We start from the raw sequence: 72,089 nt of genomic DNA, 5'->3' as shown, positions 1-72,089 counted from the left end.
CATCCTGCATTGTCGTGGTTGGGGTAGTACGGGTCTCCGGGGATATGGAATCCAGCCATGATATCTATGTGAGAAAAGGGATAAAGAAATAACTAAATAGACGCACTAATTAGATAATTATAAGATGATCTTTATCAGTTACTTCAACATTTGCGTAGTGCATACCAGTCATATGTAACCAAGACAGGATAGACCTTCGAATAAGTGACCCTAACTTTAAGCCCACAACCAAACAAGGAACATGAAGTAAAGCAAAGATCACAGATTCTAAGTCTATGATATCCTAGATACATATAACCTTAGCGTATCCACTCAGCAACTATTGATATACTAATAAAGACCTTTAGTTCTCAGATAAGTAATTAATAGTAACACAAAATACTCCTATAGTATTTTAAGTTTATGTTATGTTCTACTGTTCTCGTTGTAGTAGTGTTGGTAAGTTTTTAGACTTGTTGCAACCTCACAACCACACTTAGGCACATGCTAATCACTCCTCGGATAATGTAGTTGATCAGGCTACATCTTCCCAGGGTTGACCATATGTCTCTAAGTCTACTTGTGCTGCCCAACAATCGTAATACTTTTGTCCTGTCCTAGTGACACTGATTTTAGTATGAATGCAGGTATGTATACTTGGTTAAATATTTTATTATTTAAAAGTATAAACTCTTTATCAGAATATTTTAATCCCGCTGTGTTTATATTTCGTATATCTTTTATGGGTTGATACACTCGATTCACTATAAACAATGCTCTGATACCAATCTGTCACACCCCAAAACCGGAACGGCGGAATCGTTCGGGGGTGGAGGACGTCATGTACAGTATCACAACAATGCAAAGTAGTAAACATGCAACAACATCATCCATTGCATTAATAATATAATTTCATACAAGTGTGTTCTGTCAAGTTAAATAGACACCAAAAATATGTATCAAAATAAAAGATGAGTCTTGAACGAGCTCCATCTTCTCAAAACCTGGCACCGGTACCTGTCTACTGGTGACCTGAGAATACAAGTTATTTTGAAAGAGTTTATCAGCTTTAAAGTTGGTGAGATCATAAGTATATTAGTGTCTGTATTTGTATGAAAGCATTTGTAAGATGTTTGTAAGATGTTTGTAAGATGTTTGTAAGATGTTTGTATAAGTTTGTAAAAGTTTGAATTCTCCTAGAAAACCCTATGTTTCCTACTAAAAGTAGCCTTCTACCAAGGCATCTAGTGTTTGTGTGTGTGTCTCTTGTAAGAGTATGTATTTTCCCAAATCTGACTATCATTAACCAAAAATATAGTTTTTACATTACTGTTCATTGTGTGAATGTTCACAAAGTGAATGTAATGGGAAAATGAAATAGTACTGTAGTGTTGAATTAAGTAACTACTGCTGTACTAACTACCTTAAATCAATTGTTATTTAAGGTACCATATGATCGGCCTGTATCCTGCTACCGACTCTAGTAAAACGACGATGTAAGACGTCGTAAGAAATGACGTTTGGCACCCGTAGACTTGCAAGTCCCATTGTAGCGAGCAGCAAGGTGTAGGATAGTCAATCCAGTATAGATCTATACACAAACCCATACGCTCCCCAATTAAGGAGATTCTGGATACAAAACGGTCATGGCAGGTAGTGCCATGCCCCGTTACGTGGCTCACATAACTGTAATAATGTATATGTAATGTATGTGCTAGCTGTATTGTGTGTTCTTCCTCTGTCTAGCCTGTATGTATGTTCTCTCTGTATGGTATTGTTTATTTCTAATCACTATGTATTATGTTTGTTTCTCATCACTATAAGTTATGTTTGTTTCTCATCACTATAAGTTATGTTTGTTTCTCATCACTATAAGTTATGTTTGTTTCTCATCACTATAAGTTATGACACATGTATGAACTGACTCATTGTATGTTTCATTGGTCTAGTAATAGATTTGTAACTTCCTCAACTATACTTATTATGGTTTACTAGTAATGTTGTTTGTATGTATGAACATGTTTGTATACCCTTGCTACCCAAAGGTATTGAACTGGAAATAAGTAACCTTTTATATATATATATATATACATATACATAATATATAACTAGGATTCAAACGACCTTCGGACAAATAACCCTGATACCCTAAGTCCACAACCAAACAAGGAACAGGAAGTAAGGTGAGCTATCAGTCCTAAGTCCTTTCAATCCTACTTATATAACTATATCTATATAGATACACTTTTAACAGAATATAAGTTTGAAAGAGTTTAAGTAACAGTATTTGACATGTAAAAGAGTTTGATAAAAGCATTTGGTATGAAAAAGAGTTTGAAGTAAAACAGTTTGGTAACATAGTTTGAAAAGTAAGAAATCCACTTGTTTGGTAGTTATTAATCACATGTGATTGATATAATAACTATAATTGTTCAACTTGTATTCCCCCCATAAAAGCATTTAAAACATTTAAAAGGTTAATTAAGGGGTATGAGCTCACCTGTAGTGAGTGGTTTGGATGAACGGACTGTATAGGATGCTAAGTGTCAAGTGAAGACTTGTACACACACAATGATCCTAGTTAACATATAATAACACACACACACATATATATATATATATATATATATATATATATATATATATATCCAGTTAGTCTTTAAATAACTAATTAACAAAGTTAAGACATCCTAGGACATGTAAAACACCTTATTTAAGTGTTATAAGTGCTAAGGATTGCATCTAAGTGTTGTAGGACATTGCTATTGGGTTTAGGGTTCAAGGGTAAACTCCCTTGGAGTTTATGGTTTTGTGACCATCACTCAATGAGTTTACGGTCGTAAACTCATGAGTTTACGGCCGTAAACTCATGGTACTTTGACCATTTTGTGCTTTGAAGCCTTAAAGATCATAAGAAGCATTCCTACTTCATGTTTAAGCCTTAGGAAGTGTTTACGGCACCATTTCACTCCTTTGTGGAGTTTACGGTCCTTGGACCATTTGTCTTTGGGTTTACGCCCGTAAACCCAAATGGTTTATGGTCTTTTGATGTTTTCAAGTACTAAGCACATCAAGGAAGGGTCTAGGCTAGTTTCCAAGGCTTGGTAAGGGACTAGGGCACACTTTGGCACCCTTTTTAGGGTTTACGGTCCAAGGTGTTCTTGGACCGTGAACACCTTTGATCCTTTGATTCTTGGGTGTTTTCTTGATGATTAGAAGTGTAACAAGTCTTATAATACACTAGGATAGAAGTACTTACTAGGTAGAAGCTTGAAAAGGTGCTAAAAGTCCAAGAACACTAGTGTGTGTTCTTGGTGTTCTTGGTGAAACTTGAAGATCTACACTTTTGGAATGATTTCACGGATGGAATCATGTAAGATCACTAGATTAAGTAAGATATCAACTTTTTAGGGATAGAAACACTTACAAAGTTGAAGATCTTGAAGAAAAGTCGGATGATACTTGAGAGAGAAATGGGTTTTGGATCTTGAAAATGTGAAAAGTGGTAAATAATGACTAAGTGTCATATTTATACCCCCTTTTAGGGTTTACGGCCGTAAACACCTTTGTTTAAGCTGTAAACTCCAAACTCTTGGAGTTTTGGGATATTATTGTTGCACAATCAACCGGAATCCTGATTCATTAAGAAAAGTATGTGGTCGATATACTTGAGAAGTTCGGGTTTCAAGATGCTAAACCTGCTTTGACGCCAATGGCCGAGAGACCCCTGCTGACTCCAGATACATATGGCGAATCCGTAGATCAAACTCACTACAGATCGATGATCGGTTCGTTGATGTACCTAACTGCAAGCCGACCAGACATCATGTTTGTAGTTTGTCAATGCGCACGTTATCAGGCTAATCCTAAACTTTCACATCTTATGGCTGTCAAAAGAATCTTTCGGTACCTCAAAGCTACCCCAAAATTGGGTCTTTGGTATCCAAAAAATTCTGAATTTGATTTATATGCATTTGCTGACAGTAATTATGGAGGCTGTGAGCTTGACAGGAAATCTACGTCTGGGGGGTGTCAATTCCTTAGTGACCGGCTGGTGTCTTGGCAGTGCAAGAAACAGCACACCGTCTCAACCTCAACAGCAGAAGCGGAATATGTTGCTGCCTCTGCCTGTTGCTCTCAAGTTATATGGATCCAACATCAGCTGTTGGATTACGGTTTTAATTACTTAGAAACCCCTATATTCTGTGATAATGAGGCTGCAATTCAGATTGCTAAAAATCCTGTCCAGCATTCGAAAACCAAGCACATTGACATCAAAATTCATTTCGTCAGAGATTGTTATGAGCCATTCACAAAGCCGTTCAACAAAGCTCGATTCGATGTGCTTGTGAGCTTTTTGAAAATGCTTCGTTTTGAGGACTATTTTTTAGGTTAGTTTAAATTTGCGCATTTTAATTTCATTCTCACCCATGCACAAATTTAAGGGGAGAAATAATCAAAAACCAAACAAAAAAAATTAAATACTTAAAAATCCAAAAATAGTGTTATTTCTGTTTTATTTTTTCCAGAAAAATATTCCAAAAACCCAAAAACATTAGAAAATCAGAAAATCCAAAAATATGTTGTTAATGGAATGTACTTACAGGTGATGTGTTGGGAAGTGATATAAGCAAGTGATAACAAGCAACCTGAATCTGTGTAAGGTGCCAAAGTCGAATTGTCTGTGCTCTGTGTTCGATGCGCGAGTAGGCACAAAGGTTTTTTTTAATGGACTTGACTAGGATCAGATGAACTTAAGGAGTTTAAAGACTTGACAAATCTTAACCTAGATAGTTCCATTTAGCCTGAAAATACGACGCTTGGGTAGGTTAAGCAGAGAGATATACATGGGAATCTGCAGATACATTAAACGATCTGTATCTAGAACTATGGATTAACTTTTCCTCGATCTGCGGATTTTTTCCTTAATTCCGGTATTGACGGGGCGACTGGGGAATTCCGATAAATTAGGTCTGTAGAAAGTTATTTTCTTTCTCTCTTACTGTCAGTCATATGTTACCTCCTCTGCGTGATTGAAAGATCCGACCTAGACTGTAACATATGCAATTCTGTCTCTCTGCATCTTCTTCTATGTTATTTTTTCTATCTGTTAGCCATATGCTGTCTCCTTTGCGTGATTAACAATCCGACATGGTACACAGCATATGCAACATTCTTCTTCTCAATCCATCTAAACTCTAGTTAGTCATATGTTTCACTCTCTGCGTGATTGGAAGAGATCCGACCTGAGTGTATAACGTATGCATTCTAAATCTAACTTCTTCTTTAATAATTGTCTGCTCATCTGATGTAAGGAGTATTCTGGAAGAACTTGATTAATGGGGCATATCAGGAAGCAGGAAACACGTTCTAGTACAACTAAAATTGAACACTTATAGGTTGTCTGTAGATCTCGCTGTTCAATTTAGGTGGACAACAATATTCTTGGTCGTCGTCAGCTGAATGGTCTTTTAGGAAATTTATCTAAGTTCATAGAATCTAATGTCTTGTCACTTAGATTTTATCCTAAATTTGTCACAACCTTTCGTGTTTAAGTGGACCATAATACTGGCGATCGACCAGACATAGACATGAAGGTAGAAGTACCGACAAGCGGAGTAAGACTGTCTAATAACTTTGATCCCAATATCATAAAAATCTTATCAGTGTTTGTTAAAGTGAAAGTAGCTTAAAAATTCCTGTTAATCTTTTTGATTCCTGAATCTTATTTTTCATTTTGATAAATTTTTATTTTTTTATTCTCATAATTTTTTTTTTAAGTTTAGTTTTAGAAATTAGTTTTATTTTATTTTATTTTTATTTTATTTTATTTTTGTCCTCAAAATGTTTTATTTTTATAAAGGTTTTTGGGTATTGGACTTTATCATTGTGGATTGCGGCCCATGAAATTTTTGGGCCAGGTATATAAAGAAAAGGAATCAGCCGAAAACCCTCTATTCTTCATTTTCTTCATCCTGGCCGCAAACTCTACAGTTTCTCTCTCTCTCTCTAAAAATTTTCGTGAGTTTTGGTGAAATTGATCCGATAGCTTCAAAGGTATGTTAAAACCGACCAGGAAAATGATAATCTCGCATCAAATCGACACCTTTTCAAGGTTTAATCGAAGAAAAATTAACTGTCGGCGTTTACGGCCAAGGCAGTTTACGGCCAAGGCAGTTCACGGCCAAGGCAGTTTACGGTCAGGCTGTTTACGGTCAGGCTGTTTACGGCCGTGAATTCCCTTTTGGTCAATAAATTTGATATTTCTTCGTGTGTCTCACTCAAAAGCCAAATTAAAACTGCAAATTTGAGTGAAACATAAATTTTAAATGTTTATATATTTTTTTGTTTTCTCATTTGGTTTGTTTGTGTGCAGATTGAAATGGCAGAGCTCAAGTTTGCTGACAGTCACAACCTAGCCATCATCTTGACTGATCCTCCGGCTGCTCACGGAGAATTCAAGTCCATGATGCATGGATTGCGAGAGTGTTGCTTATCTACGACTTTGACTGTCAATCCAGATATTTATCAAGGATTGATTAAGGATTTCTGGAAGTCTGCATCGGTGAAGAAAGGAACTGATGGAGCTGTTTCTGTTGAAGCAACGGTCAAAAACTGCAAAATTACCATCAATGAGCATTTCATCAGAAGCACTCTCAAAATTAACGATCAATCAACATTCTCTCCTGAGCTCGAGATTTCCCAAATTGAAGAATATATTGTCAAAATGGGATATGAAGGTGTTTTCCCTCCAACCATGAAGAAGCTACTGCCACCGTTTTGGAGATTTCTAGCTCATGTCTTCGTGAGCTGCATTTCTGGAAGACAGTCTGGCGCAGATGAGATCTCCCTAAGAAACACCGGTGTCATCGTCTCTCTGGCTGCGGGATTGGACTACAACTTCTCCAAGTTCATTCTCGAAGAATTAATTGCAAACATCAAAGGGATGACTAGGGACAGGTTCTTGTTGTACCCTAGGTTCATTCAAGTCTTCATTGATGAACAACTTCCTGAAATGGCCAAAGATGGAGAAATCCTCGACATGAAGTCCTTAGGGCCACACACCATCGGATTAATAAAGAAAAACCGAAAGGGTAAAATAACTTTTCAAGGAAAGTTCCCCTTGATGAAGTTTGGCTTGTTTGCCGATTCAAGTGACGTATCCGAGTCTCATGTTTCATCTGATCGTGTGAATTCTGAAGATGATATTTTTTCTGAAGACGACGTCATTCCAATTTCTGATCACGAAGATGATGATGCTACTCCTGCTGCTATGGTAGCTGAAGAACATGATCTACACTCTGTGAATGTCGAGAGTGATTTTAACAAGGGAACTTCAGAGGATGCGACAGAGAATGATGAAAATGTTTCCTTTAAAGATTTGGATCTTTCAGGCTTTGACAAGGATGATATTACTTTGAATCTTGGAGTACATGCAAACCTTTTGTCAAATGAGGATCTTGAATCTTTCTTTGACACTATCCATGATGTTGCTCATACGGCAACGGAGATAAGGGAGTCAGAAGACGTTCTTGAAGCTACACCTCCCTCTCCAACTCAACTGGCTGAAACCTAAACTCCTATGGAGACATCTTCAGAGATTCCTCCCTCTGAGAATGTCACTCCTAGCATTGAGCCAGTAGTAAGTGAACCTCTGACAACTCAGACCTCCTCGCCTTCATTGAAGAGGATAAGACTTGATCCTAGACCAGGTGTATTCATGCCTGAACTATCTCATGGCCTGTCAACTCCACCAATTACAACTTCCATTGCTACTTCACCTATTCCCTCCAATGAAGGTCCAAGCACATTTTATGAAGCTGGTGGTTCGTCTGTTCCTTCAGGATCCTCTCCTCTTAGGCCTTATCACGACATTGCCTCTGAGAAACTTGCTCTTCATTTGGCCCATGAACAAAGCTCAGTGCCCTCCTCCCGAGCTAAGGGATTATTTATTGAGGAAGGCCACTCAAAAGAGGATGATCCCACGATAACTGGACTTCAAAAGGAAATCAGTGTGCTTAATCAGAAGAATATTGAGCTTGATATCCGGGTGGTTGATCTTGAATCTGAAAAGACTCAACTCAAAATTCAAGTTGCAGATCTTGAGGCGGATAAAATTTTAAAAACTCAACAAATTTCGGATCTGCAAACTCATATGGGATCCTTGACAGCAAGCTGCTTTGACCTTAAAAAGAAGTTGGCAGAAGAATTTGGCGACAAATTCAAGTCTTCAGTTCAACATCTCACTGCTGGCCAGCCTTCTTCTCAACAAGTTGAAGCCCCTCCTGTTGACCCGCCTGCTCAAAGAAGAACTACGATTGTCGATCGATTCGATAAGGAACCAGCTCAAGCACCAAGCGTTGTTGCACTCAAACGTGCCAAGTTAGCAGCTTCTGACAAGAAAAAGCAACTTCTCTTCAAGAAATCTTCTGATCAAAATGCTCCTGGAAATAAACCCACTATCACCGTCACTGATCTTGAACATAAGTAATTTGATCACAAGTATGGTGACAGATCGGGAATTATGTCATGGGGCTTCCATGACAGGCTTAGCATGTGGATCGTAAAGCGCAAAAGCAAAAATGTGGAGTACTACAAAGATTTCCATGATTTCCATTCATGGACAAGAGTTGATCTCTCAGAATTATCCAGTGCTCCTTTTTCAAATCCATCAGGTGATCCAAAGGCTTCGCATTTCAAGCTATTCTTGGAGGATCAAGTAAAGAAGGGATTCCCTGGAATGAAGACTGCTGAGTCTTTCATCAAAAGCTTCCCTAAAGTGCTGGATCCCAAGACCAACAAGCCCTTTCAGACTGTCATGTGGCCGCCAACAAATCAAGTCAGACAAGTTCCAGTGCTGCAGACCTTCAGTGATGGATCTTTCGCAAACATGCATTATTGGGTCTATGATGAAACTACTGCGTCTGCTGTCATCAAGTTCGAAGATGGTTGTTTTCGCTTGTACGATAAACAAGACCTACTTCAATTTGGAAAGTGGGATATTCATCATCTGGCCCTACATCAGATCAAGGTTGCTGAAGATATTTTCGAGCCTACTGCGAAAGAGTACACATCAATGGTTGCCGAGATTATTGCTAAGGGGATGTGGCAAGGGGCAATGGGAGGGTCCGATGTTCTTGTTATTGAGAGAGACTGAGTTACAGCTAGCCCCAAACCAAGGGGGAGATTGAAGGGTCCTTGTTATGGTTTAGGCTAGGCTTTGGATGTATAGGTCATTTAGTATTGTAATAGAAGTGTTTTGGTATGTTTACGGCTGAAAGTATGTTTACGACCGTAAACAGGTTTACGGCTGTAAACATGTTTACGGCCTTGTCTAGTTTACGGTCATGTCTCCTTTCCTATATATAGGACCAGTCTGTGTCTGTTGTTGGTTGTTGATTCATAGTGTTTACGGCCAGTCAGAGTTGTACCAGACGTTTTCTTAATACAAACGTGTGCAAGCTTTGATTCATTCTTCTTCTACTCAATTTTCATCTTGTTTGATTGTTAGATTGCTTGATCACTAGTTAAGATCCTGTTTCTAGGACCTTACACATATATACCATATATTACATATATAATGCTTTTTTATAAAGTACAAAACTCGGGCATACACTTTGAACATGAAAAACTAACCTTCAAAGGAGATTTAACTAATCTGACTATACTTCACCAACCTTATTCCATACAAAACCATATACAATTGACAAATCATCAATATCTGAAAATGTCATGGAGGTGAAATGGGAATACTAAAGGTTCATAGAATCAGCAAAAGCCAAAATGTCATGTACTTCACATAAAAGAAAATTTGAGACTTGTTTTCTTTACATGGAACTTACAACAAATAATAAGCAAAAACAAAGAAGGAAAGAGAATAAATAAAACCCCAAGATTAGAAAATGAACTTACAGAACATGATATCTGGCTTGGTGAGGGTCGTACCTAATATGGACTAATTTCCTATATCTGGGACGTCCTTGACCAGGTCTAGCAACACCTGAATAACCGACTATAAACCTTGAATACATCAAAATTTAGCATTTGAATTTGCATTCAGGGCAAAAGTTGATCATTATAATATTTAGCATATAGACATGACTATCTTAAATATCTCACAGAAGATGGAATCAGAACAGCTTGTGACCCAAAAAAGTATATTCCATCAAGTAAGCCTTTCATTGTGAAGTTTAGAGGCTACATAAGATTATGTTGAACAATTTACATCTGCAACAATTGAATAAAGGCAAAACTGAAAGAGTGACCATCATATGGTCTTTTATTTAATTGAACATATCAATAAACCACAGAAATGAAAGCATCTACCGGTCTTCTTTTGCAAATCAAACAAAATCCCTACCTCCTGTGTCTTCAAAAACATTCAAAATATCATTTTTAATTTTATTAAAATTGATCTAAAACCCACAATGAAGAGATGATTGAAAACCAAAACTAATTTCATTGTCATTTGCTACCTGATGTAAATGGGTTTATTTGAGAGAAAGGGGTAGGGTTTTAGAGGAGTGATGATGGGTGTTTTTTATGGGGATGGCTTGACTGTGGCAAAGAAGGAAGTGGGTATTACCATAAATCTTCAAACCTGCTATGAGTTTCACGGTGAGCTATTCGTTGTACTTGCATTTGATTTCAACCGTTCACAACCCTGTTAAAGCTAATTAAACAACATAAATTGTATGATTAAAATTAAGCAATTGTCTATACGATCTTACCTTCAGAAAAATCTATAAACCAATACTGGGCGGTTTCATCCATCTACGTTTTAGGGTTTACAGAGGAGAGAAAGTGTGAAAGCCGTGATAACATATAAGAGGCAGATAACAGTGTGTGATTGGGGAATAAAGAAGGAAAGTCGTTTAATTAATGGAATAGTATCGTTAGGAAAGATACAACAGAAGAGATGGAAACAAATAGCAAATCCATAGTAGGGCAAGTAACCCACATAGAACCTAATAGAAAATCCATAGCAGGTCAAGTAATCCATATAAAACCTTTGAGTTTCATGAAATGATATAGGTGGCAGACGTGGGGAGATAAAACGATCTAAATCTTCTAAGGTGAGATAACGTTGGTTTAGTGTTGACTTATGGTGGTTACTAATGGCAGTGGATGGTGGTCAAATCATACAATATGTACCCACGAGGGTTATGCTGGTTGAAGGTGGAAGAAGGAAGTTGTGTATATTGTTCGATGTACATGCGTGTATATACAACGATACAAATGAAGCCAACAACAAATCAAAATCACAGTTCGCTTGGAACACCATAAAGAATTTTCGGGATCAAGAGTTTGGGATAGGAAAGAAGGGCGACCGGAAAGAATGTGAGAGAACCCCTAAATATGATTTAGCTTGAATGAGCTTGCAGCGAAGAGGATGAGAGATATAAGGGAACGGAGATGAAGAGATAGTGGTTGTAGCTATAACAATGTGTGTGTTTGCAGCCATGGTGGAGTCCCCATCTTTTTCATAAAACTCAATTATACAACTGAGCCTGAAAAACAATATTTTATCACAATTTCATGTAATTGGTTTTGAGTTGTTACGAACCTACGAATAGATATTATGAACTAATTAAGCTTTTAGTACCAGCCTTTGTATTGTTTTGATCCGTAAAAGACTTGTCTGAAAAAGAAAACAATGTTTGATCATCATTATATATAACTGATTTTGATTTTTTTTGAAAATATGAATGTAATGATGATCGTACCAAATGATTGAGGCAATCTTGAAGTCGTCGGCAAGTTGTTGTTGGTGATGATCGATGTTGTCACAGAAGAAAGAAATTGGATGATGGTTTATATGAGGATATTTGGGCGACATATGAGGGAATTTTAATTTCAATTTTAAAAATAATGTTGACTCTTTCTAGTCAAAAGGTACATTTGTTTTAAATTCAAATCTTCAATATTGGAAAAGATAAGGATGTAAGTTTGAATGTTTCAATATGTATTAAGTACTTGTATTTATTGCATTTTATTTTGTAATTTATTGATTATTTGTTGTATTATTAGCTTAAACACTTGGACGTCTTAAATATATTTTTAGAAATAGTAAGGTTTGTATAATATATATATATATATATATATATATATATATATATATATATATATATAATAGTATAAATAAAATAATTATGGAGGAGTAATTGGGGGTGGTGTGGGTGTAATTGCAAAGCTGATGTGACTTAATTAAAAGATGAATGACATTTCAATATATATTTTCCATCAGCTAACTAAATAATATTGACATAACTATCAGGCTACTCTTCCAGTTTAATTGTCTAGATTAAAAAACTTTTTTGGACCTATCAAGTAAAACCTAACAGGTTGTTAGAATAGAGTGATATTAACCCTATTATATAATAACTTCAGAGTTATTTTTTTTAGTAAAATTTATTGATAATGGGGTTCTTCCAAATGAAATTCGCAAAATGAAGTGGAACCGATATGTTCCTCGAAAGATTAATATTTTTGTTTGGCATATGATGCTTCATAGACTTTATAAGATATGAAATTTAGGCAAAAAAAATATATGAAAGTTCCTTCTTTGTTGTGTCTGATTTGTTCTCTTCGTATGGAAATGAATGATCATGTGTTTCTTAGGTGTGAGTTGGCGACCAATTTATGGATAAGAGTATTTTGTTTGGTTGACCTAGTGTTGTCGGACTTGGACACGGTGCATGACTTGTGTAATTGGGTGGACTTCTTCGGTTTTTCAAAGAACTTAAAGGTACGTTTGCACTCGATTGTTGATGTCGTCCTATGGGTGATTTAGAGATTCAGAAATAATGTTTTACTTGGAGATACACCTCTCATTAAAGATTTTCTATTTTACAGTATCGTTGATTTTTATTTTCATTGGTTTTACATAGAAACAATAAGGTTAACGATAAGTGGAGAGTGGTTTTAAAACCCAATTTTAGTTATTTCTATGTAATTATCTTTTACCTCCTTACTAGTTTCGTTAAAAACTCAAACTTTCAAAAAAATTAGAAAAAATAATTAACAATTTTGTAGAAACATTAATTCTGATTTACTAACCTTTAAATAATTTGATTTTAATTATATATTATGTTAAAGAATAGATAAAATTGCAAAATGGTCCATGTAGTTGGCAAAATTTTATGGTTTTGATCCAAAAAATTTTGATGGTGCAACAATGGTCTAAAAATAGTTATTTTATTATTTTTGGTCTCTATCAACATGAAAAGACTATTATACCCCTTATATTTGTTTTTTAATTATTCAATATTTATTTTACTTTTTTTAATTAATAAAAATAAAAAAATGGCCCACCCCTCTCTCTCTCTCTCTCTTTATATGACCTCCTTCTACCACCTTTTTGTGACGACCAGTTCCCAGAACGTATCGGTCCAGGGTCTCAAGGAGTCAAAGGCATGACTTTTAGGAAATATTGGGTGTTACGATGTGACCATAAGGAGGTCACGACGTGATAGGTGGAAATGAGAGTACGACGTGACATTATGATGCTCACGTCGTGAGGCTGGTTGCGGCCCAACCCCACAGATTTTAGGGTTCTCTTCATATGTAGGGAACTTATCTCATAACCTAGGGTATCTTCTTCATCCTCCCTTCATTTCCAATGAAACCCTAGCCCCGTCCTTGAGTTCTTGAGCATCTAGTGATGTATTGGAGACTTGAAGGTGGAGGTATCATCTTTGGAGCATAGGAGCAGCTTGCAAGCCTCAATACCATCCTCTAGCAACCCTTATGGACCTTTGTAAGTATTCAATCTTCAAGCTTTATGGCTCCTTGTTGTTAGATCTATAGTTTCATGCATTATGGTTCATGATTAGATGTGTTAGAGTGTTGGGACTCCATAAAGTTGGCAACTTTATGGGTCCTTAGAGTCCCTTGGTGACTATATGTGGTAGATCTGAAGTTTGGGTGATGTTTGAGCTCATGCTTGAGGTTTTGACCTACTTTTCTTCATATATGCCCTAATTTGAGCTCAAGTCTTGCATTGGACATGCAAGATCTTAAATCTGATTTTTATGGTTTTTGGGATGTTAGGAAGTCTTCTAGAGGAGGTTTGGATTAGTGGCTTAATGGATTAAGGGGTTTAATTCATTTTATGTCATTCAGACAATTCTTACGACGTGAGACTATGCTTGTCAGGTCGTGAGGATCGAAGAACCGCGACTATTTTGTCTTTTAGCGGGTCACGATGTGACCAATTGATTGTCACATCGTGAGGGGTTGTTAACATGTTGACCGTTGACGTTTGTTGACCGTTGACTGTTAACTTTTTGAATAGTTTGACTTTGATTTAAACTTAAAGGATTTGGTTGTTTATTAAAGATTCTACCATGTTTTGGTGTAGGGAGATTCGTGGGAGCAAGCAGTACAGAAAGGGGAGCGCGTCGTAGTGTTCCTAGGTTCTTCGATTCAGGTGAGTTTTCCTTATTGTACCCATGGTTCGAAGTCACCAATGTCGACCCACTAGACTTGGTTATGTATCCTTGTGTATAGGATGTTGTTTCACTATAGTGAGTTGTTAGATATATTTATATCCTTATGTGTTAGGATGCAGCAGTAGTGGTATGCTGGTTAGAGTAACAGAAGGCTGGTTATCGTCTAGTGAGATGACTAGGGGTTGTTTATAGCCGTGTAGCATAGCCTGAGAACTCTTGATCTAGGCTTTCTTTTATGCTTCTTGTTTATTTGTGGCTCTAGAGTAGGATCATCTGTTCGGGTGGCTATCTCATCTCTGGTTACTTATGGATATGCATTCGATGGAGATTTGCTGGTAGCAGAGTAGTGTGTTATGAGGGGTCTAGTAGGTGGTAGTGAGTTGTATGATTGGTAGTTACCTGTATTTATGTGTCTACTTGATTTCTTGATTGTTTATATGTCGAAATATTATAGCAGTTGGGTTGAGGCAGTAGGCCAACAAACCCCGAAGTGGTTGGCTTGAGGCAGCAGACAACCAAACCCAATATGTATGATGTATATATGTTTTTGCTATGTGGGATATTTTGGGGGAACTAGCTAAGCTTTGTGCTTACCCAACTGTTATTGTTTTGCTGGTACTAACGATTATCGAGGAAAGGTGAAGGTGTGACTGTACACATTCATCAACATCAATGAATATTCCTCGTTTACTATAATACTCTGATTTTAAACAATGTACCTTGGAACAAATGGTTTTCTTAACATGTATTCTAAAAATGAGTAGTTTTACCTTAATTAAAAATGAAAATTCTTGATGTGAAAATAGGATGTTACACTCTTCCCCCTCCTTAGTTCAACTCCACCACCACCTCCCTGTTTTCTATTGTTCCTAATTCAAGAAACCAAATCTAGAAACAAAAGTTGGATTGTTTTTCTAGTGGTCCATTTTTCTAAAAAGCGGGTTCTGATTTTAGTTTAGATTTGAAGACGATTTCTGGATTTAAAGTTTTTTTTTTTGTATCTGTTCATATTCTTGTTCCTCCATATATGTTCATCTCGTTCTTTTTCCAAATCACAAGAAACTTGTGTTAAATACATCATCACTTTATCTCTTTGTATAATTTTGGTTTAACATGAAGATATGAAAAGGATTTCATGTAGTGAGCTATTTGATTTTGTATGGTTCGGAAGAAAAAAAACGAGATACGTGTGTATGATAGGGAAGAAAAAGAAGAAACGAGGTTTTGATGAAGAACACCATATTGATGTTTTTTCAGTTTATGTAACCTGAAGAGAAGAATGCAATCGGAGGCGACCACAATTATCGAATTTGCAGTTTAAGTAGTGGGAGGCGGGGCTTCTTTAATTGTCGGAGGCAAGGCCGACGCCTTGGATTCACCTTGTCTGTCTTGTTCCACCTCTGCTTCTTTATTGTCCTTCTTCGGAAAGCACTAGACTTGCACTTAAACCAAACCCAGCTCACCCCTTCCAATCGAGCACCATGTTCACATCGAAGCCATTGGCGGAGCTAGGACCTTCATTTTATGTCATTGTTGGTTGTTGTATCTAGCCACCATATTGTTGTTCTCTGATTTCCTCCTCTACCAACATTAAATTGAAGACCATCACATCTTCCCTAGCTTTATCTCTAATGATAAGAAATCGATTTAAGTCTTAATATTTTTTGTTTTCTTCCTTAAGTTATGTAACAGGCAAACCACAAGAACCTATATCCCTTTCCATTCACATATCTCTCGTTCTCTACTCCATTACCAACTTTTGATTTTGGTTTCGGAAACAAGATTGGAAACGATTTTTGGATTCGATTTTAGTGGAGAATTTGATATAGGGACTTCAGTTTTTGGATTTGATTTGGGGATTTAAATTTATATGGGACGACTACTATCTTGAAGACATAGGTGATGGAGATATGAGATATGTATGTATCGGAAAATGCCCTCCATCGGAAGATATGGTGGAGGTGGTATAGGTTTGATTTTATTTTTGGTGGTGGAGGTTCCAATTGGGAGGATGGCGTCCAGAGAGAGAGAGAGGGAGAGAGAGATAGAGAGAGAGAGAGAGAAAGAAAGAAAGAGAGAGAAAAAGAGAGGGAGTGAGAGAGGGTAGGGTAGGGATGGGGTAGGTTTGATTTTGTTTTTGTTTTTTAATTCTAAAAATAAAAATAGAGTAAATTACACCAATCGTCCCTCATGCAGGTGCCAAAACACACGTTCAGTCCGTATTTTCAAAAATTAACTCAGACCGTCCCTCGTTTGTTTAAAACTTGCATGCTTCGTCCCTAATATGCGATTTTGTTGCGAATTTAGTCCATATCAGATCTAAAATGACCATAATGCCCCTATTTATTTATTTTCCAATTATTTTTCATTTATTTATTATGAATTTCAATTAAAAAAACAAAGCCCCCTCCCATTCACTTTCCTCAACCATCCTCCTCTTATTCGCTGTTAATGGTCGAGGAGAGAAACACACAAGCGCGTACCATCTCCGAAGATGCTCTCCATCTCCAATGATGCCCTCTGCGTTTGGACCACGACTAACATCTCTGATGGTCCCCTAGGGTTTTAAACCTTCTTGTTCTACACATAGGTGTTGTCACTGTTTTTTGAATCCAAACCCTCGATGTAAATATTGTCGGAAACACAAAGGAAAAAAGTCCAAATCAATGACATTGCAGAGGGGGAAAGGTGGATTCTGGAATGTTCTACACAGAGATGGAGATTTTGCCTCCGCCTACGGTTTCAGACCGCCGCATAGGTTTCTGATCGAGCTTCACCGAATCAGTAACACAATAGATGAAAGGGTGGTTATCGGAGGTCCGATTGTTCAATTTACAAGTTTTACTGCGACTTGTGAATCCTCGATCATAATCCTCTTTCTTCTTTTTTAATACTGCACACTTCTGGGTTTCAATTTATAGGTTTATAGTTTGATTTTCAGGTTTAGGATTTAGTTAGATTAATTTATCAGGTTCTAGGTTTATCAGTTTTAGGGGGGCGCCAAATTTTTGGAAAGGAAAATCGTTGGATGGGTTCAATGGTGGTGGGAGAGAAATAGGAGTGATAGGTGGTGGTTTCTAGTGGTGATGGATGGTAGTTAACGGTGATGATAGGTGGTGGTTTCCGGTGGTGATAAGTGGTGGTTGTCGGAGTTGAGAAAGAAGATGAAAAGAGATATAATAGTGGTGGTGGTGGTGTTTATATTTAATTAAACATTTTTTAATAGATTACTACTTAATAATTAATAAACAAATCAAAAAAGAAATAAATAAGGGTAAAATGTTTTTTTATGTGCAGAGGGACTAAGCGTGCAAGGAAAAACAAATCGAGAGACAATCAAAGTTAACTTTTGAAAATAAGGATTAAACATGAATTTTGACATATGCACGATAGAGGATTGGTGTAATTTACTCAAAAATAATAATAAAAAAGTTTAAAAAAAAGTAATTATTTAAAGGGCATATTAGTTATTTCAGGTTGGTTGTGGACCAAAAACACACCAAAATGTTAATTATAGGGACCAAAACCACACAATGTATCTAAAATTGGAACACTGATGCACCACTAAACTTTTTTTGGACCAAAACCTTATAATTTTGACAATCACATGGACCATTTTTGCAATGTTATCTAAACAATATAAAAAAATTTAAAATTTAAATAATTTGATTATACTTATTGTTGTTTAACTTCTTTTACTTTCATAAAAGTAAAAACTCGTGTTTATCATCTAAATAGGTTATAATTTGTGTAATATACATTTGATAAATTAAAATAAGATAAATAATAATTGTAAGAAAATAAGTGGAGTATAAGATTATTTATACTTGGTTATTTCACATAATTGATTACCAAACATTTTGAATTTCAGAAGCTCTATTAATGATGTTAATTTTATAGGACTTAGAAGAAGAGTTAAATTTAAATGTAAAATCATAGAAAAATACATGTGTCATTTTTAGAGACTAGGAGAAAAAAATCAAAAATTATAAAAATAATGACAAACGGCAAATTTAGGATACTTTTAGGTTGGAGGTAGTGGTGTCACACTCCCTCATTTTGTCACACTGTCACATATGCGCCACATCACATTTTACCACAAAAGTGTGATTTCTTGTCACACCCAATTAGTGGTGCTACATTTGTCTTTTTTTTTAATAAATAAAAACTTTGATTTTAATTAAAACATAATATTTCATTAACTAAAAATAAAAAACTATTACATTGCATTATTTGAAAAAAAAAACATAACATCACATTAAAAAAATCCTAAAAACTTAGAAAAAAAAACTAGAAATCTTAAACCTACTGTAACATCCCGTTTGAAATAAATAAATAAATAACCCTAAACATCAAGATGTATTTTTATATTTTATTTTAGCTCTAAATCTGTAATAATTTAACACGATGTTAGCCATAAGGAGTTAAATGTTATAATTTCTGGAATTTGGGGACTATTTTGTAACAATTAGACTTGAAATGTAAAGAATTCATAGAGCAGGGGTTGTTTGGTAATTAGTGGATTTAATTTGAAAATAAATTGAGAAGGAGGGACTGAAAGTGTAAGAAAGGGGCTAATGTTTGAAGAGATACGAGACTTAAACCTGTTCCCCCTCCACTTTGTTGCTACTCGGTTACCCACATAAACCCTAACCCTAATATCTTCTCCAGCCGCCGCCCTTATCCCTCCAACCTCCATCCGTCATCTCCTTGTTGCCATCATAAATCACCGAGCAACCACCGCCACTGCTCTCGCTGCCGAAAAAGACGAGAATCATGAGGCTGACGTCAGTGGGCAGTCAGAAGATCAAAATCTCGTGGCTGTTGCTGGTGTTCTCGGTGGCGGACGCAACCATCGTCTCTCCGCCGCAATCGCTCCTTTTTCTCCTCCGCTTTTGTTTTGACCCGCAGCATCTAGCTAGCCCGTCGCTTCCACCACTCATGCGACTCCTCCTTCTGCTTCTTCGGTCGTCGTCTACCACCCCGAAGGAGACTACCCGTGGGCGCTCGTGTGGGTGTGTGTGTTTCGCATGTATGTATGTACTTCCGTATAGCTGCTCGTTGTATGCGTGTTGTTGGCCAGAAATCCGAGTAGAAAACCACCATGGCAACAAACCATGGTGGTTGCCGCCCTGTTGTCGATTCCTACCACCACCACCATCCACCGTATGAGGTAGCTTTGTGTGTGCAATATTGTGTGTACATGTGTTTTTTGAGTAATAGTTATAGTGAGAGTTGTTTGTTCAGATTCTAACTAGAAACCGCCACCACCGCCGTGAGTGGGTGGCTGCCGCCAAGGACCGCCGCCGACCACCACTGCTCGAGGTGGCAGTAAACGACCTAAGCATCCAACCTTAGACCGATTGGAACGTGTTTGGGTTAGAAAGCCATAATGTCAAGAAAACCCTAGTTTTGGAGTTTTGTCGGGACCCACGTTGAACTGTTAATTGAACTATAAATTATACTCGATAATGCCATACGATTAACTTAATGTAGTTTTGGACTTAATGAATTAAGTCCTTAAGGGGTTCAGTGTGGGACACTAACCCTAGTCATGATTTTATGTGGGAAACCCTAGAATCGGGAAGCCCTATTTTGGACAATGATCGGGACTCGTATTTGGGCTATTGCTTGGATTATTATTATACCCAAGAATGACTAAGTCAACCTTAATCAGTCCTACCCTTAGGTGGTTAAGTCCTTAATGGGTTAAGTGTCCTTACTTAACCCTAATTGTCATTTTATGTGGAACCCTATCGTCATTTCATGTGAAGTAGTCACTGTTGCAAGTGACTATGACCTGTGGTTGGGGATAGACTCAAGTATCTTTCTGTAGGTGATTAGAAGTGCGTTGAAGTTGGTACAATTCTTCGTTACTACTGTGGTGACCTATTCGTATATCGAGGTGAGTTTCGCCTTACTGTACCCGTGGGTCGAAGGGACCAAGTTTGACCCACTAGTTTGGTTATTTGTTAGTAGAGTGATGCCTTAGGGACTGTATATAGTCATGTAGGATAGACTGAGGACTCTTGATCTAGGCTCTTTTTACCTATTCCTTGTTTGGTTGTGGTTCTAGAGTAGGATCACCTGTTTGGGTGGCTATCTCACCTCTGAGTATATACGGCCATGCATTCCTTGGATTGTTGATATTTAGTATGATGCTATGATGTAGTGATCTGTTAAATCGGTATCCTGTTATATAGGATGTTGCTATGCTATAGTTGTTGGATTAATGTCTAAGTCCATAACTATAATTGGTAAGACTTGACCCGACCCGACATGGTCCATTTGGGTTGCATGACATCATGCATTTGGATAGACTATAATGAGAGAAATAACACTTAAGGTTGGTTAATATATTATAAGTTCTAATATATTAATAAGGTTATTTAATTAGTATTGATCAAGAATTAATTTGGAATTAATTAAGTGATCAAAAGGAGACTAATTAAATATATGGGTTGATTGTGTAAATCATTCATTCTTATATATGTGGGCTTGTGATCCAAGATTCCTTATGTTGGACTAAGTCCATGGGGTGACCCATGGATACTCCATGGAGGTTAAAATCCATGGAGCATAAGGAATGGGTAAAGTTATGAGTTACATGGTGTAACCCTAATAGCCACCATATAAAAGAATCTCATGGCTCAAGAAATCGTGCACTAATGTGTGAGTGTGAGGGCTAGACGATTTCAAGGAGTGTTCAAGTTTCTCTCAAGTTATTCCAAGTGTATTTGGTGTTGTGTGAACCATTTGAGGTGTCACACTTGGGGCACTAGGCACTCAAGCTTCATGAAGACATTCTACATTAAAAAGGTATGTATTCTATCTTGTTATATTTATTATTTTTGTATGCTAGATTAGGATAATACCTTGGATGTTCATAATTGTATGTATAATAGAGAAAACATAGATCCAAGGTATTTAGGGTTGCATGTACACTTAGGAGTGTTAGAATGCTCATAACCCAACAGTGGTGTCAGAGCCTAGGCTTGTTTTCTTGTTATACTTGCAAAAGTAGCTGAAAAATCGAGTTGGATGCATATATTCGATTGTTTTGGCTGGAATAGGACTAGGAACATTACCCTAAGATGTTTTTGGACTTGTAAACTTGTTTTTGATGTGGTAATGTTTATGCTAATCCAATTTCTAAGATAATTGTCATAATTTCAAGATTTGTATTAGTTTGTATGTTCATGCTAATTTCTTGAAGATTGATGATTTGAATTATCTTGTTCTTATGAGGTTCTTAGATTAATAGAAAAGTTGTGTGAAATAGTTGTTTTCAATCCATTTTAATCTAAGAGTTGATTCCAAAGTGTGTTTTTGTAACTTGTCCTCAAGTTATATGAAAAGTCACATTTAAGAATCATAAAACTCATAAAAGTTGGCAAAGGTTACACAATGAAGAGTCTAGTTCTAATTAAATGGTTTTATGACTCCATAACTTGTCCTCAAGTTATGGAGGTTCAAGAGTCTCTTCATTAAATTAAAAAAAAAGTGTAACCTTAATTAGTTCCATAAGTTACAATAAAAAAAAGTTATTTTTTTTATTAATTAGTTTAAAGTCTTCCATAACTTGTCCTCAAGTTATGGAACTTGAAGAGTTTTTTTTTAATTAAAACTACTTTAAACTCACAAGTTATGGAATTAATTAGTTTTGAATAGTTTCAAAACTTGCCCTCAAGTTTTGGAATTTGAAAAGTTTTCACTTATGAATACTTTAATTCCAAGTTAGCCCTTAGAATTTTAAAAGTTAAAATTCAACCTTTATACTTTATAATATTATAAGTTAATAATATTTATATATATGTATAAGAGTAAAGTCAGTCTTACCGTTAGTAGGCCTCATTCACGAAGCCGGTCTATAAGGGGGGTATAAGGTTACTGCCTATAAAATGGCAGTTTAATGGGTGTCCACTCTCACCCACCGCTTCCTTGACTGGTGGAGGGTCGTTAGCCGAACGGGTAGGACAAGGACTATAATTCTCCTTTCATTAAAAGTATTAATGATAAATACTAAGTAACTAAACTCTTATTAATACCCAATCTTAGTTACTTAGGAAAATGTGAATTTGGTGCTAACCCATGAAATTACACTTTGCACTTTGCTTAAGTCGTTAGTGGAGCGTGTGTGGTTAACCGGCACACTAACCTGGACTTAACAAGGTAGGCAAAGGGTAACTTAATATTTATCATAGTATCGGTGGAGCGTGTGTGGTTAACCGGCACACTGATTAAGGGGTAAATATTAAGGGTACCAAGTATATTTGCATGGTTATTCACACCTTGTTTTGTGATCCTCGGCATCCCAGTCACAAAACCTGAAGGGCACACTCGAGATTGAAACATGCCTTTGAACAGTTCAATGAATCTCATAGATCTAGGACTTTCAAATCCAATTAAAACCTAATAAATTATTTCGTTTTTCATGGTGGAAATTGGTGAATCGTCATTCACCTACCTTCAAATATTTTATAGCTTGGATTACGGCATACCTCTTCTAAGTTATAAAATAGTTTGTTGGGTCCTAGCCTTAATATTTCATATTGGGTGTCATATTAAGGACTTTAAATCAACTATCTTGAATATCTCCAAAAAAGATGTCTGGTCTAGACATTTATGATCTTCCCAAATCTCTTGAAACAAGCTTTCCTAAATGAAGATGATGTCCCATGGATATCATACTTCTTTCACCTCCTCCAATTATTCTCCCTAACCCACAAGTTCCTAAAAAGTTTAAGGTCACTCAAGCCCTATTGGCAAGGCAAGGTCTAGGTGTGATCACATCTTGGAGATGTAGTCACATATTGACAAGTCGGGAGAGTTGGGTGTCAAAGTCTTGAGAAAGTTGGTGGCTCAACTACTTTCTAAGTCACATAGTGAGTTCTTTTGGGAATCCTATGAAACAGACTAAGACAAGACCCTTAATGATCTTATCTATTTGCTAAGATCAACTTCCTAAAACGCTATGGACATTGACAATGATGACATTGGATATCCAGTAAAGCTCTCTCTTCCCAATGGAAAGGGATCGGCCATAGTCAACTCGGTTGACGCAATGGTAAAGAGAGAGGCGAAGTCTGAGATAGTCCCATTATCAAGGGTCCATAGGTAACTATTGCCAAAGGAAGGGGCATTGGTTACGAAGTTGCCTAAGGATGTTAAAGTCAATAAGTTTGGCTCTACTTCAGGTAAAGTCCATTGTCTAACTCTATTAAGTACATGCTGATTCTGATCGCGAAGATGGATTTCAATCGCATGGTTCGGTGATCAGAATTTTGGGCTATAACTTAAGAGTTATGATATTTATATTGCTTAGGAATAGATAACAACAAGGTTTTCATATGGATTGTAAGGATAAGTTTTTCCGCAAAGTTTTAAAATAAAAGAAAAAGGTTTTGATTTTATTTATTTTAAGTATCCTTACAATGGCATTTGTGAAAAGTTGTTGCTTATAAGATTCCATTGATAGCAATATTGGAAAAATGGATTTGATTCTTTCGGTTGTGGTAGTGTCTAATATTACCAAATAAGGAAAGATTCTCATCACCCAAGGTTCAATTGGACCGAAACTTGGAATCATGCAAGTTGTATAGTATGATGAATGAGAACTTTCAGCTTGGAAAATTAAGACTAATTCCTTATGTGAATAAGGAAAGGACTAAGGGATCGAGTACACATTCTTGTGCACTGGTCAAGTCCACCACAAAAGATCAAGAAGACTATTCGTCATGATTTACTTAAGTTCAGTAAATATGGTTATACTTATAAGTTTAAGTATAAGTCTGTAGCATTGGAGAAGTTTCAATGTGAGACAGAACGAATAAGAAGAATCAAAGTATGGCAGAAAGATAAAAGTTTCTCAAATCTGAAAAGATGGGAGAGTACTTTAGTATCATGTTTATGATCATCTTAATGATTAAGATACCATATCACAATTGGTCCTCTTAGTGCATTCTTATGACTAAGAAGAGGAGTCATGAATTGTTGAAATGGTTAAATCAAAAAGATGAGTCATACTTCGTTCCAAAACAATTCTTAGAGTCATACTCCAAGATTGTAACTTGAGTGACATATCTTAAAGAGGGTTTGTTAACACTAGTCAAATGTAAGAGTAAAAGGTTATCTACTCTTGTACATTTGAAATTGGTAAGTTGTGATGTTTTGGATAAAACAGAGACCAACTTAGGCCAATTGTGTAAAGTGTTAGTCTTGATAAAGAATCCGCACTATCTCTTGAATATTTGACAAGGGAGTCTTATATGTCAAGAGGACAGTGGGAGTCTTAAAGCTCTTGAAAGTTTCAAGACTTAATTAAGAATAAAACCTAAAGTCCTTCACTAGCACACGACTTGAGGTTTATAACCTATCGTGTTGAAATTTTTGTGCCTATTCAAGTTGGCTTTGCATAGGAGTTCTGAGAGTTCTCAATAGGTTGCACAACTACTTGGAAGCAATGGCAGGCACCTGAGCTGCCAAATGGCAAGAATTTAAGATTGCACAAGTTTAATCAATATGAGTTTGGATTTGTCACTAACCTTGTCTTGTGATTATGGTTTTGACAAATTCACATGGATAAGAACACATACACTATTAAATCTAAGTGTCATAAGGTTTCTCTCCGATTCATGAAAATGATGGTGAGGAAACACTTTCACTAAGTAGATTTTAGCTAGATAGCAATTGTGATATTTGCATTCTCAAAGTCGTTAGTGGAGCGTGTGTGGTTTACCGGCACACTAACATGGACTTGTGAGAAGTGGCAAAGGTCTAAACAATTGAGACTATGATTATGGCATCCCTTTTCATAGTTCTAAAATTGTTTAGACACACATGTGAGCTATCTAAGAGAGGTGTATGATTTTGATAAAGTTTTATCAAAAAAATCTAGTATCAGAAATCTGAACTTTGGTAAGAAAGTCAGCGGATTTCTGAGTACATGTCAAAGCTAGTTGGAGCATAAGTGTTATGCTAATAATCATCATGTTAGTGGGAGCATGATAATTATGACAAAGGTTGCAAGTTAGCAATGTTAATTATAGAAAACAAAAGTTTCAATTCGTGAGGTTGCAGGGGTTGAAAAAGTTGTTTTGCTATAATTAAGGGAGAGGAAATTATACTTCATTTCAATTATAAAAGCTTAGATTGAGATTTTAATCGTATTTAATCAAGGATATATATATGAATTTCATGTTGGAATGGCTCAACATAAGGAAATTCTATATATGGGTCCATTATTTGCGTTCTAAAATTCGATTATGATTACGGCATCCCTTTTCATAATCTGAATTTTGAGAACTTGGCAAATTGAAATGGAAATATTATAGCAAAAGATTGGTTTAGTCTTTATGTGAGACATCATGAATTGTGTCCCATATGCTTCGGATATAGGATCGATTACATGTGCTATATTCATCCTTTCTAAAATTTTCCAAATGCCTGGGGCATTATGAAGGGAAAAGGTCTAGAATTGGATATGACTAAAATGATTAAGCAATTGTCGAGGACAATCTAAGGTTTACCAAGATTGGTTGCTCAAGGACAGTTGGAAGTATAATGTTAATTCTGGAAGGACCATATTGACATAATCTGTAAGGAGGCAACTCTTGTTCAGAAGTGATAGTCAAAATGGAATATGGAAATGTTTCAAAGTTAGAAATTATTCAATCTGTGTAAGATTAGGAAACTTAATGAAAGAAGGATGTTTCCAAGGAGCTGATCTCCTTTGGAATGCTCTGTAATGATTGTTGTCAAGTCTTTCTGACTTCGTGCATAATCATTAAGAGGATCAATGCATATAAGTTTAGAATCTAACAGATTTCAGTAAATGGCATGAATTTGGAATTCTTGCATTTGCAGTAAGGATTTGGGACTGTGAAAAGAGGATCATTGGAGTGATGTTCAATTGATCTATTTTACAAAGTAAAGATCATAGACAAACATAGTATGCATACTGTGTGTATGGCATGACTAGTGTTTAGAAAAATAGTGTACATGCTTGGAGCATGGGACAACTATTGTTTTAAATTCAAGTATAAAGTTGATAAAACCGAAACAATGAATAATGAGTAATCAGTATGGTGATAAATAAAAGTGTTTATTTATATTCATAGGGTTTGATACCATATTTGATTCATTTATTCTTGTGTTTCACTTTGCATGTTTTGACTTCCAGAATAACTAAGTCGCTCTTCCTGAATGATTAAGTTATTCAAACCATCAACAGTCGGTCATATGTTGGAAGTAGATATGAATCAAGACTGTCATGGGTTGGTTTGTAGAGGTCCAAGTTGGTGGACAAAGTGGTGCTACAACACTCATGAGTGCTCATAAGTTCTGAGTATTGGATTCAACCCGCGCTCATTTGAATCACTTCATGGATTTTATCACGAGTGATCATGAGACGATAATATCTTATATTCTTCAAACCTAGAGATATGAGTTGTTACTATGAGTTGGTTATACATTGATTGCACGAAAACGCATTGGTAACTCGATGTTATAAAACGTGCCTTTGTGTATGATTCAACAAGTAGTAGAACAAGCCATATGAGTCGAAGTTTATCCCTTCCTTTTACCTTCCGGATAAAAGCGATATATGTGGGCCCCTCGATGATTTAAAGATGATACATGTGAGTGCTTGGCCAAGGCAGGACTGATTTGATTTGTTCAATCAGTCAGTCATCATGAATCGGAAATCGGGAAACAACAAATGGACAGAGAGAATGATTGATAATCCATGTCTCAGTCCATATGATATCTAGAATGGAGGAATATATGATCCCTTATCTAATGGACAAGTCATTGACAAAGGTCAGAGTTCATCGACAAGGTCAGAGTTCGACAGAAGCTTTTGAGAGCTACGATTGCTGATCGGTTCCTGAAGTCATATGCAATAATAGTTTTAGACTTATCCAAGTGGGAGACTGTTGGATTAATGTCTAAGTCCATAACTATAATTGGTAAGACTTGACCCGACCCGGCATGGTCCATTTGGGTTGCATGGCATCATGCATTTAGATAGACTATAATGAGAGAAATAACACTTAAGGTTGGTTAATATATTATAAGTTCTAATATATTAATAAGGTTATTTAATTAGTATTGATCAAGAATTAATTTGGAATTAATTAAGTGATCAAAAGGAGACTAATTAAATATATGGGTTGATTGTGTAAATCATTCATTCTTATATATGTGGGCTTGTGATCCAAGATTCCTTATGTTGGACTAAGTCCATGGGGTGACCCATGGATACTCCATGGAGGTTAAAATCCATGGAGCATAAGGAATGGGTAAAGTTATGATTTACATGGTGTAACCCTAATAGCCACCATATAAAAGAATCCCATGGCTCAAGAAATCGTGCACTAATGTGTGAGTGTGAGGGCTAGACGATTTCAAGGAGTGTTCAAGTTTCTCTCAAGTTATTCCAAGTGTATTTGGTGTTGTGTGAACCATTTGAGGTGTCACACTTGGGGCACTAGGCACTCAAGCTTCATGAAGACATTCTACATCAAAGAGGTATGTATTCTATCTTGTTATATTTATTATTTTTGTATGCTAGATTAGGATAATACCTTAGATGTTCATAATTGTATGTATAATAGAGAAAACATAGATCCAAGGTATTTAGGGTTGCATGTACACTTAGGAGTGTTAGAATGCTCATAACCCAACAATAGTGCACTGTTGGATCTGTATGTTTATATGTACTTGCTGGTTATTGTCTAGTGGAGTGCCCTAGGGACTGTATCTGGTCACGTAGGATAGCCTGAGAACTCTTGATCTATGCTCTTCTTGCTTGTTCCTTGTTTGGTTGTGGCTATAGAGTATGATCATCTGTTCGGGTGGCTATCTCACCTCTGGTTACTTATGACTACACATTTAATGGAGGTTAGCTGGTAGTGGGACAGTGTGCGGTGTGAGGACCAGTAGGCGGTAGTGAGATGTATGATTGATGTTTGCCTATGTTATGTGCCTACTTGATCCTAATTGTTTGTATGTTGACATATGGTGGTAGTGGGTTGATGCGGTCCTACTTTGTGTTGTAGGCCAAGATACCCAGTACGGGCTGGCTATAAGCCGAAGGCACAGAGGCTTGGGAGGAGCGGTTGGGTTGAGGCGGTAGGCCAACAAACCCTGGGATTTCAAGCTGATGGCTGACTAGACCTATTGCATGTTGGCATTCCAGTCTGAGGACTGATTGGGCCTGGGCATTCCAACTGGGATGTTGTGGGTCGCTATGCATACTTGTATGTTTATTGTATGGGGTATTTTGGGGGAAACTCACTAAGCTTTATGCTTATCCAGTTGTTTATTGTTTTAGGTATCATCGATGTCTATGGGAAGGTGAAGGCGGGACTGTACACGCTCATCAGCAACATTGAGGATACCACATTTTCTATAATACTCTGATTTTAAATAAATGTAATTTAGAATAAATGGTTTTTCTTGATAATGGATTTATAAATTGGAAAATTTTACCTAAATAAAAATGAAAATTTTTGGGTCGTGAAAAATGGGACGTTACACCTACAAACTTAAAAAAGACACACCAAACAATTTAAAAAAGAATCCTACTTAGCATAACGTTTTTTGAGGTTAGCTTTCATCATTATAGCAATTTCTAGCTCCCCCCCCCCCCCCCCCGGTCATGTTCGACATGTCCGTCGTTAGTACTTTCAAGTCACTTTCCCTTTGTTTCTAAAGCTCTTTTTCGGATGCAAGTTGCAAAATTTTGTCCTTTCTATCTTTTATACCCTTCATATCGGCCCCTATTTCTTCCCACTCATCCGAATATGACGTTTTTCATTTACCTTTGTTTTTTCTTTGTCTCTTCCTATTGGTCGGGAAGGTGGTGAAACATGAACGGGTTCATCTTCGTTGAGGTCGAAACCAACACGAGCATCAGATGTAGTGTGGTCGGATTCGAATGTTCTTGAGCATTTTGAACCATTGTCGATATGCTCGTCGGATGTTTTGCTTTTTTTTCCATTTCTTGTTATCTTTCACAAAATTCCAAACTTCAAGAAACTTGAAAGCCTTCATGTTTTCTTTTTGGTACACTTTTAGTGCTTTCAGTAAAATCACATCATCGTTTTCTCTGCTTTTCCATTGACGTTTCACGTTGTTATACAAACCATTAAACAACATGACTTCCTTTTTCATCTTCCCTCATTTCGAGTAGACTTGATGTTTTGAACGATATTCTCCACGTTTCATTCCTTTTGGAACCTATGTCTAGCCCGCATTGTAACACCCGATTTCGGATTTGCTTCATTATTGGGGGCTACAGCCCAATCATCAGTCATCATGAGGCTTAAGGCCTTGGGGAAGGAAGGATTTGGCTCTTTTCGGATGTGGGTATTATGGTTTAAGTGATCCAAGTGCTCGAGGGTGTCCTTGGAGGCCAATGGTATAATCATAATTTAATAACTATGTCTTTTATGGATTTAGGTTTTTGTTCAGAAGGTTTTAAGGCTTGGGTGTATTGTTAGAAGCGTAGGGCTTCTCGCCGCCTTTCCGTGGATATAAGGTTCGTTGGAAACGGATCTAAGATGAGGAAGTTATGGCATTTTGAAGATTTTAGTAGAATTGGCCTTTGGTGGAAAAAGTCGGCAAGCTGATCCCATGCGTGCATAAAGGAGGGCACATGTCTGGGTGAGTACGCCCAACGTAAGCTGGGGGTACGTCCAGCGAAATGGTCAGAGTGCCAAACCCTAATTTTTAGGGTTTGGGCACTATATAAACATCTTTATGAGCTCAAGGCTGTAAGGGTGCAAAGTCACTCTTGGATGTTATGAGGGCTTACTCCTTTGATTGTGCATAATGAGTTGTATTTCCTTTACAAGGAAGTGAGTGACACTCATTTTATCTAATGAACATTTTAAGAGATTAGTTTAGAGAGAGTATTTGCAAAACCCATTTTGTACTCTTTCTATGAAACTAATGAGAGCTTAAAAGAATTATTTACTTCTTGTTCATGTTCTTAATTTTACTTGATGATTCACTAAATCATTCTTAATTCCACACATGCCATCATAATCAAATCACTACAATTGGTATCAGAGCGGGTGTTTTTGATTGGATCAAGAATTGATCCTTGATGGCTATCTTGATTTGGTGATTCGTCATGTTCTTATTGATCTTCGTGTTTAGAGAGTGTTTTGTGTTCTAGAAATCGAATTTTTCCTTGATTTGATCCATAATTCGATTTTCTCTCTCTAGAATACTTGTTTGTAGCACTTTCTCTCACTAGAATTTGGTTCATATTCACTTTCTCTCTCTAGAGATCTCCTTGATTTTCACTTTCTCTCTCTAGAAAACCCAAGTTCATATCATTTGATTCAAAAGAAAAAGAAGCAATTATGGAGAAATGGATGATACATAGTAAGGATGTTGAAGGTGAATGCACTTTTGAATATCTTCTTTATAGCTTGACTGTTAGATTGAAAAGTGAATGTGATATCGTTGTAAATGGAGAAAAGAATGAAGTTGGAGAATTAATTAGTTGTCCAATTTTTCAAACCAAAGATTTGTTTGATCGTTTGGTTACAACATATCAAAAGAGACGAAGAAATAGAAGAGATGGAGAAGTCATAAAAGGAATTTCTCGTGTTGAATGCAAATATGGAAGCAATAAACTTGAATATTATGCAGATTGTCGTGAAGCTCGGGAAGGTGTTCTTGATGATGATCTTGATGTTCAAGAAAAAAACGTTCAAGTTGATTTTCAAGATGAAAAGGTTTTTTGATCGATTGGAGTTCAAACCGATGATATTTTGTGTTCTTGTGATTCGTTTGAAGGAATGATTCCTTATCGGAAGCCAGTGATCCAAGAAATTCACAAGTATCAAACTCCAAAAGATTTGATTCAAACTCACAAAGTTGATGTTGTGGAAAGTGGGTTTGTTCATGAAATCAAGTCTTCAAGATGCAAAAAGATGAGAAAGAAAAAGAAGAAGAAGATTAAAAGGAAGAACAAGTGGGTTTACTCACAAAAATCGTCAAATGTTGTTGTGAATCCAAAATCCGTGAAGCAAATTTGGGTTCCAAAGCAACAATCTCCAAATGTTGCATTGAATTTGAAGTCAAAACCCAAAAGTGTTGGTGGTTCTTTTGAAGATGTTCTTGGTTCGTTGAAGAACACGAAGAACACGAAGAACGAGTTGTACATCTCGCATAATGGGTGGTACAATGTTCAAATTGGAGATTTTCTCGTTCCAACAAAAGAACCAAGATCTTCTAAATTTGATTCGTTTGTTGCAAATGGATCTCAATTCGTCAAAAAGGTATCTCAAATTCTCAAATGGATTCAAAAACGTCCATGACTTTTATTCGTAATTTGCGTTTTTCATTTTTGATCGATTTGTCTCGTTGGATCAAAATCCGTTTCAACCCCATTGATTGATCCAATTATTTTCGTTTAGATCAAAACCAAAATCATATTTTCACAATTTTTTCTTAATTTCGAAATCATTTTATTTGTTATTGGTAAATATTTCGAAATTTTACTGTTCATTCAAATAAATTTGAGCCCAATGGACATTAATCGGTTACTGTTTGAGCCCAAATCGTGAATGTCTTTTACACATTGAATCATTCTGAATCGTCAATAGATGTTCGTCATCTAACTTGTACACATGCTTCATTTGTTGTACAATTGTATCCTTATGTTGTTCTATTCTTAATCGATCGATTGATCTTGAATTCTTGATCTCATTTTCTCGTGTCTTTTAATCGATCGATTGGTTTTGAGATTCGATTTCAAATGATTGACATATGATGAAATCGATTTTGTTTAAGCTGAAGTGTGAGAAATTGAAATTTTGAGATTTTGATTTGGATATATATGGTCAAGAAAAACATGGATATAATGAAGAACAGCTAATGGAACACCTTTTGATCTGAAAGTGGTCATTAGAATCGTCAATTTCGTGTTTTTTTTATCTTTGACTTCGAAAAGTCAAACTGTGAAAAAATTGGAATTCAAGAGATGAATCGATGAATAGTATGATGAAATCGATAATTACAAGTTGTTTTTGAGGTTGAAAGAGTCAAAATTTAATCAGATTTCAGTTTAATTTCGAATCTGGAGGTATCGATGTTCTTGATGACGGACTCTAATTGATTAAAGTCGATGGCTGGACGATTGCTTTTGGAATGATAATATGACATTGATTTCGAATGTTGATGACCGGTTGAATGAAATGTGAGGTCTTGGATTTCATTGTTAATGTTCAATGTCGATGATTTCTGTGTACGAAGACTATTTGGATTTGGTGCTCTATGACTTGGATTTTGTCAATAAAGTTGAATATGTTCATAGTCTTGTGTTGGGGTTATAGATCGAAGGCTGAGTTGATGAATTGGGTTGGAGTCGATTTGATGAACAGGTGGCTGACGAAGGATTGATAATGGTCGAGGTCGTGATAACGGAATCGATTTTGAGGATTAGTTCACGAAATCGGGTTTTGTTTGGGGACGAACGAACTGGGGTTGTGAACGAATAATCGAATCGTGATTTGGACTGAGTGATGGAATCGATTTTGGGGATAAAGCACGAAAGATTGATAACAAGTGACGAAGACTTGATGTTGAGTTGTTGTTGAACGAACGAATTTTTTTTTTTGGATCTTGATTCAGTGGTTGGATGATTCAGACAAGATTCAGAGGCTTCGTGTGCCTTCGTTTTCGTTAAAATCGTATTGCAAAATTTTTCGTTAGAATGGGTTTGGTGATTGAAACTAACGATTGAGAGTGCTGAAAATTTCATACGAAGGGGAGAGAGAAAAAAAATTTCGTTAATATGGTGCAGTGATGTTTCGTTCAAATGGGTGAATTTTCGTTAAAACGAGATTGGGAGAAGAAGAAAGATTAAAAATTTTCGACTTTAGCCCTTAAAGTTTCGACTGTTTGTCACCTTTTACAAATTTCGATTTTTGGGGCAAAGTTTCGTTAGTTTGAAAAAGTAATGGAGAATTTCCGCATATGGTCCCTGAAGTTTCGACTGTTTGGCACAACATAACCAACTTCGACAATTAGGGTATTTTTCGAATGTTTGGAGGACAAAAGGCAGAATTTTCGAAATCAGTCATTGAAGTTTTGAAAGTTTGGCAGTTTTTGCCCAAATTCGAAAATGAACTGATTTTTTGAGAAATTGAAGATTGTGCATTTCTGGCCCCTGCAGTTTGTGCGAATTTACACTTTATGCCCAGTTTCGCAAATGGGATAGAGTTTCACATATTAGGTTTGTTTTGGCGCAATGGGTCCCTGCAAGTTTCAGAAAGTGACAATTTCCACCCGATTTTTGAAAAATCTTGCAACTTTCACCCAAAAGGTCAAAATTTTTCATAAATTGGAAATTTTTTGTGGCTTTTTCGTGATTGTTTTTCCTTGCAAGATTTTTGGTGTTTCATTTTTGGCACACATCAAGGGGGAGTTTTGTAAAGTTCATTCCTCGAGCGCTTCTCACCCTTAATGGGTTTAATAATCATTTTTTTATTATAAAAAGGGGAGAATGATGGGTATTCGAAGCGGATCTTTCATTTGCGGATTTGAAGACCGGTGTTTACTTCGAGGAGGAGTTTGGTCTTGATCGCGCATGCTCGTTGGAGATTGAAGCCGGGCATCCAATCCTAACTTTGAGGGGGAGAATGTAAGGGTGCAAAGTCACTCTTGGATGTTATGAGGGCTTACTCCTTTGATTGTGCATAATGAGTTGTCTTTCCTTTATAAGGAAGTGAGTGACACTCATTTTATCTAATGAACATTTTGAGAGATTAGTTTAGAGAGAGTATTTGCAAAACCCATTTTGTACTCTTTCTATGAAACTAATGAGAGCTTAAAAGAATTATTTACTTCTTATGTTCATGTTCTTGATTTTACTTGATGATTCACTAAATCATTCTTAATTCCGCACATGCCATCATAATCAAATCACTACAAACGCTCTTTCCTCTCTTAGCCCCCATCGCATTCTAGCCTCATTTCGGAAACCCTAATCTCATTTTGAGTGTTTGAAGGATCTAAGTGTGCATTTTGGTGTGTTCTTGCTCATTTTCAGGAAAAAGGGTGATTGGTGCTAGCTTGCGGTTCAAAGTAGGAAGTTTAGATCCAGACTTTTGGCTTCATTTCCAGCTCATTCAAGGTATAAAGTTCTCATCTTGACTTCTCTTATGCTAGTTTGAGTTTAGGGCAAGATTAAGGGTTTTTTATGGTGTATGAAGTTCTCCTTGTGAGTTTGAGCCACTCCAGGAGCTTGGAGTGACAGATCTTGCCTCTTCTGATGTTTCTAGTTCATAAAAATGCTTGCTTGATGTTTAAGAATGGTCGATGCATGTTCTAGTTGGATTAGAATGGGTCTTAATGGATTAAGTTGGTTGTTGGGTCCCATTGAGTCATACAAATGCATAAAGATGCCTACTTTATGCATTAAGAGCTTTATTTTAAGGTCCTCTGAAGTTTGGGTCTGAAGTTTGGGTGTAAAGTGCTTAAGTGGTTAAGCCATAAAGTCGAAATTGGAATAAGCCAGGTTACGCCCTGCGTAACTGGCCGTACGCCCCGCGTACTGATTTGATATTGCGATCTGCATTCCTCGAGTACGCCCAACATAGTTGAGTGTACGCCCCGCGTTAGGCGTGGAGTGGGCTTGGTGTGTTTTTGGGCTTCACACCTTTGGGCCACCTTATTGGACTTGTTGCTTGGGCCTTTGGGACATCTAAGATCAGTTATTGGTCTAAGGGAAGTTTGGGCTTTAGGATAAGGCCCATATGGGGTTGGGCCTAATTTGGAAAATTGGGCCATTAGTGGGCCTTTATGGATTTTATAGTTTTTGGGCCTTAGATATTATTCTTGAATTTTGGGCTTTTGGGCATCTAGTTTGTAACACCAGTCAAAATAGGTCAATAACAATCACATGTGATTATGTCAATCATGTAATGTGATTTTGTTAAACTAGTAATGTGATAAACGTGCTATGTAGTTCATGATAAATTCTAATACAAATATGAACTTTCTTTATGATGCAACTCAATATATACGTCAATACGATTCCAAAAATATAGAGAACGTCTGAATCTGACTTCGCATGAAGAAGTTATGATAAACCGAACACTATAAATCTCTATAATAAGAGGAATTTAAAATAGACTTAGAGTTATCTATTTGAGTCTAAAAGAGAATTGTATTACTCGTAAATACCTACGCGTGCATATAAAGAACGTCAAAAACGGAGTTCGTATGTGAAAGTTACGACCTTCCGAAGATTCAGCTGTCAGAAACCCTAATCTGACTGAGCTCACGACGTGAGCACAGAAACTCACGACGTGAGGAGTCATTTTGCCACATCTCAGAATCTAGAAGGTGTGTGACGAGGCTACGAGGGGATAAGATCCAAACTCACGACGTGAGCAAGGATATCTCACGACGTGAGGAGTCACATGTCCACTTTTCGAAGCTAGGGACGCAAATGGCAAGTCTACGGAGTGACCAGCCATGGCTCACGACGTGAGACTATATGGCTCACGACATGAGAGGCCAAAATCTTCCTATAAATAGCAGGTCTGACCTTGACACTTCCTTACACCATTTCCCTTTCTCCTCTCTCATTTGCTGAAGCCCTCTTGCATCCCGAGCCCCGACGACCTCGTACCGCTGACCGTTTCTGCTTAGATTACATAAAATCACGCTACTAGGGTAAGTTTCACGGCCACACTTTCTAATATTTCGGGAGAAAACACATGCTAAATATTGTATATACGTTATTATTATGTCTATATGATAGTATATTAGTATAACGTAGATAGTTATAATAACTAGGATATAGTTGTTCTAAATATAATATTTTGAATATATACAACTATTATCAACTTGTTAGCATGTTCTTGTACTAATGTAGATCTTGAGTTATACTTAGGATTCTATATATATGTTATGTCCGATATAGTTCCGAAGTTATATTCGGAAGTTCTATATGTTAAAAAGTATGTTCCCATTATTGGTTTTATGTCAAGATAAAACTTGGTATGCTATAGGTTGTTATTTTTGGTTTTATGACAAGATAAAACTTGGTATGTTATATATTGTTATTGTTGGTTTTATATTAAGATAAAAACTAGTTTTTTCCTCAAGTTATTGTTGTTGTACTGCCTAAAGTAATATGAACTTAGGAGTAATGTTTAAAGGCATAGTCTAATAACTTAGGGTTTTAGACATGAAAATGCTTTTGTTGTTAGAGCTATAGGAAGCCGTCGGAGTCTACATGAGTAATTGTATTCATCAACTAAGATTGGGGATCTTAGCGGAATTCCTCTGAAATGTAACCGTTAATCCCGTGTGAGCGAGGAAGTCGTGTATAATTAGTATACGGGTTGACCACCCCACTTGTGATTGTTAGCTACAGTCAACCATAATCGAGTGACGAACTATCCTTTTACTTGTTATTGTTCCGGCGTCGATGAAGCGTACGATGTTGTCCTCATGGAAATCATGAGTGGGTTGTCCTCATGGAAATCATGAGTGGGTTTTATCAGAGGTATTATGTCATAGCAGCGGTTACAGGCTCATGGTAGCAAACTGTTAGAAGCATTATACTTTGTCGATATACAAGTATGAATGTTAAGTATAAGTTTCCCAAGGACTTATACTCTAAGTATAAAAATCTGGTAGGTATATTACTTGTATATTAAGTAGACCACTATACCTATTCTACTTACTCGTATAGAATTGAAATAGATTTATACGTAGCGGTTTTACTCGTATAGAATTGAAATAAGATTTATATGTAGCAACTTAGTTTCTATGGAATTACAAACATTTATATTTATAATATATAAGACTTATAGGTATATACTTATTTGGTAAGTAAACCATTATACCTAGGATATATATACTAAATGTTTGAGAGTCAAAATGATACTTTCAAAACTAAACTTTTGAACTTAGAAAAAGTATTATTTTTATATGGAGTCAAAACCTGTGAACTCACCAACTTTTTGCTGACATATTTTAAAATGCATGTGTTTTCAGGAACTTGAAAAGCTGGTATGTATTCGAACAGGAGAAGTTTTACTATTATCCTTTATGTTCATTAAGAAGTATGCCATTTTCGGATATTATGAAATAAGTACTAGGAAAACAATAATGTAACTTTAAATCATCAATAAAGATATGTATTTAATAAAACTCTTTAGTACTGTTCAATGTATGTTATATAACTGTGATATGAAGAATGACGTTACACCAGTCGGTGTGTCCGCCGATGGCCGGGGTGTGACAGATTGGTATCAGAGCTATTGACTATAGTGAACAAGTACTTTCTTAGGAAAGCACGACTATAGTCTAGGGCTTACTCTTTAGGTTTAGGTATATCCCTTAACCTACAAATAAAAGTATTATTAAATTCTACTACTGAAGGACTACTTACGGGAGCAGTGACAGGATAGACACGTTTCTTGGGTTGCTGAATTTCAGAACGGCTATATGGTAAAATGATCCTGCCCACCAACTGTCCTGACTGGCCGGTGCCTTATCAGCTAGACCTGAAGTAACAAACAATAATTAATAATACTCGTGAATACAATAAACACAAATATATAGAGTTATGTATGAACTCAGTCCTGCGATGAGAACACATGTATATAACACAAAAATTTAGAAAACCCAAACCCTCGATAAGAATTCAACGCAAGGTTTTAGGTCAAACTACTTAGTCGAGTTTTATTATATATGGTACGAACCACAACTAAACGTAGACTGATCACCTATGTTTAACTATGGTAAGGCCGATGCACAACTAAGCTTGGATACGATGGTTGATAGACTAAAACACCTGAAGATTCTAGAAGATTAAAGATAGATCTCAGATCAGGATACCATCAACTCGGAGTACAAGAAGACGATGTTCCGAAAACAAAATTTAGGACTTGGTATGGTCATTAAGAGTTCTTAGTTATGCTTTTGGATTGACCAACGCTCCAACAATGTTCAAGGACCTCATGAATAGTGTTTGCAAACCGTACGTGGATAAATTCGTGATAGTAGTTATCGATGATATATTGATATATTCACAAACCATGGAAGAACACGGTCAACACTTGCAAATAATCTTGGAACAACTGAGAAAAGAAAAGTTGTACGCCAAATTCTCCAAATGTGAGTTTTGGATTAGAGAAGTACAATTTTTAGAGCATGTAGTTAGTAACAAAGGGATTCATGTCGAACCTTACAAGATTGAAGAAATTAAGAATTAGGAGGCACCGAAGACGCCAACAGAAGTGCGTCAATTCCTAGGACTTGTTGGCTATTACCACAGATTCATAGAGAATTTCTCCAAAATAGCCAAGCCGCTTACAACATTAACCCAGAAGGATATGAAGTTCAACTGGGAATACAAACAAGAAGCTTCTTTTCAAAAACTGAAGCAAATGTTGTGTAGTGCACCAATCCTATCCCTTCCAGATGGGACATAAGATTTCGTCGTATACTGCGACGCATCAAATCAAGGATTGGGATGTGTGTTGATGCAAAGAGGAAAGGTTATCGCCTACGCATCACAACAACTTAAGGTGCATGAGAATAATTACACTACCCATAATCTTGAATTGGGAGCTGTAGTTTTTGCACTAAAAATCTGGAGACATTGAACTACTAAAAGATTGCAACAATAAAGTCCTTGTTAAAGTGCAACAATAAGATTACGAATGTGAGATTCGTTTTCATCCCGGAAAGGCAAACGTGGTAGCAGATGCCTTGAGCCGGAAAGAATATATTAAACCCCGTCGGGTACGAGCATTAACCATAACTATCCATTCTAACTTTGTCGTACAAATTAGAGAAGCTCAACGTGAGGCTCTGAAAGAAGAAAACATCAAGAATGAAGCTTTGCGAGGAATGGAAAAGCAACTTATACAAAAAGGTGACGGAATGCGACACTTTATGAACCGAATTTGGACGCCTAAGTTCGGTGGAGTCAGGGACTTGGTCTTAGAAGAGGCCCACAAGTCCAGATATTTCGTGCATCCAGGCTCTGACAAAATGTACTTAGATTTAAAAGTACATTATTGGTGGCTAAACATGAAGGCAGAAATTCCTACTTATGTGAGCAAATGCTTGACTTGTTCTAGAGTAAAGACAGAACATCAAAAGCCTTCAGGTTTACTTCAACAACCGGAAATACCTGAATGGAAATGGGAGCAGATACCAATGGACTTCATCACTAAGTTACCTAAAACTCCTAGTGGGTTCGACACTATTTGGGTAATAATCGATAGATTGACTAAGTCTGCCCATTTCTTACCAATTAAGGAGAACGACAAGATGGAGAAGCTGAGTAGAGTTTATCTTAAGGAAATTTTCAGATTGCATGGAGTTCCAAATTCTATTATTTCTGACCGAGATAGTATATTCACTTCACGATTTTGGCAATCTCTACAAAAATCCTTAGGAACACGTCTAGATATGAGTACAGCTTACCATCCATAGACTGATGGTCAGAGTGAGAGAACTATTCAGACTTTAAAAGATATGCTTTGAGCCTGTGTAATAGACTTTGGAAATGCGTGGGATACTCATTTGCCGTTAATTGAGTTTTCCTACAACAATAGTCATCACACCAGCATCAAGGCTGCACGTGATCGTCAAAAGAGCTATGCTGACGTAAGACATAAGCCTTTAGAATTCCAAGTAGGAGATAAAGTAATGTTGAAGGTCTCTCCTTGGAAAGGCGTGATTCGATTCGGGAAACGAGGCAAACTAAACCCGCGATATATAGAATCTTTTGAAATTCTAGCAAGAATTGGTTCTGTCGCATATCAACTTAAGTTACATCAAGAGATAAGCAATATTCACAATGTTTTCCCCAACTAATTAATAGTTCCTCGTCCACAAGATAAATTTTGGGACGAAATTGTTCTAACGGGGGGAGAATGTAACACCAGTCAAAATAGGTAAATAACAATCACATGTGATTATGCCAATCATGTAATGTGATTTTGTTAAACTAGTAATAATATAAGTGCTATGTAGTTCATGATAAATTCTAATACAAATATGAACTTTCTTTATGATGCAACTTAATGTATACGTCAATACGATTCCAAAAATATAGAGAACGTCTGAATCTGACTTCGCATGAAGAAGTTATGATAAACCGAACACTATAAATCTCTATAATAAGAGGGATTTAAAATAGACTTAGAGTTAGCTATTGGAGTATAAAATAGAGTTGTAGTACTCGTAAATACCTACGTGTGCATATAAAGAACGTCAAAAATGAAGTTCGTATGTGAAAGTTACGACCTTCCGAAGATTCAGCTGTCAGAAACCCTAATCTGACTGAGCTCACGACGTGAGCACAGAAACTCACGACGTGAGGAGTCATTTTGCCACATCTTGGAATCTAGAAGGTGTGTGATGAGGCTACGAGGGGATAAGATCCAAACTCACGACGTGAGCAAGGATATCTCACGACGTGAGGAGTCACATGGCCACCTTCCGAAGCTAGGGACGCAAATGGCAAGTCTACGGAGTGACCAGCCATGGCTCACGACGTGAGACTATATGGCTCACGACATGAGAGGCCAAAAATCTTCCTATAAATAGCAGGTCCGACCTTGACACTTCTTTACACCATTTCTATTTCTCCTCTCTCATTTGCTGAAGCCCTCTGGCATCCCGAGCCCCGACGACCTCGAACCGCTGACCGTTTCTGCTTAGATTACATAAAATCACGCTACTAGGGTGAGTTTCACGGCCCCACTTTCTAATATTTCGGGGGAAAACGAATGCTAAATATTGTATATACGTTATTATTATGTCTATATGATATTATATTAGTATCAACGTAGATATTTATATTAACCGGGATATAGTTGCTCTAAATATAATATTTTGAATATATACAACTATTATCAACTTGTTAGCATGTTCTTGTACTAATGTAGATCTTGAGTTATACTTAGGGTTCTATATATATGTTATGTGCGACATAGTTCCGAAGTTATATTCGGAAGTTCTATATGTTAAAAAGTATGTTGCTATTATTGGTTTTATGTCAAGATAAAACTTGGTATGCTATAGGTTGTTATTGTTGGTTTTATGACAAGATAAAATGTGGTATGTTATATATTGTTATTATTGGTTTTATGTTAAGATAAAACCTGGTTTTTTCCTCAAGTTATAGATGTTGTACTGCCTAAAGTAATATGAACTTAGGAGTAATGTTTAAAGGCATAGTCTAATAACTTAGGGTTTTAGACATGAAAATGCTTTTGTCGTTAGAGCTATAGGAAGTCGTCAGAGTCTACATGAGTAATTGTATTCATCAACTAAGATTGGGGATCTTAGCGGAAATCCTCTGAACTGTAACAGTTAATCCCGTGTGAGCGAGGAAGTCGTGTACAATTAGTATACGAGTTGACTACCCCACTTGTGATTGTTAGCTACAGTCAACCATAAGCGAGTGACGAACTATCCTTTTACTTGTTATTGTTCCGGCATCGATGAAGCGTACGATGTTGTCCTCATGGAAATCATGAGTGGTTTGTCCTCATGGAAATCATGAGTGGGTTGTCCTCATGGAAATCGTGAGTGGGTTGTCCTCATGGAAATCATGAGTGGGTTTTATCAGAGGTATTATGTCATAGCAGCGGTTACAGGCTCATGGTAGCAAACTGTTAGAAGCATTATACTTTGTCGATATACAAGTATGAATGTTAAGTATAAGTTTCCCAAGGACTTATACTCTAAGTATAAAAATCTGGTAGGTATATTACTTGTATATTAAGTAGACCACTATACCTATTCTACTTACTCGTATAGAATTGAAATAGATTTATATGTAGCGGTTTTACTCGTATAGAATTGAAGTAAGATTTATATGTAGCAACTTAGTTTGTATGGAATTACAAACATTTATATTTATAATATATAAGACGTATAGGTATATACTTATTTGGTAAGTAAACCATTATACCTAGGATGTATATACTAAATGTTTGAGAGTCGAAATGTACTTTCAAAACTAAACTTTTGAACTTAGAAAAAGTATTATTTTTATATGGAGTCAAAACCTGTGAACTCACCAACTTTATGTTGACGTATTTTCAAATGCATGTGTTTTCAGGAACTTGAAAAGCTGGTATGTATTCGAACAGGAGAAGTTTTACTATTATCCTTTATGTTCATTAAGACGTATGCCATATTCGGACATTATGAAATAAGTACTAGGAAAACAATAATGTAACTTTCAATCATTAATAAAGGTATGCATTTAATAGAACTCTTTAGTATTGTTTAATGTATGTTATATAACTGTGATACGAAGAATGACATTACACCACCCGGTGTTTCCGGCGACGGCCGGGGTGTGACATAGTTGGGCTTTGGCTTTGGGCCATGCTTGAGGAAGGGTAAAAAGGTCTTTTACCCTAGTTTGGACTCATAGTGTGCGTCTGTGGCTAGATGTTGATGGGATGTCATTTTGGTATTTGACAGCGCGTGGATTATAGCGGATCTGCAGCCATTGATTATTCGTGGAATAAGCTGTTGATGGGGTGTCGTCTTGATGCTGACGGTTCGGGGAGTTGTCAGCCAACAACCAGGGACTGTCTGTAGGATTCGGAAGTGCGAGGTGAGCTCTCCTCACTGTACTTACAAGTCGAAGGAACCAATGTCGACCCTTTGGATTTTTATCATGGTTTATCGTATGATTGAGTGTTATGGTGATCTGTTAGATCTGTATCTGGTAGATAGGATGATGTTATGTTTAATGATCTGCTAAATCTGTCTGTTATCTGTTCTGTTTATATGTATAGTTGTGTATATGGTGTCGTAGTGAGGGTGGGTTGAGACTGCACATCTTTGTGTTGTCAGTTAACAAACCAGAGATGTTTATATCGATGTATTGTTATGATTTACTAGGCTTATATGTGTTTGGATATGTATATGTTGACATGTTGTGTGGGGTGGGTTGACGCGGTCCTGCTTTATGCTGAAGGCCAACAGACCCAGGGCGTCCCGGATAGACTGAAGGCCAGTGGGGCGTACCAGTCAGGCTGAAGGCTAGGAGAACGTTCCAAATAGTTTGAAGGCCCGGTGAGGCATACCAGTTACGTTGAAGGTTCTATGAGTGTACTAGATAGATTGTAGGCCGGTGAGGCGTTCCAGTCAGACTGAAGGATCTGTGGGCGTACCAAATAGATTGTAGGCCGGTGGGGCGTTCCAGTCATGCTGAAGGCCCTGTATGCATGTTGTTTGTTGTATATGTTGTCTATTGTGTGTTGGTACTTTGGGGGAAACTCACTAAGCTTTGTGCTTACAGTTTTTAGTTTATGGTTTCAGGTGTTTCAAAGGTTCGTGGCAAGGTGAAGGCGTGACCGTACGCATCCTGATCTTATGTCGTTGATCTTGGGAGGCGCTGATTTTCAAATAATATTTTGAGAACATTAATTTTGTAAACATTTTAATAGTAAAAGTATCATTTTGAAAAGTTTAAAATTGTTGAAATTTTTGGGATGTTACAAGTTGGTATCAAAGTCTGGTTTGAGTGAATTAGAGGAAAACTTGTGTGAATCCAGTAAGGAAAAAGGGTTTTAAAAATGGTTTTCAAAGTAAAGATTTTTAAAATAACTTTCAAGTTGCTTTCAGAATAACCAAAAGAGGATGCGATGTGTACGATCAGCCGGAGCCAATAAGTTGACCAAAAATTACCACACTGTTATCTAATCTTGTGATATGTTAGAACAACATGCTAGTGATAGGCTAGAGATCTTCAGATATTGCATGATAGAATTGCCTGATTATATGATGCCTTATCTCTTATAGAATCTCTGATTGATTATGGTATGATTCTTTCGTGTGTGAATTGGCTATTGAGCGAATACGCTAAGTCACATGCTGCATGGTTTAAATAATCTTAGGATAAGGGGTTTGGTCCGACTGCGTAGCTCTTGTCTGAGTCCAACCATTATAGGATTGAATCTGTTAGCCTAAGATTGTTTAAACTATGGGGTGTGTGATTGTATTCCTGCAATAATCATCTGACACCAATAGAGAGGCGTGCGACAGTTAGTGGTATGCTGAGTCGTGTGGGGTCAGCTGGCCAGTTGTATTATTCGATGAGGAGGCGGTGGTTTTCCCTAGAATGGGTGCGGTTCATAGAAGGTTGGCGTGAGGAATGATTAGCCACTCTTGAGAGAGTGAGGGCAGGGCGAAGGTGCGCTCGTGATGCTGGGAGTTTGTGATCGAGAGTTTGTATGAGAATCTATCCGATTTTATCGTGTTTTAGTGCCAGTCGGCTCCTCTGCTCGAATGTCTCTTGCTTCGTGCTTTGTGGTACCCATGTCGATGAGAGTTAACCAACAAATGAATACATTAAAACTACATGCAATGAGGGTTAAATAATCTTAGAATAAAGGACTTGGACCTATTGCACGACTCTTGTCTGAGTCCAACCGTTATAGGGTTGAGTCCTTTATTTGAAGGATTATTTAAGCTTTGTTGCATGTAATTGTATTCATGAAGTGATTATCTAGCATTGATAGGGGTTCTTCAGCAGCTGATGGCAGAGGAGGTGTGGGTGGAATCCTAGAAGAGCCTAGGAAGTATTTAGTGCGGTTGTTTCGCTGTAGAGCAGGTATTGGGAGTAATATAGGAGTAGGTCGTTGAGGACCCGAGATGAATCTTGAGGAATGTATGGATAGGTGTGGAAGGTGGTATTGGGACCGAACTACTGGAAGCACATTATCCATACTCGAATCAAGGAGAGTTTCGGGGGTTATAAGGATTGGTCGGGGTGATAGCATGGTTTGGTGCCATGTTTCATGGTAGGGGTTCTGTAACTGTTGATCTTATGGTTATGGCTGCCCAGGCATGAGGATGGGTCTGGTAATTGCTTTGAGCCCCAGTGGTGTTATCGATTTGGGTTGTTTGATGCAAACCTAGTAAGCTTATTGGTTTGAGGCCTCGAAGGTTTTGCTCAAGGCCGGGTATTCGAGTCACGGGATTCAAGAAAGGGGCGATGATTATGATCGGCTTTGGTTTGCAGCTGGAAAGGGGATGGTCGATTGATGGATTGGAATGTTGTTATCTGTGGCAAGAGTTATGCCCTTTTTTAGTCTCCGAGTTTGAAGAAGAAGTGAGCAGACTTGTCATTTTCAGAAATTGAATGTAAACCCAACATGGGGTCTGTTGGTTGCGGAGTTCGGCAACAGTATGTGAGCGTAGGAGTGTGCAGGTGGAATGATGTGTTATGGATGCTTGTGATGTGTTCAAGGGTCTGTATTCTTGGGTTGCAGCAGAGCAAGTGTCAGATCGTCGTTTGGGAATGCAGGAAAGGAGGGTACGTCTTGGATTGAAATTTGGAAGTTATTCATGCTTTTGTGTAAAAACCAGTGCGTGGTAGTTCGAGCCCTAAGTGGGGGAGAACTGGGAGTCTCGGGTTGAGTATTAGTCATGAGGGATTTGTCAGCTTGTGTTGGATTGCAGTTTTCAGACTAGTTTCGGGCTGATGTTGATCGGTAAATCATTTCCAGAAGCGGGTATGTTCAGTTCCGGGTGGTTTTTGGTTCCATGGATTGAGTGTCAATGTGTCCTAGACCGTTGGTCGTGAGTTCAACTTTCAGCAAAGATTCCCCGAAAGATTCAAGGGGTGACAGTTAAAGTTTAGGGAATGTGATTTGTTTAATGGGAAGAGTTAAGGATTGATGGGAGTATCAGCTGGGTATCAGAAAATTTTGGTGGAATGCATGCATTTGTTCGCAAGCTGTTTGATTATCAAGCTGGGAATCAATTTTGAAACCGCAAATCATAAAGTTCCTCATGAATGTCTCGAGTGGTTTTTCCAGGTGGGGATACACCTAAGCTGATAAAGGATTCGATATAACAGGGGAAATTTTTGGTTTGATCATCTTTGCTCGTCGAAGTAGTGGTTGGTAATGGCATAGCAGACAGTCAAGGGTTATTAAAGTTTTGGTTCATCATATGGTTTGGTTTTGGGTGAATTTCGCAATCGGTATGTTGAGGATTCATGGATGGATGCTCATCAATTTTAGGGAAGGGTTTATGAGAAGATATTATGAGTTGCCATTTTCGAGTGGGCTTTTGGTGGAAACTCGCGATGGGGAATCGCGAGTGTCTTTGTGTCATGCCTGTATTTCAGTAAGATTTGGGATAAGGAATCTGTATGCCCAGGGCATCAACTGTAGGGTTCAGGGTAATAAGAGATGTTTTCAGTACAGGTGATAGAAAAGGCTCTTGTGACTGTGCTTTGGAATGGTTCTACCGACGTGAAGGTCGAGCAAGTTATGAGGCCTCATAATTTTAGCAGCAGGGTATCAGTTCGACAGTTAAGGAAATCAATATCTTGTATCTCATTGTGTTCATGGGATTGTTATCATCAGGAAACGGTAGGTCGTGGGAGGCAAGGTATGATGTAAGACTATAGTTGGTCTGTAGCGTTCAGTATAGCATTGGGTTTGGTGACGATATGGTTCGGGTAATTATTGTCAGTTGAGGCTTTCGTTCAAAAGTCACGTGGGTCGACTATGTGGGTGTCTTTTGACTCAGTGTCACGGCAGGAATCTGGTATTTCAGATAGTTGGCAGACAAGTTGGGACCAGGGAGGTCTCGGTTGCTTTTGGCAAGCAGCTAGGAGGTAGCGTGATGTTTCGGGCAGTGTTAATGATTTTGGATTTTTAAGTGGAGAGTAGCAAGTTGTTTGGGAAATGCTAAGTCACTTACAGTTTGGATTAAATAATCTCAAAGTAAGTGATTTGACCCTGTGGCATAGCTCTCGTTTGAGTCTAACCGTTGCAGGGATGAATCTTATACTCGAAGGATTATCTGAGCCTTCTGTCAAGCATAAGTATTACGCAGCTGTTTATGGCCAGTGACTTTGTTTCCTTTGGTCGCATCAAGATAATGAAGGTTGGAAGTGTTCTGTTTAGTCTGTTATTCGATGAGGAGCTGGCATGGTAATGAATCGGCATGGGCGGTCTGTCTGGGAGTCATACCGGTGTAGATTTCAGGTTTTAGAAAGGTAAATTTGGGTTTCTGCAGGGGCTAAGGGTCTATTCTTCTTCGGGTTGGAAGAATCTGTTGGGGTTCGTGTAACATACACGTTTAGTTATCGTATTTTCTAATTTTTAAACATGAATAATATTATGAAATATTATGTGAATTTGAGTATTGAGTTCTAACAGATAGTTTTTACTTGAATTATAGTAAAACTATGTTTAGAATCATTTAGAATGTTTTGGAAGTCTTATGAGATTCCGAACAAAAGTCAAATATTGAAATTTAATGAAAATATAAAATTTGAAATAAGTAAAATTTATTATTGAAAATTGTAAAGAATCTCGTTAGAAACATTTAGGTGAAAAATTCATCGAAATCCGAGTTATAACAAAGAAGTTATGATTATTTGAAGTTTCGCGACAGAACCGGCACGATGCCGTATGACGTAAAAAGTGAGTTTTCGATGAACTACTGTTTAGCTCTTATGATCTTAATGAAACTCGTAGTATTCGTTAAACCGAAAATTTTCATAAAAAGAACGTCCAAATCTGACTTCGTATGAGGAAGTTATGATTTATTTTAGTTTCGGAATAGCAGTAGACAGCTAAAAACTCAAAATAGAGATCGACTGATTTTTAGTCGACGCAACCTAAACGAGAATCAAATGTCTCGTCAATAGTAGTACAACGGTAAAAAGTCAGACGAAAACGGACGTTATATGAAGAAGTTATGAATTTTTAACGGACTTTTCCTATCCCGACCCGTTAAAAATAAAATATTAAAAATGAATTCAAAATTAGCCGACAAAGTCTAAACAAAAGTTGTAGGCGTATAATCTCACCTACGCGTGGATATAAAGAACGTTAAAAACGGAGCTCGTATGCAAAAGATATGCGTTTTTGAAGTTTTTAAATAAAAATAAATAAAAATTCGAGGGTTATCTGAAGGGTACGCGCAGCGTACTTCGCACGTATGCGACCCGGAGCCAGCCACGTCCCCCTCTCTTCGCGTATATGCCACATATCGCACAAGATGACACGTCCGAGACCCGGGAAACGAGCAGGCGCCATGCCTCGTACGCCCAACGTACTCCGAGGCTTCGGCCCCTATAAAAGGGATGTGAGATTGTCCGGAAATGGTTGCTAATTCTTGATCTCTTTCACCCTCTTTCACATTTTTAGCCCACTTTTAACCCCCCGAAGCCCCGGTATTATCCCTGATACCCGAAGCAAGCCCCGACGCTCCGAAGTTCCCGAGAAAATCATAATTTTCTAGCCGAAACTCTGCCCGAGTAAGGCCGGTTTTCAACTAAAATCCCCAGTTTCGTCATAGAAAGTCATATTTAGAGCCGAAGCACTGCCCAAATAATCATTTAATTCCCGGTTATTTCACGGTGAGTTCAATATAGGGACAATTGTATGTTATGTGTTATATGTTCAATGTGCTTTTCCATGTTATTATGATAATGAGCTATACATTTGACCACGAAGTGTATGACATAAGCATCACCTGGGTACATGCATGTAGCCTTTGGTCATGAAGTGTATGACATAAGCATCACTTTGGCATTGATAGAATACTAAGATACGGCTGAAAGCCTTTGTATTCTAGCAAAATGATATTCTTAAATTATATTTTCTGTGCCACTTGAGCTGAAGTCTTATGGATGTATATCAAGTATTGAAATTATTATGTCTCTTTGATTACAAATCTTTGAATCTTATTATTCGTTGATATGGAAAGCCTGTCATATGATACCCATCTGCCTTTCTTGTTCCTAGTCCCTCTTTGCTTCTTTCATATTGATATATATATATATATATATATATATATATATATATATATATATATGGCATAATGTTATATTGTAACTGTTATTGAACTCACTAAGCGTCACCCGCTTATCCCTCTCAATGTTTAAACTATTGGAGGTGATAAGCATCCAGTATAGTTTTATACTGGTAGAAGATGTAGAATAGATAATATTATAACTTTTGTAATGTATTCCTAGGAAAATATGTAATATATAAAACTTTGTAAAAATCTTAATAGTCGGTTTGTATCCAGTCTATGTAAATAAACTATCAATGTAAAATATTGTTTTATTAATATGCATGTAGCATGTTTTGGAGTAACAATATTCAGAAGTACAAAAGTTTAGAAAGTTCAGGTTCTTTCAATCATGGTATCAGAGCAATAGTTTAAGTGAACTAAATATCACAGATTGGTATTTAGACTTAAACCGTTGGAAGTTCAATATATGAATGGATTCATTAGGAGTATATGGATACAAACCATACGAAAGACTTAAGTAAAGTATTAGGTAATAATAAATCCTGATATTCTAAAAATATTATATTACTCCAAATTTCAGAGCAATGGCTGAACAGGTGAGTAGCCATACGCCAGAGGTGGGTGGAGATCCTCGTCTTGATGAAGGAGACACTCCAATATCCCCTTGAGAGGAGCGACTCTTGGGTAAACTTACTAGTATTATTCGGCAGACTCTCGAAGAACACAAGAAGAATAATGATAAAGGCAAAGAGAAAGCCACTGAAGAATCTTCAAAAGGGGAGGTGAAGCGTCCCTCGTTCAAAGATTTCAAGAGTAGTGGTGCTACGGAGTTTTCAGGTGCCCTTAATCCTATTGTTGTTCTAACTTGGATTCAGAACACAGAGAAAGTATTTCGTATTTCTCATGTGGATAATGAAGACAAGGTCAATTACGCTTCCGCGAGGTTCACCGGAGAAGCATTGGTCTGGTGGGAAGCAACATTTGAAGGTCTCAAAGAGTATGATCAGGAGAATTTGTCTTGGGGAATGTTCAAAACTCGCTTAGTAGAAAAGTATTGTCCTATAGATATGAGAAGAAGATTGGAGAAAGAGTTTCTTGAACTTAAGCAAGGAGGGATGACCGTGAAAGAATATGAAATGCAATTCAATCAAAAAGCACGGTTTGCTACAAAGTATATTCCAACGAAGATGATAAAATTCAGTTATTCATGGAAGGATTACGATATGAAATCCACAATTTCGTGAGTAATCGGGATGTTCTATCATTTGATAAAGTTGTTGAGTATGCCCGAAAACGCGAGCATGACTTGGAGGTACGTGGTGCCACTCTTTCTGTTTCAAAGCATCCACGTATGGATTGAACTGTTTCTGTTTCCGCTATTCCACTAGCCCAATCTATTCGAGCTGATTCCGATAAACAAGTGCAATCTCAAAATGCCTCTTGTGGCTGCGGTAGGTCACAATCTTTTTCTCTTCAATCGCCATCGTGTCGAAATTGTGAAAAGAATCATCCGGGCGAATGCAAACTAGAAAAAGGATCAGTGGTCTATTTTGGATGTGGAGAAATAGGCCACAAGAAGCCCGTTTTCCCAATGAAGGATGTTACATGTTTTGCTTGTGGTATTACTGGCCACAGGAAGCGTTTCTGTCCTACTCTTACTTGCCAAGTGGCAGGAAGTCAAGCTTCTGTTCAACAACCGGCAAGAAGTCAAGCTCCTGTTCAACAACCAAAGCATACTCCAACTAAAAAGGAGGAGGTGCCAAAAGCTAAGGGTCGTGCATTTCAGATTACCACAGAGGAGGCACACGAGGACCCGAATGTTGTGACGGGTACATTTCTTGTCAACTCTAGACCTGCTCACATCTTATTTGATTTTGGTGCCTCAGATTCTTTTGTATCTCATGAATTTGCGCATTCCTTTAAAATTGCTTGCTATGCACTCGCGCAGCCATTTCACGTTGATACTGCGGGAAGTATATCATTACTTGCTGATAAAATCTATAGGAATTGTGTCATAGAAATTGAAGGCTATAATTTTCTTGCTAATCTGATTCCTATCTCCTTGCCCAACTTTGATATTATTCTCGGCATGGATTGGTTGTCAAAGAACCACACAGAACTCTTGTGCTACGAAAAGATAGTACGCATTCCTATTGAAGGGGAAGATCATATTTATATCTACGGTAAAGAAAGACTCAAAATCTTAAAAATCATCTACTTCCTAAAAGCTCGTAAATTTATATCAAATGGTAGCCCTATCTATCTAGCCTACACCGTTGATATATCAAAAGAGGAGAAGAAAACTATAAATGACGTTCTTGTTGTTAATGAATATCCTGATGTTTTCCCCGATGATTTTCCTGGACTTCCTCCGGACAGGCAAGTAGAATTCCGAATCAACCTTGTGCCTGGTGCTGCTCCGATTGCAAAGACTCCTTATTGTCTTGCACCAGCTGAAATGAAGGGAATGATGATCCAACTACAGGAATTACTTGACAAAGGCTTTATTCAACCGAGTACCTCTCCTTGGGGTGCTCCAGTGTTGTTTGTCAAGAAGAAGGATGGATCGATGCGAATGTGTATTGATTACCGTGAGCTAAATAAGGTGACTATCAAGAACAAGTACCCACTACCTCGCATTGACGATTTATTTGATCAACTTCAGGGTGTTAGCTATTTCTCGAAGATTGATTTGAGATCTGGCTATCATCAGTTGAAAGTACACGAGCAGGATGTTTCGAAGACTGCTTTTCGTACTCGTTATGGGCATTTTGAATTCCTTATCATGCTATTCGGTTTGACAAATGCTCCTACTGTATTAATGGATATGATAAATCAGGTATGCCGTCCAATGCTCGATAAATCTGTCATCGTATTCATTGATGATATTCTAATCTATTCCAAGTCTGAATCTGATCACGCCATTCATATTCGTGAAATATTAGAACTTCTTCGAAAGGAGAAGTTATATGCTAAATTCTCCAAATGTGAATTTTGGCTTCGCCAAGTTCAATTTCTCGGCCATATAATTTCTGGTGATGGTATATCTATAGATCCTACGAAAATTGAAGCCATTCAGAATTGGGAAGCGCCTCGTAATGCTTCTGAAATTCGCAATTTCTTGGGCCTCGCAGGATATTACCGAAGATTCATTAAAGATTTTTTGCGTATAGTTGTACCTCTCACGAGTCTTACACGAAAGGAAGCAAAGTTCGAATGGGGTGAAACCCAAGAAAAAGCTTTCTCAACTCTAAAAGATCTTTTGACTCATGCTCCGATCTTATCACTTCCAGAAGGTGATAATGATTTTTCTGTATATAGAGATGCTTCAAGGTTAGGACTAGGTTGCGTATTGATGCAGCGTGGTAAAGTGATAGCCTATGCCTCAAGACAACTGAAAGAGTATGAAAAGAATTATCCCACCCATGACCTCGAACTCGCTGCAGTGGTATTTTCCCTAAAACTTTAAAGACATTATCTTTTTGGTACAAAATGCCAATTGTTTACCGACCACAAAAGTCTCAAGTATATATATTCAGTCAGTAGACTTTGAATATGAGACAACAACGAGCCATGGAGCTGATCAAAGACTATGACTGTGAAATCATGTATCATCCTGGAAAGGCTAATGTAGTTGCCGATGCACTTAGCAGGAAGGTTTATCATAATAGTGTGTGTTATGTTATTTCCCACACTAGCGTAAGATTCACTATTCTTGATGAACTAGAAAAATGGAAAGTAGAGGCCCTAAAGTCAGAAAATGTGAAGAAAGAAGGGATGGTACATTATACTGATGTTTTACTTGATGATCCACGAGGATTGAAGGTATTTAAGAATCGTCTATGGATTCCAAAGATTGGTGGATTAAGACGGAAGATTTTAGATGAAGCCCATAAGTCAAAACTGTCAATACATCCTGACACAAGCAAAATGTACTATGATGTACGAGCTGATTATTGGTGGCCTGGATTAAAGAGAGACATTGGAAGATACGTACATCAATGCTTAGTATGCTTACAAGTCAAAACAGAGCACCAAAAGCCTTACGGAACTCCAAAAAGTCTTAATGTTCCCGTGTGGAAGTGGGAAGAACTATCCATGGATTTTATTACCAAATTGCCAAAGACTGCTAGACAGCATGATAGCATTTGGGTAATTTTCTACTGCCTAACTAAAAGCGCCCATTTTCTCGCCATGCGTGAAACAGCCCCAATGGAGAAATATGCACAAGTTTACTTAGATGAAATTAATGCGAGACATGGTGTGCCACTAAAGATTACTTCCGATCGTGATACTCGCTTCACTTCTCATTTTTGGGCGAGTATGCAACGTGAATTTGGATCTCGAGTTGCTCTCAGTATAGCTTATCATCCCCAGACAGACGGTCAGACGGACAGAACGATCCAAACAGTAGAAGATATGCTTCATGCATGTGTCTTGGAGTTCGGTGGTAACTGGGACAAATACTTACCTCTTGTCGAATTTTCATATAATATCAGTTACCACGCTTCAATCAAAATGCCACCATATGAAGCATTATATGGACGCAGATGCCGTATTCCATTATGTTGGCGTGAAATAGGACAGAAAATCCTTGGAGGCCCTTAAATGATTCAAGACACCACTGACAAGATTCAAATTGTACGAGAAAGAATGAAAGTGGCCTAAGATCGACAGAAGTCCTATGCGGAATAGAGAAGACGACCCATAGAATTCCAGGTGAGTGATTTCATAATGCTGAAGGTATCCCCGTGGAAAGGCATTATGCGATTTGGGAAGAAAGGAAAACTAAGTCCTAGATTTGTTGGTCCTTTCAAAATCATCCAGAGAATTGGTAAGCAAGCATACCGCTTAGAATTACCGGAAGATTTGGCAGGTATTCATGATGTGTTTCATATGAGTTATCTGCGAAAATGTTTAAGCATATATGATGAAGCGGTCTCGTTATCCGAGGTGAAACTGGATAATAAGTTAACATATGTAGAAGAGCCTGAAGAGATCGTAAACGAAAGAACGACTAATCTACGTAATAAAGAAGTGGAGTTGGTGCTTGTCAAGTGGAAACACCATCGAGGCCCAAATTATAATTGGGAAAATAAGAATGAGATAAGAATGAAATATCCCCATTTGTTTAAATAGTTGTAATTTCGGGGACGAAATCCTCAAAAGGACGAGGTATTTGTAACATACACGTTTAGTTATCATGTTTTGTAATTTTTTAAAGTGAATAATATTAAATATTATGTGAATTTGAGTATTGAGTTCTAACAGATAGTTTTTACTTGAATTATAGTAAAACTATGTTTAGAATCATTTAGAATGTTTTGGAAGTCTTATGAGATTCCGAACAAAAGTCAAATATTGAAATTTAACGAAAATATAAAATTTGAAATAAGTAAAATTTTATTATTGAAAATTGTAAATAATCTCGTTAGAAACATTTAAGCAAAACCTCATCGAAATCCGAGTTATAACGAAGAAGTTATGACTATTTGAAGTTTCGCGACAGAACCGGCACGATGCCGTATGACGTAAAAAGTGAGTTTTCGATAAACTACTTTTTAGCCCTTATGATCTAAATGAAAGTCGTAGTATTCGTTAAATCGAGAATTTACATAAAAATAACGTCCAAATCTGACTTCGTATGAGGAAGTTATGATTTATTTTAGTTTCGGAATAGCAGTAGACAGCTAAAAACCCGAAATAAAGATCGAGTGATTTTTAGTCGACGCAACCTAAACGAGAATCAAATATCTCGTCAATAGTAGTACAACGGTAAAAAGTCAGATGAAAACGGACGTTACATGAAGAAGTTATGAATTTTTAATGGACTTTTCCTGTCCCGGCCCGTTAAAAATATAATATTTAAAATTAAATCAAAATTAGCCGACGAAGTCTAAACAAAAGTTGTAGCGTATAATCTCACCTACGTGTGGATATAAACAACGTCAAAAACGGAGCTCGTATGCAAAAGATATGAATTTTTGAAGTTTTTAAATAAAAATAAATAAAAATTCGAGGGTTATCCGAAGGGTATGCCCAGCGTACTTCGCACGCATGCGACCCGGAGCCAGCCACGTCCCCCTCTCTTCGTGTATATGCCACGTATCGCACAAGATGACACGTCCGAGACCCGGGAACCGAGCAGGCGCCATGCCTCGTACGCCCAACGTACTCCGAGGCTTCGGCCCCTATAAAAGGGATGCGAGATTGTCCGGAAATGGTTGCTAATTCTTGATCTCTTTCACCCTCTTTCACATTTTTAGCCCACTTTTAACCCCCCCCCCCCCGAAGCCCCGGTATTATCCCTGATACCCGAAGCAAGCCCCGACGCTCCGAAGTTCCCGAGAAAATCATATTTTCTAGCCGAAACTCTGCCTGAATAAGGCCAGTTTTCAACTAAAATCCCCGGTTTCGTCACAGAAAGTCATATTTAGAGCCGAAGTGCTGCCCAAATAATCATTTAATTCCTGGTTATTTCATCATGAATTCAAAATAGGGACAATTGTATGTTATGTGTTATATGTTCAATGTGCTTTTCCATGTTATTATGATAATGAGCTGTACATTTGACCACGAAGTGTATGACATAAGTATCACTTGGGTACATGTATGTAGCCTTTGGTCATGAAGTGTATGACATAAGCATTACTTTGGTATTGATAGAATACTAAGATAGGGTTGAAAGTCTGTGTATTCTAGCAAAATGATATTCTTAAATTATATTTTCTGTGCCACTTGGGCTGAAGTCTTATGGATATATATCAAGTATTGAAATTATTATGTCTCTTTGATTACAAATCTTTGAATCTTATTATTCGTTGATATGGAAAGCCTGTCATACCCATCTGCCTTTCTTGTTCCTAGTCCCTCTTTGCTTCTTTCATATTGATATATATCTATACATATATATATATATATATATATATATATATATATATATATATATATATATATATATATGTATATATATATATATATATATATATATATATATATATATATATATGGGATAATGTTATATTGTAACTGTTATTGAACTCACTAAGCGTCGCCCGCTTATCCCTCTCAATGTTTAAACTATTGCAGGTGATAAGAATCCAGTATAGTTTTATACTGGTAGAAGATGTAGAATAGATAATATTATAACTTTTGTAATGTATTCCTGGGAAAATATGTAATATATAAAACTTTGTAAAAATCTTAATAGTCGGTTTGTATCCAGTCTATGTAAATAAACTATCAATGTAAAATATTGTTTTATTAATATGCATGTAGCATGTTTTGGAGTAACAATATTCAGAAATACGAAAGTTTAGAAAGTTCAGGTTCTTTCAGTTCGGTTGTCTTGGGAAAGTCGTTTTATGTGCAAAGTTTTCGGTTGCGTCCCTCGGATTGTTGGCGTAACATCCCAAAATTCAAGACCAAAAATTTCATTTTTATATAATATAAAAACACTTAACAACTTTGTTCCGAACATTGAAACGTTTCATTTAAAATAAATATCAGAGTCTAATCCCAAAGATCACATAATGTAGAATAATATGGGTGTATGCGATGCGATCGTCCCGAGCTGATTTTCTGAAACTGAAGGTACCTGAAACCAAAACTGTAAAACTGTAAGCACGAAGCTTAGTGAGTTCCCCAAATACCACATACCATACATATCAACTGGGCCGGACATGCCATACATACTGTGAGCCATACATATCAATCATATATCAAATAAGGTGCTATGGGCCTCACATAGTCTTACTGTTATGCCACGGGCCGCCATGTGGTCTTTCTTGCCAAGCCAGGGGCCACCCCCTGGGTCTTACAGACAAGTGCCAAGAGCCGCCTCCTGTTCTTCCATGCAAGTATCACAAAGACAACTAGCATACATACTACTCTACTTAGCTAATGAGCATACAGTGTGCCAAGAGCCACCTCTTGGTCTTACATGCATATTGCTTAGGGCTAACCCCCGGGTCTTCCTGTCATACATAATAGCATACTGTATGCCAGGATCCACCCCCTGGTCTTTCGTACATAGTGCCTAGGGTTAACCCCCGGGTCTTCCTACCATACATAATATCATACTGTGTGCCAGGAGCTACCCCCTGGTCTTTCATACATAGTGCCTAGGGCTAACCCCCGGGTCTTCCTACCATACATAAACTAAATGGGCCGACATTGTAGCCGTAGACCCATATACACAGTGAGGAGACTCACCTCGCACTGCTGAAGACTTACAGAGAATCCTCAGGCTGCTAACTGGCAATTCCCGAACTACTAATTCTTCGGCTCCCCGAGCTATCAATACCAAATAACATTTAGTCCAAAACCAATAATCCTTCTTAGCGTAAAATTACCATTTTACCCCTTCTCTAATCTGGACCATGTCCAAGGCCCAATTCCATCTAATCTTTCTAAGTCCACTAATAGCCCACTAAAGGCCCACTAATGGCCTAATTTGCTAAATTGGGCCCAATCCTTCTAATGGGCCTTACCCTAAGCCCAAACATATTCTTGGCCCAAATTATTTGACTTCTGATGGCCCAGTACGGCCCAAAGACCCAAAGTCCAAAGCATAGCCAAACCCGAGGCCCAATACACGCCAAGCCCATATCTGTTAAGTACGAAAGGGCATACTCCTCTGTACGCTAAGCGTACTGGCTGAATGGTGTGTACGCTGCACGTACATGCATTTAAGCCCAGCGTACTCCATTGTTAAGTCACTTTTCCCATTAAGTGCTTAATACTCTATTCCAGAAGCTACAATCACAGATCCTAGTCCTTTTCAACGTCTTAATCCATAAAGTCGATTACTTGGTGGCTTGCAACCCACCAAATGAGCCCAAACTTGAAATGTGACAACAAAATTCCATGGAAATGGCTATATCTCATGCATGGTCACAAATGGACCTTCAAGATTGAAACTTTACTGCTTATGGGACTCATATGGAACTAAAGGTGGCAACCCTAGACCTAGAAAATGAGTTGAGTCATAATGGTCCATTCTTGGGACCTAAAAGTTCCAAAAACTCCATTAACATAGATCTAAGCATACTTGAGGAAAGTTTCAAGCTTTATACCTCAAGGTGATCTGAAATGGAACCACAATCTTGGATCTACTCCTTCTCCTTTGATCCCCCACCTTGCTATGCTCTTTACTTGCTTGGAAATGGCTTCACAACTCCAAAATGCTCTCTAATGGCCTTCTAAGCTCCAAGAACACTCAATGGAGGATTAGGGTTTCGTGGTAGTTGCTTTTGTTGGATTAATGTCTAAGTCCATAACTATAATTGGTAAGACTTGACCCGACCCGGCATGGTCCATTTGGGTTGCATGGCATCATGCATTTGGATAGACTATAATGAGGGAAATAACACTTAAGGTTGGTTAATATATTATAAGTTCTAATATATTAATAAGGTTATTTAATTAGTATTGATCAAGAATTAATTTGGAATTAATTAAGTGATCAAAAGGAGACTAATTAAATATATGGGTTGATTGTGTAAATCATTCATTCTTATATATGTGGGCTTGTGATCCAAGATTCCTTATGTTGGACTAAGTCCATGGGGTGACCCATGGATACTCCATGGAGGTTAAAATCCATGGAGCATAAGGAATGGGTAAAGTTATGAGTTACATGGTGTAACCCTAATAGCCACCATATAAAAGAATCCCATGGCTCAAGAAATCGTGGACTAATGTGTGAGTGTGAGGGCTAGACGATTTTAAGGAGTGTTCAAGTTTCTCTCAAGTTATTCCAAGTGTATTTGGTGTTGTGTGAACCATTTGACGTGTCACACTTCGGGCACTAGGCACTCAAGCTTCATGAAGACATTCTACATCAAAGAGGTATGTATTCTATCTTGTTATATTTATTATTTTGTATGCTAGATTAGGATAATACCTTGGATGTTCATAATTGTATGTATAATAGAGAAAACATAGATCCAAGGTATTTAGGGTTGCATGTACACTTAGGAGTGTTAGAATGCTCATAACCCAACAGTGGTATCAGAGCCTAGGCTTGTTTTCTTGTTATACTTGCAAAAGTAGCTGAAAAATCGAGTTGGATGCATATATTCGATTGTTTTGGCTGGAATTGGACTAGGAACATTACCCTAAGATGTTTTTGGACTTATAAACTTGTTTTTGATGTGGTAATGTTCATGCTAATCCAATTTCTAAGATAATTGTCATAATTTCAAGATTTGTATTAGTTTGTATGTTCATGCTAATTTCTTGAAGATTGATGATTTGAATTATCTTGTTCTTATGAGGTTCTTAGATTAATAGAAAAGTTGTGTGAAATAGTTGTTTTCAATCCATTTTAATCTAAGAGTTGATTCCAAAGTGTGTTTTTGTAACTTGTCCTCAAGTTATATGAAAAGTCACATTTAAGAATCATAAAACTCATAAAAGTTGGCAAAGGTTACAAAATGAAGAGTCTAGTTCTAATTAAATGGTTTTATGACTCCATAACTTGTCCTCAAGTTATGGAGGTTCAAGAGTCTCTTCATTAAATTAAAAAAAAAGTGTAACCTTAATTAGTTCCATAAGTTACAATAAAAAAAAGTTATTTTTTTTTATTAATTAGTTTAAAGTCTTCCATAACTTGTCCTCAAGATATGGAACTTGAAGAGTTTTTTTTAATTAAAACTACTTTAAACTCATAAGTTATGGAATTAATTAGTTTTGAATAGTTTCAAAACTTGCCCTCAAGTTTTGGAATTTGAAAAGTTTTCACTTATGAATACTTTAATTCCAAGTTAGCCCTTAGAATTTTAAAAGTTAAAATCCAACCCTTATACTTTATAATATTATAAGTTAATAATATTTACATATATGTATAAGAGTAAAGTCAGTCTTACCGTTAGTAGGCCTCATTCACGAAGTCGGTCTATAAGGGGGGTATAAGGTTACTGCCTATAAAATGGCAGTTTAATGGGTGTCCACTCTCACCCACCGCTTCCTTGACTGGTGGAGGGTCGTTAGCCGAACGGGTAGGACAAGGACTATAATTCTCCTTTCATTAAAAGTATTAATGATAAATACTAAGTAACTAAACTCTTATTAATACCCAATCTTAGTTACTTAGGAAAATGTGAATTTGGTGCTAACCCATGAAATTACACTTTGCACTTTGCTTAAGTCGTTAGTGGAGCGTGTGTGGTTAACCGGCACACTAACCTGGACTTAACAAGGTAGGCAAAGGGTAACTTAATATTTATCATAGTATCGGTGGAGCGTGTGTGGTTAACCGGCACACTGATTAAGGGGTAAATATTAAGGGTACCAAGTATATTTGCATGGTTATTCACACCTTGTTTTGTGATCCTCGGCATCCCAGTCACAAAACCTGAAGGGCACACTCGAGATTGAAACATGCCTTTGAACAGTTCAATGAATCTCAAAGATCTAGGACTTTCAAATCCAATTAAAACCTAATAAATTATTTCGTTTTTCATGGTGGAAATTGGTGAATCGTCATTCGCCTACCTTCAAATATTTTATAGCTTGGATTACGGCATCCCTCTTCTAAGTTATAAAATAGTTTGTTGGGTCCTAGCCTTAATATTTCATATTGGGTGTCATATTAAGGACTTTAAATCAACTATCTTGAATATCTCCCAAAAGATGTCTGGTCTAGACATTTATGATCTTCCCAAATCTCTCGAAACAAACTTTCCTAAATGAAGATAATGTCCGATGGATATCATACTTCTTTCACCTCCTCCAATTATTCTCCCTAGCCCACAAGTTCCTAAAAAGTTTAAGGTCACTCAAGCCCTATTGGCAAGGCAAGGTCTAGGTGTGATCACATCTTGGAGATGTAGTCACATATTGACAAGCCGGGAGAGTTGGGTGTCAAAGTCTTGAGAAAGTTGGTGGCTCAACTACTTTCTAAGTCACATAGTGAGTTCTTTTGGGAATCATATGAAACAGACTAAGACAAGACCCTTAATGATCTTATCTATTTGCTAAGATCAACTTCCTAAAACGCTATGGACATTGACAATGATGACATTGGATATCCAGTAAAGCTCTCTCTTCCCAATGGAAAGGGATCGGCCATAGTCAACTCGGTTGACCCAATGGTAAAGAGAGAGGCGAAGTCTGAGATAGTCCCATTATATAGGGTCCATAGGTAACTATTGCCTAAGGAAGGGGCATTGGTTACGAAGCTGCCAAATTTACCTAAGGATGTTAAAGTCAATAAGTTTGGCTCTACTTCAGGTAAAGTCCATTGTCTAACTCTATTAAGTACATGCTGATTCTAATCGCGAAGATGGATTTCAATCGCATGGTTTGGTGATCAGAATTTTGGGCTATTACTTAAGAGTTATGATATTTATATTGCTTAGGAATAGATAACAACAAGGTTTTCATATGGATTGTAAGGATAAGTTTTTCCGCAAAGTTTTAAAATAAAAGAAAAAGGTTTTGATTTTATTTATTTTAAGTATCCTTAAAATGGCATTTGTGAAAAGTTGTTGCTTATAAGATTCCATTGATAGCAATATTGGAAAAATGGATTTGATTCTTTCGGTTGTGGTAGTGTCTAATAGTACCAAATAAGGAAAGATTCTCATCACCCAAGGTTCAATTGGACCGAAACTTGGAATCATGCAAGTTGTATAGTATGATGAATGAGAACTTTCAGCTTGGAAAATTAAGACTAACTCCTTATGTGAATAAGGAAAGGACTAAGGGATCGAGTACACATTCTTGTGCACTGGTCAAGTCCACCACAAAAGATCAAGAAGACTATTCGTCATGATTTACTTAAGTTCAGTAAATATGGTTATACTTATAAGTTTAAGTATAAGTCTGTAGCATTGGAGAAGTTTCAATGTGAGACATAACGAATAAGAAGAATCAAAGTATGGCAGAAAGATAAAAGTTTCTCAAATCTGAAAAGATGGGAGAGTACTTTAGTATCATGTTTATGATCATCTTAATGATTAAGATACCATATCACAGTTGGTCCTCTAAAGTCATCTTAGTGCATTCTTATGACTAAGAAGAGGAGTCATGAATTGTTGAAATGGTTAAATCAAAAAGATGAGTCATACTTCGTTCCAAAACAATTCTTAGAGTCATACTCCAAGATTGTAACTTGAGTGACATATCTTAAAGAGGGTTTGTTAACACTAGTCAAATGTAAGAGTAAAAGGTTATCTACTCTTGTACATTTGAAATTGGTAAGTTGTGATGTTTTGGATAAAACAGAGACCAACTTAGGCCAATTGTGTAAAGTGTTAGTCTTGATAAAGAATCCGCACTATATCTTGAATATTTGACAAGGGAGTCTTATATGTCAAGAGGACAGTGGGAGTCTTAAAGCTCTTGAAAGTTTCAAGACTTAATCAAGAATAAAACCTAAAGTCCTTCACTAGCACACGACTTGAGGTTTATAACCTATCGTGTTGAAATTTTTGTGCCTATTCAAGTTGGCTTTGCATAGGAGTTCTGAGAGTTCTCAATTGGTTGCACAACTACTTGGAAGCAATGGCAGGCACCTGAGCTGCCAAATGGCAAGAATTTAAGATTGCACAAGTTTAATCAATATGAGTTTGGATTTGTCATTAACCTTGTCTTGTGATTATGGTTTTGACAAATTCACATGGATAAGAACACATACACTATTAAATCTAAGTGTCATAAGGTTTCTCTCCGATTCATGAAAATGATGGTGAGGAAACACTTTCACTAAGTAGATTTTAGCTAGATAGCAATTGTGATATTTGCATTCTCAAAATCGTTAGTGGAGCGTGTGTGGTTTACCGACACACTAACATGGACTTGTGAGAAGTGGCAAAGGTCTAAACAATTGAGACTATGATTACGGCATCCCTTTTCATAGTTCTAAAATTGTTTAGACACACATGTGAGCTATCTAAGAGAGGTGTATGATTTTGATAAAGTTTTATCAAAACAATCTAGTATCAGAAATCTGAACTTTGGTAAGAAAGTCAGCTGATTTCTGAGTACATGTCAAAGCTAGTGGGAGCATAAGTGTTATGCTAATAATCATCATGTTAGTGGGAGCATGATAATTATGACAAAGGTTGCAAGTTAGCAATGTTAATTATAGAAAACAAAAGTTTCAATTCGTGAAGTTGTAGGGGTTGAAAAAGTTGTTTTGCTATAATTAAGGGAGAGGAAATTATACTTCATTTCAATTCTAAAAGCTTAGATTGAGATTTTAATCGTATTTAATCAAGGATATATATATATATATATATATATATATATATATATATGAATTTCATGTTGGAATGGCTCAACATAAGGAAATTCTATATATGGGTCCATTATTTGCGTTCTAAAATTCGATTATGATTACGGCATCCCTTTTCATAATCTGAATTTTGAGAACTTGGCAAATTGAAATGGAAATATTATAGCAAAAGACTGGTTTAGTCTTTATGTGAGACATCATGAATCGTGTCCCATATGCTTCGGATATAGGATCGATTACATGTGCTATATTCATCCTTTCTAAAATTTTCCAAATGCCTGGGGCATTATGAAGGGAAAAGGTCTAGAATTGGATATGACTAAAATGATTAAGCAATTGTCGAGGACAATCTAAGGTTTACCAAAGATTGGTTGCTCAAGGACAGTTGGAAGTATAATGTTAATTCTGGTAGGACCATATTGACATAATCTGTAAGGAGGCAACTCTTGTTCAGAAGTGATAGTCAAAATGGAATATGGAAGTTAGAAATTATTCAATCTGTGTAAGATTAGGAAACTTAATGAAAGAAGGATGTTTCCAAGGAGCTGATCTCCTTTGGAATGCTCTGTAATGATTGTTGTCAAGTCTTTCTGACTTCGTGCATAATAATTAAGAGGATCAATGCATATAAGTTTAGAATCTAACAGATTTCAGTAAATGGCATGAATTTGGAATTCTTGCATTTGCAGTAAGGATTTGGGACTGTGAAAAAAGGATCATTGGAGTGATGTTCAATTGATCTATTTTACAAAGTAAAGATCATAGACAAACATAGTATGCATACTTGGTGTATGGCATGACTAGTGTTTAGAAAACATAGTGTACATGCTTGGAGCATGGGACAACTATTGTTTTAAATTCAACTATAAAGTTGATAAAACCGAAACAATGAATAATGAGTAATCAGTATGGTGATAAATAAAAGTGTTTATTTATATTCATAGGGTTTGATACCATATTTGATTCATTTATTCTTGTGTTTCACTTTGCATGTTTTGACTTCCAGAATAACTAAGTCGCTCTTCCTGAATGATTAAGTTATTCAAACCATCCACAGTCGGTCATATGTTGGAAGTAGATATGAATCAAGACTGTCATGGGTTGGTTTGTAGAGGTCCAAGTTGGTGGACAAAGTGGTGCTACAACACTCATGAGTGCTCATAAGTTCTGAGTATTGGATTCAACCCGCGCTCATTTGAATCACTTCATGGATTTTATCACGAGTGATCATGAGACGATAATATCTTATATTCTTCAAACCTAGAGATATGAGTTGTTACTATGAGTTGGTTATACATTGATTGCACGAAAACGCATTGGTAACTCGATGTTATAAAACGTGCCTTTGTGTATGATTCAACAAGTAGTAGAACAAGCCATATGAGTCGAAGTTTATCCATTCCTTTTACCTTCGGGATAAAAGCGATATATGTGGGCCCCTCGATGATTTAAAGATGATACATGTGAGTGCTTGGCCAAGCCAGGACTGATTTGATTTGTTCAATCAGTCAGTCATCATGAATCGGAAATCGGGAAACAACAAATGGACAGAGAGAATGATTGATAATCCATGTCTCAGTCCATATGATATCTAGAATGGAGGAATATATGATCCCTTATCTAATGGACAAGTCATTGACAAAGGTCAGAGTTCATCGACAAGGTCAGAGTTCGACAGAAGCTTTTGAGAGCTACGATTGCTGATCGGTTCCTGAAGTCATACGCAATAATAGTTTTAGACTTATCCAAGTGGGAGACTGTTGGATTAATGTCTAAGTCCATAACTATAATTGGTAAGACTTGACCCGACCCGGCATGGTCCATTTGGGTTGCATGGCATCATGCATTTGGATAGACTATAATGAGAGAAATAACACTTAAGGTTGGTTAATATATTATAAGTTCTAATATATTAATAAGGTTATTTAATTAGTATTGATCAAGAATTAATTTGGAATTAATTAAGTGATCAAAAGGAGACTAATTAAATATATGGGTTGATTGTGTAAATCATTCATTCTTATATATGTGGGCTTGTGATCCAAGATTCCTTATGTTGGACTAAGTCCATGGGGTGACCCATGGATACTTCATGGAGGTTAAAATCCATGGAGCATAAGGAATGGGTAAAGTTATGAGTTACATGGTGTAACCCTAATAGCCACCATATAAAAGAATCCCATGGCTCAAGAAATCGTGGACTAATGTGTGAGTGTGAGGGCTAGACGATTTTAAGGAGTGTTCAAGTTTCTCTCAAGTTATTCCAAGTGTATTTGGTGTTGTGTGAACCATTTGAGGTGTCACACTTGGGGCACTAGGCACTCAAGCTTCATGAAGACATTCTACATCAAAGAGGTATGTATTCTATCTTGTTATATTTATTATTTTGTATGCTAGATTAGGATAATACCTTGGATGTTCATAATTGTATGTATAATAGAGAAAACATAGATCCAAGGTATTTAGGGTTGCATGTACACTTAGGAGTGTTAGAATGCTCATAACCCAACAGTGGTATCAGAGCCTAGGCTTGTTTTCTTGTTATACTTGCAAAAGTAGCTGAAAAATCGAGTTGGATGCATATATTCGATTGTTTTGGCTGGAATTGGACTAGGAACATTACCCTAAGATGTTTTTGGACTTATAAACTTGTTTTTGATGTGGTAATGTTCATGCTAATCCAATTTCTAAGATAATTGTCATAATTTCAAGATTTGTATTAGTTTGTATGTTCATGCTAATTTCTTGAAGATTGATGATTTGAATTATCTTGTTCTTATGAGGTTCTTAGATTAATAGAAAAGTTGTGTGAAATAGTTGTTTTCAATCCATTTTAATCTAAGAGTTGATTCCAAAGTGTGTTTTTGTAACTTGTCCTCAAGTTATATGAAAAGTCACATTTAAGAATCATAAAACTCATAAAAGTTGGCAAAGGTTACAAAATGAAGAGTCTAGTTCTAATTAAATGGTTTTATGACTCCATAACTTGTCCTCAAGTTATGGAGGTTCAAGAGTCTCTTCATTAAATTAAAAAAAAAGTGTAACCTTAATTAGTTCCATAAGTTACAATAAAAAAAGTTATTTTTTTTATTAATTAGTTTAAAGTCTTCCATAACTTGTCCTCAAGATATGGAACTTGAAGAGTTTTTTTTTTTAATTAAAACTACTTTAAACTCATAAGTTATGGAATTAATTAGTTTTGAATAGTTTCAAAACTTGCCCTCAAGTTTTGGAATTTGAAAAGTTTTCACTTATGAATACTTTAATTCCAAGTTAGCCCTTAGAATTTTAAAAGTTAAAATCCAACCCTTATACTTTATAATATTATAAGTTAATAATATTTACATATATGTATAAGAGTAAAGTCAGTCTTACCGTTAGTAGGCCTCATTCATGAAGTCGGTCTATAAGGGGGTATAAGGTTACTGCCTATAAAATGGCAGTTTAATGGGTGTCCACTCTCACCCACCGCTTCCTTGACTGGTGGAGGGTCGTTAGCCGAACGGGTAGGACAAGGACTATAATTCTCCTTTCATTAAAAGTATTAATGATAAATACTAAGTAACTAAACTCTTATTAATACCCAATCTTAGTTACTTAGGAAAATGTGAATTTGGTGCTAACCCATGAAATTACACTTTGCACTTTGCTTAAGTCGTTAGTGGAGCGTGTGTGGTTAACCGGCACACTAACCTGGACTTAACAAGGTAGGCAAAGGGTAACTTAATATTTATCATAGTATCGGTGGAGCGTGTGTGGTTAACCGGCACACTGATTAAGGGGTAAATATTAAGGGTACCAAGTATATTTGCATGGTTATTCACACCTTGTTTTGTGATCCTCGGCATCCCAGTCACAAAACCTGAAGGGCACACTCGAGATTGAAACATGCCTTTGAACAGTTCAATGAATCTCAAAGATCTAGGACTTTCAAATCCAATTAAAACCTAATAAATTATTTCGTTTTTCATGGTGGAAATTGGTGAATCGTCATTCGCCTACCTTCAAATATTTTATAGCTTGGATTACGGCATCCCTCTTCTAAGTTATAAAATAGTTTGTTGGGTCCTAGCCTTAATATTTCATATTGGGTGTCATATTAAGGACTTTAAATCAACTATCTTGAATATCTCCCAAAAGATGTCTGGTCTAGACATTTATGATATTCCCAAATCTCTTGAAACAAGCTTTCCTAAATGAAGATGATGTCCGATGGATATCATACTTCTTTCACCTCCTCCAATTATTCTCCCTAGCCCACAAGTTCCTAAAAAGTTTAAGGTCACTCAAGCCCTATTGGCAAGGCAAGGTCTAGGTGTGATCACATCTTGGAGATGTAGTCACATATTGACAAGCCGGGAGAGTTGGGTGTCAAAGTCTTGAGAAAGTTGGTGGCTCAACTACTTTCTAAGTCACATAGTGAGTTCTTTTGGGAATCATATGAAACAGACTAAGACAAGACCCTTAATGATCTTATCTATTTGCTAAGATCAACTTCCTAAAACGCTATGGACATTGACAATGATGACATTGGATATCCAGTAAAGCTCTCTCTTCCCAATGGAAAGGGATCGGCCATAGTCAACTCGGTTGACCCAATGGTAAAGAGAGAGGCGAAGTCTGAGATAGTCCCATTATATAGGGTCCATAGGTAACTATTGCCTAAGGAAGGGGCATTGGTTACGAAGCTGCCAAATTTACCTAAGGATGTTAAAGTCAATAAGTTTGGCTCTACTTCAGGTAAAGTCCATTGTCTAACTCTATTAAGTACATGCTGATTCTAATCGCGAAGATGGATTTCAATCGCATGGTTTGGTGATCAGAATTTTGGGCTATTACTTAAGAGTTATGATATTTATATTGCTTAGGAATAGATAACAACAAGGTTTTCATATGGATTGTAAGGATAAGTTTTTCCGCAAAGTTTTAAAATAAAAGAAAAAGGTTTTGATTTTATTTATTTTAAGTATCCTTAAAATGGCATTTGTGAAAAGTTGTTGCTTATAAGATTCCATTGATAGCAATATTGGAAAAATGGATTTGATTCTTTCGGTTGTGGTAGTGTCTAATAGTACCAAATAAGGAAAGATTCTCATCACCCAAGGTTCAATTGGACCGAAACTTGGAATCATGCAAGTTGTATAGTATGATGAATGAGAACTTTCAGCTTGGAAAATTAAGACTAACTCCTTATGTGAATAAGGAAAGGACTAAGGGATCGAGTACACATTCTTGTGCACTGGTCAAGTCCACCACAAAAGATCAAGAAGACTATTCGTCATGATTTACTTAAGTTCAGTAAATATGGTTATACTTATAAGTTTAAGTATAAGTCTGTAGCATTGGAGAAGTTTCAATGTGAGACATAACGAATAAGAAGAATCAAAGTATGGCAGAAAGATAAAAGTTTCTCAAATCTGAAAAGATGGGAGAGTACTTTAGTATCATGTTTATGATCATCTTAATGATTAAGATACCATATCACAATTGGTCCTCTAAAGTCATGTTAGTGCATTCTTATGACTAAGAAGAGGAGTCATGAATTGTTGAAATGGTTAAATCAAAAAGATGAGTCATACTTCGTTCCAAAACAATTCTTAGAGTCATACTCCAAGATTGTAACTTGAGTTACATATCTTAAAGAGGGTTTGTTAACACTAGTCAAATGTAAGAGTAAAAGGTTATCTACTCTTGTACATTTGAAATTGGTAAGTTGTGATGTTTTGGATAAAACAGAGACCAACTTAGGCCAATTGTGTAAAGTGTTAGTCTTGATAAAGAATCCGCACTATATCTTGAATATTTGACAAGGGAGTCTTATATGTCAAGAGGACAGTGGGAGTCTTAAAGCTCTTGAAAGTTTCAAGACTTAATCAAGAATAAAACCTAAAGTCCTTCACTAGCACACGACTTGAGGTTTATAACCTATCGTGTTGAAATTTTTGTGCCTATTCAAGTTGGCTTTGCATAGGAGTTCTGAGAGTTCTCAATTGGTTGCACAACTACTTGGAAGCAATGGCAGGCACCTGAGCTGCCAAATGGCAAGAATTTAAGATTGCACAAGTTTAATCAATATGAGTTTGGATTTGTCATTAACCTTGTCTTGTGATTATGGTTTTGACAAATTCACATGGATAAGAACACATACACTATTAAATCTAAGTGTCATAAGGTTTCTCTCCGATTCATGAAAATGATGGTGAGGAAACACTTTCACTAAGTAGATTTTAGCTAGATAGCAATTGTGATATTTGCATTCTCAAAATCGTTAGTGGAGCGTGTGTGGTTTACCGGCACACTAACATGGACTTGTGAGAAGTGGCAAAGGTCTAAACAATTGAGACTATGATTACGGCATCCCTTTTCATAGTTCTAAAATTGTTTAGACACACATGTGAGCTATCTAAGAGAGGTGTATGATTTTGATAAAGTTTTATCAAAACAATCTAGTATCAGAAATCTGAACTTTGGTAAGAAAGTCAGCTGATTTCTGAGTACATGTCAAAGCTAGTGGGAGCATAAGTGTTATGCTAATAATCATCATGTTAGTGGGAGCATGATAATTATGACAAAGGTTGCAAGTTAGCAATGTTAATTATAGAAAACAAAAGTTTCAATTCGTGAAGTTGTAGGGGTTGAAAAAGTTGTTTTGCTATAATTAAGGGAGAGGAAATTATACTTCATTTCAATTCTAAAAGCTTAGATTGAGATTTTAATCGTATTTAATCAAGGATATATATATATATATATATATATATATATATATATATATATATATATATATATATATATATATGAATTTCATGTTGGAATGGCTCAACATAAGGAAATTCTATATATGGGTCCATTATTTGCGTTCTAAAATTCGATTATGATTACGGCATCCCTTTTCATAATCTGAATTTTGAGAACTTGGCAAATTGAAATGGAAATATTATAGCAAAAGACTGGTTTAGTCTTTATGTGAGACATCATGAATCGTGTCCCATATGCTTCGGATATAGGATCGATTACATGTGCTATATTCATCCTTTCTAAAATTTTCCAAATGCCTGGGGCATTATGAAGGGAAAAGGTCTAGAATTGGATATGACTAAAATGATTAAGCAATTGTCGAGGACAATCTAAGGTTTACCAAAGATTGGTTGCTCAAGGACAGTTGGAAGTATAATGTTAATTCTGGTAGGACCATATTGACATAATCTGTAAGGAGGCAACTCTTGTTCAGAAGTGATAGTCAAAATGGAATATGGAAGTTAGAAATTATTCAATCTGTGTAAGATTAGGAAACTTAATGAAAGAAGGATGTTTCCAAGGAGCTGATCTCCTTTGGAATGCTCTGTAATGATTGTTGTCAAGTCTTTCTGACTTCGTGCATAATAATTAAGAGGATCAATGCATATAAGTTTAGAATCTAACAGATTTCAGTAAATGGCATGAATTTGGAATTCTTGCATTTGCAGTAAGGATTTGGGACTGTGAAAAAAGGATCATTGGAGTGATGTTCAATTGATCTATTTTACAAAGTAAAGATCATAGACAAACATAGTATGCATACTTGGTGTATGGCATGACTAGTGTTTAGAAAACATAGTGTACATGCTTGGAGCATGGGACAACTATTGTTTTAAATTCAAGTATAAAGTTGATAAAACCGAAACAATGAATAATGAGTAATCAGTATGGTGATAAATAAAAGTGTTTATTTATATTCATAGGGTTTGATACCATATTTGATTCATTTATTCTTGTGTTTCACTTTGCATGTTTTGACTTCCAGAATAACTAAGTCGCTCTTCCTGAATGATTAAGTTATTCAAACCATCCACAGTCGGTCATATGTTGGAAGTAGATATGAATCAAGACTGTCATGGGTTGGTTTGTAGAGGTCCAAGTTGGTGGACAAAGTGGTGCTACAACACTCATGAGTGCTCATAAGTTCTGAGTATTGGATTCAACCCGCGCTCATTTGAATCACTTCATGGATTTTATCACGAGTGATCATGAGACGATAATATCTTATATTCTTCAAACCTAGAGATATGAGTTGTTACTATGAGTTGGTTATACATTGATTGCACGAAAACGCATTGGTAACTCGATGTTATAAAACGTGCCTTTGTGTATGATTCAACAAGTAGTAGAACAAGCCATATGAGTCGAAGTTTATCCATTCCTTTTACCTTCGGGATAAAAGCGATATATGTGGGCCCCTCGATGATTTAAAGATGATACATGTGAGTGCTTGGCCAAGCCAGGACTGATTTGATTTGTTCAATCAGTCAGTCATCATGAATCGGAAATCGGGAAACAACAAATGGACAGAGAGAATGATTGATAATCCATGTCTCAGTCCATATGATATCTAGAATGGAGGAATATATGATCCCTTATCTAATGGACAAGTCATTGACAAAGGTCAGAGTTCATCGACAAGGTCAGAGTTCGACAGAAGCTTTTGAGAGCTACGATTGCTGATCGGTTCCTGAAGTCATACGCAATAATAGTTTTAGACTTATCCAAGTGGGAGACTGTTGGATTAATGTCTAAGTCCATAACTATAATTGGTAAGACTTGACCCGACCCGGCATGGT

Source organism: Lactuca virosa, chromosome 2 (assembly GCF_052849685.1).
Source record: "Lactuca virosa cultivar CGN04683 chromosome 2, Lactuca_virosa_CGN04683_v6, whole genome shotgun sequence".
In the NCBI taxonomy this organism is placed as follows: domain Eukaryota; kingdom Viridiplantae; phylum Streptophyta; class Magnoliopsida; order Asterales; family Asteraceae; genus Lactuca; species Lactuca virosa.
The sequence above is the reverse complement of the archived record's forward strand: the minus strand, read 5'-3'. Positions refer to the sequence as shown.